General features: G+C 45.4%; 1 protein-coding gene across 2 annotated transcripts; it reads left to right on the top strand.

Annotated features, from left to right (window-relative positions):
- Positions 1–25502: 25502 nt before the first annotated feature.
- Positions 25503–68989, top strand: LOC139266752 (glutathione S-transferase alpha-4-like). Of its 2 annotated transcripts, XM_070884348.1 has the most exons (8): positions 25503–25573; positions 26764–26861; positions 37454–37505; positions 37990–38122; positions 51017–51158; positions 62686–62814; positions 66135–66172; positions 68443–68528. In XM_070884348.1, coding segments are annotated over exons 2-8 (579 nt in total). In that variant the 5' UTR covers positions 25503–25573; positions 26764–26777; the 3' UTR covers positions 68444–68528. The 2 variants fall into 2 exon arrangements, with proteins under 2 accessions (XP_070740449.1, XP_070740448.1); XM_070884347.1 differs by lacking the exon at positions 66135–66172 and having other exon boundaries at positions 68443–68989.
- The last annotated feature ends 3100 nt before the right edge of the window (positions 68990–72089 follow it).

Here is a 72089-nt window from a genome sequence, read left to right as displayed (position 1 = left end):
AGTTAATTCATCCACCTTAGACAAAAAGCCTTCAGGCTTGTTTTTTTAACACCCTTTGTCCTTTTAGAATTATGATGTAGTGTGGCCCTTTTTGTTTATTGCCTTTGTTTACTCGGCCTTCCACTATTGCTTTTTACCTTTCTACCATCTGTTTCTGACTCCATATTACTTCGCCCTATCTCGCTGCATAGGTTCCCATCCCCCTGCCATATTAGTTTAAACACTCCCGAACTGCATTAGCATATGTTACCCCTAGGACATCAGTTCCAGTCCTGCCCAAGTGCAGACCGTCCCTTTTGTACAGGTCCCACTTCCTCCAGAACTGGTTCCAATGTCCCAGGAATTTGAATCCCTCCCTCTTGCACCACTGCTCAAACCACGTATTTATTCTAACTATCCTGCTCCCTCTACTCTGATTAGCACGTGGCACTGGTAGCAATCCAGAGATTACTACCTTTGAGGTCCTACTTTTTAATTTAACTCCTAGCTCCCTAAATTCAGCTTGTAGGACCTCTTCCCGCTTCTTACCTATATCGTTGGTACCTACATGTACCACGACAACTGGCTGTTCACCTTCCCTCTCCAGAATGCTCTGCAGCCACTCCGAGACATTCTTGACCCTTGCACCAGGGAGGCAACATACCATCCTGGAGTCTCGGTTGCGGCCGCAGAAACTCCTATCTATTCCCCTTACAATAGAGTCCCCTATCACTATAGCTCTCCCACTCTTTTTCCCACACTTCTGTGAAATTCTTTCACATGGAACTTTTCCCAAAAATCTTTTCGAAACTTCAAATAAGTGATATTATAGAGATTTCTGCGCTCTATTTTATCTGTAATACTCTCAAAGAAGTTAAGGAGGTTTGTCTGTAAAATCTTCCCATTTGAAATTCAAGCTGGCTGTTTCTTAGTCATTATTATAGAGTACTCATCCAGGGTACTTCTTTCAATAATTTCCATTATTTTATCTGTTACAGATGTCAGGCCATACGACCTGTTGTTGCTCAGGTCAGAATTGTTGCCCGTGTAGTTTGATTGTAATCCTACACAATTTAACCAGAGCTCATTAATTCCTTTATGACAATAGCCAGTGGCTAAAGTATCCTCTTTCAAACTCTGTTCATTTGAAATCCAATTTTGTAGCTGGTCTTTCTGATGGATTTAAGAAAAGAACAATGTAGACAGCACAGCAGCATAGCATGTTGATGCTGCGAGACACGAGTTTTTCTCTGCAATTACCCATTGAATTAGTTTTTGATTTCCACTAGGCACTGGGGGAATTGCTGACAGGAGACAAGGAAGATTCACCAAAAGATCAAATGGAAATCAGAGGTTACGTTAACCCACAACACTTGTACATAAGGACATAAGAACATAAGAATTAGGAGCAGGAGTAGGCCATTCGGCCCCTCGAGCCTGCTCCGTCATTCAATAAGATCATGGTTGATCTTCGACCTCAACCCCACTTTCCTGCACTGCCCCCATATCCCTTGATTCTTTGAATACACAAAAACCTAATGATCTCTGCCTTGAATATACGCAACAACTGAGCCGCCATAGCCCTCTGGGGTAAAGAATTCCAAAGATTCACCACTCTCTGAGTGAAGAAATTTCTCCTCATCTCAGTCCTAAATGGCCAACCCCTTATTCTGAGACTGTGACCCCTGGTACTAGACTCCCCAGCCAGAGGAAACATTCTACCTGCATCTACCCTGTCAAGACCTGTAAGAATTGTGTATGTTTCAATGAGATCACTTCTCATTCTTCTAAACTGTAGAAAATATAGGACTAGTCTACTCAATCTCTCCTCATAGGATAATCACTCCATCCCAGGAATCATTCTGGTGAAACTTCGTTGCACTCTCTCTATGGGAGGTATATCCTTCCTTAGGTAAGGAGACCAAAACTGTACACAATACTCCAGATGCTGTCTCACCAGGGCCCTATATAATTGCAATAAGATGTCTTTACTCTTATTCTCAAATCCTCTTGTAATAAAGGCCAATATACCATTTGCTTTCTTAATTGCGTGCTGTATCTGCATGTTAACTTTAGGTGATTTGTGTACAAGGACACCCAGATCCCTTTGAACACCAACATTTCCCAATCTCTCACCATTTAAAAAATAATCTGCTTTTCTATTTTTCCTACCAAATGGATAACTTCACATTTCTCCACATTATATTCCATTTGCCATGTTCGTGCCCATTCACTTAGCCTGTCTGTATCTCCTTGAAGTCTCTTTGTATCCTCCTCACAACTTACATTCCCACCTAGCTTTGTATCATCAAAGACTGGTGTGGGAGGAAGGGGTTTCAATTCATGGGGCACTTGCACTAGTACTGGGGAAAGAGGTAGTTGTTCCGCTGGGACGAGCTCCACTTAAACTGGGCTGGAACCAGCGTCCGAGCGAATTGAATAACTAGGGCTGTAGATAAGGCTTTAAACTAAGCAATGGCGGGGAGGGGAGGGGTCAGATGAGGGGAAATTTAGATATCTAAAGAGAAAGGTCAATGCAATAGAACATATCTTCTAATGGATTCAGATGCAGCATAGGCCATGAGCTGAAAACAAGCTGTATGCAAAAATCCTCACTGGAGAATGTTACATGATATGAGGAAACCAATAAAGAGGAAGAAAGGTTATTACATTAAAGGCAAAACAAAGAAAAATAAATTTGCCCTTCGACTTCATCTAAGCGTGCAGTTCATTCTTCCTTTGCAGCTCCAACATATGCCAGAGAGATGCATCATTTAGTAGTATAGTAGTCCCTACTTAGCAGTCATGATTCAATTGATCCCAAATGATTGCTAAACAGCACCTGGTTTATTCCATTTGTAGAAACCAGGATGTAAATCTCTCTTTTTTCTTTATTTTAAAGTCAATAAATAGAAAAGCAACTTAATACAGTTTTCTACAGGGTGAGTCTGTTCTATAGCATTATTACTTGCAGAATCCTGGCCAATCAGGAGTTGCCTGCAATAATGCTCATATCCTGCCTCTCGAGCGGTTTAACAGCAATTAATTAGTCATGCAATGGCCAGAGATGTCAATCCAGCTCCGGAGAGCAGGAAAGTGTAGGAGGTCAGGCAGAGCATGGCATTAGTGCAGGCCAGTTCACCGACGTAGTAAGTTATGGTCTTATACAGGATCAGGCACTGGGCACAAAGTGTTGTTTTTGTGTGTATGTGTGTGTGTAGCCAACCTCTGGATTTTGAAGGTAGAAAGAGAAAATTACAATTCAAGTTTTAAAAATTGTGAACTTTGTATCCTTGTATAATTGAAAGTGTAGCAAGCTGTTTAAAGGCCTCAGTGTTAGTTGGCGGAGTGTTGTTTAGACTCCAGTCAGCCATCTCCTACCAACTCCAACACTGAACAACATTACAACAGTGACCACACTTCAATGCACTTCATTGGCTGTAAAGTGCTTTGGGACATCCTGAGGTTATGAAAGTCCCTATATAAATACAAGTTCTTTCTTGCAACTATTTTAATGTAACAATTCCAGCAAAATCCATGGCGAACAGAGTTTGATAGCTCTGTTGCAGAATTCACTCAGCTACATGAGTGAACTAGCGGGTTAATTTTCCCCAGCACAAGCCTACCACACCTTTCTCTGAAAGCATATTACAAAGACCGTAAAATTTCACTCCTTTTTCTGGGACTGGACACAGGTAGAAATTGGCCTCCGCCCGAAACAGGGCTTGTTGTGTATCTGTAAAGCATGCACTCCCATGTTCCGCCACCAGGGAGCACATCCCCTGAAGTCCCAAGGGATCCCAGCATCCCTTGGAAGCACTGTATATAAGCCGGCCCCTAAAGCCTGTTCCTCACTCTGGAGTGTCTTAATAAAGACTGAGGTCACTGTTACTTTAACCTCCCTGTGTGCAGTCTCATCTGTGTTACAGCCTCATGAAGAATCTTTTGGCTCCAGTGAAATCCACAGATAAGTTGTATGAGGAGCTGTGTTCATTGGTTCGGGAGCATCTTAACCCCAGGGAGAGCGTGCTGATGGCGAGGTATCGGTTCTACACGTGCCAGCGATCTGAAGGTCAGGAAGTGGCGAGCTACGTCGCCAAGCTAAGGCAACTTGCAGGACAATGTGAGTTTGATGGCTACCTGGAGCAAATGCTCAGAGACTTTTTGTACTGGGCATTGGCCACGAGACCATCCTACAAAAACCTTTTACTGTAGAGACACCGACCCTCAGCAAGGCCATTGTGATAGCACAGGCGTTTATGTCCACCAGTGATAACACCAAACAAATCTCTCAGCACACAAGTGCTAGCAATGTTCATAAATTAACTGGAACTGGGTTTGCGAGCAGAAATGTACAGGGCAGAACCCATGAGTCTGCAACTGCCAGCAGGCCTCAGGTGACCCAGATGACTCCGAATCCACAACAAAGGATGAATGCAAGGCAATTCACACCTTGTTGGCATTGTGGAAGCTTCCATTCAGCCTATTCATGCTGCTTCAAAGGGTATTTTTGCAAGAGCAGTGGAACAATGGGGCACCTCCAACGAGCTTGCAGACGAGCTGCTAGCTCTGCAAAACCTGCTAACCACGTGGCAGAGGAAGATCAGTCCATGGTGGATCAAAGCAATTTCAAGCCTGAGAGAGAGGAGGCAGATGCTGAAGTACACAGGGTGCACACATTTTCAACGAAATGTCTGCATATAATGCTAAATGTAAAATTGAATGGCTTACCATTCATGGAACTGGACACTGGCGCTAGCCAATCCATCATGAGTAAAAAGATGTTTGAGAGACTGTGGTGCAACAAGACATTCAGACCAGCCCTGAGCCCCATCCACACGAAACTGAGCACGTACACCAAAGAGCTTATCACTGTCCTGGGTAGCGCCATGGTCAAGGTCACCTACGAGGGCATGTTGCACGAACTGCCACTCTGGATTGTCCCGAGCAATGGCCCCCACACTGCTTGGAAGGAGCTGGCTGGGCAAAATCCGCTGGAACTGGGATGACATCTGAGCGCTATCGCATGTCGATGAGGCCTCATGTACCCAGGTTCTGAACAAATTTCCTTCCCTTTTTGAGCCAGGCATTGGAAACATTTCCGGGGTGAAGGTGCGGATCCACTTGGTCCCAGAGGCACAACCTATCCACCACAAGGCACGAGCGGTACATCACATGATGAGGGAGAGAGTGGAAATCGAGCTGGACAGGCTGCAATGCGAGGGCATCATCTCCCCAGTGGAATTCAGTGAGTGTGCCAGCCCGATTGTTCCAGTACTCAAAAGTGATGGCACGGTCAGGATTTGCGGCGATTATAAAGTAACTATTAATCGTTTCTCGCTACAGGACCAATACCCGTTACTTAAGGCAGACGACCTATTTGCGACGCTGGCAGGAGCTGGAGGAGTCTTCGAAGGGCCTCACTTGCATCAACACGCACAAGGGACTGTTCATCTACAACAGATGCCCGTTCGGAATTCAGTCGGCTGCAGCGATCTTCCAGAGAAACATGGAGAGCCTATTCAAGTCGGTACCCCGCACAGTGGTTTTTCGGGACGACATATTGGTCACAGGTCGGGACACCGTCGAGCACCTACAAAACCTGGAGGAGGTCCTCCAGTGACTGGATCACGTAGGGCTGCGGCTGAAGAGCTCGAAATGCATCTTCATGGCAACAGAAGTGGAGTTTTTGGGGAGAAAGATTGCGGCGGATGACATTCGGCCCACAGACACCAAGACAGAGGCTATCAAAAACGCGCCCAGGCCACAGAATGTCACGGAGCTGCGGTCGTTCCTGGGGCTCCTCAACTATTTTGGTAACTTCCTACCGGGGTTAAGCACCCTCTTAGAGCCCCTACATATGTTATTGCGTAAAGATGAGAACTGGGTATGGGGGAAAAAAACCAAGTAATTGTTTTTGAGAAAGCCAGAAACATTTTATGCTCCAACAAGCTGCTTGTATTGTATAACCCGTGTAAAAGACTTGTGCTAGCATGTGACACATCGTCGTACGGAGTCGGGTGTGTATAACAACAAGCTAACGTTGTGGGGAAGTTGCAACCTGTCGCCTATGTCTCCAGGAGCTTGCCTAAGGCCGAGAGGGCCTACAGCATGATTGAGAAAGAGGCATTAGCGTGTGTGTTCGGGGTAAAGAAAATGCATCAGTACCTGTTTGGCCTCAAATTTGAGCGCGAGGCGGACACGCGTCACACCATCTCTCCCCTTCAGTTACAGGGGAGGACTGCTGTGAGCTCTGCATTCTTTTAAGTTAGGTCCACTGGGCCACCATAGAAACATAGAAACATAGAAAATAGGTGCAGGAGTAGGCCATTCAGCCCTTCTAGCCTGCACCGCCATTCAATGAGTTCATGGCTGAACATGCAACTTCAGTACCCCCTTCCTGCTTTCTCGCCATACCCCTTGATCCCCCGAGTAGTAAGGACTACATCTAACTCCCTTTTGAATATATTTAGTGAATTGGCCTCAACTACTTTCTGTGGTAGAGAATTCCACAGGTTCACCACTCTCTGGGTGAAGAAGTTTCTCCTCATCTCGGTCCTAAATGGCTTACCCCTTATCCTTAGACTGTGGCCCCTGGTTCTGGACTTCCCCAACATTGGGAACATTCTTCCTGCATCTAACCTGTCTAAACCCGTCAGAATTTTAAACGTTTCTATGAGGTCCCCTCTCATTCTTCTGAACTCCAGTGAATACAAGCCCAGTTGATCCAGTCTTTCTTGATAGGTCAGTCCCACCATCCCGGGAATCAGTCTGGTGAATCTTCGCTGCACTCCCTCAATAGCAAGAATGTCCTTCCTCAAGTTAGGAGACCAAAACTGTACACAATACTCCAGGTGTGGCCTCACCAAGGCCCTGTACAACTGTAGCAACACCTCCCTGTCCCTGTACTCAAATCCCCTCGCTATGAAGGCCAATATGCCATTTGCTTTCTTAACTGCCTGCTGTACCTGCATGCCAACCTTCAATGACTGATGTACCATGACACCCAGGTCTCGTTGCACCTCCCCTTTTCCTAATCTGTTACTATTCAGATAATAGTCTGTCTCTCTGTTTTTACCACCAAAATGGATAACCTCACATTTATCCACATTATACTTCATCTGCCATGCATTTGCCCACTCACCTAACCTATCCAAGTCACTCTGCAGCCTCATAGCATCCTCCTCGCAGCTCACACTGTCACCCAACTTAGTGTTATCCGCAAATTTGGAGATACTACATTTAATCCCCTCGTCTAAATCATTAATGTACAATGTAAACAGCTGGGGCCCCAGCACAGAACCCTGCGGTACCCCACTAGTCACTGCCTGCCATTCTGAAAAGTCCCCATTTACTCCTACTCTTTTCTTCCTGTCTGACAACCAGTTCTCAATCCACGTCAGCACACTACCCCCAATCCCATGTGCTTTAACTTTGCACATTAATCTCTTGTGTGGGACCTTGTCGAAAGCCTTCTGAAAGTCCAAATATACCACATCAACTGGTTCTCCTTTGTCCACTTTACTGGAAACATCCTCAAAAAATTCCAGAAGATTCCAGGAGGGGGTGTCAGGCTATATGTTGGCAGCCCAGCCGAACCCCGGGGGGTGGGGGGAGGCATAATTGTCGGGCCGACCTGGCAGTCAACCGACAAAAAAAATTAACATGGCGGCCGCGGCAGTGCACCCTCCCTTTTCAGGGAGGCCTGGCCGCCAGGCTATAGAGTGTATACCGACAGCAAAAACTGTCAGGTGCACCGACCTGTAGTGGGTCCGCACCGCGGGGCAATTTTGGAAAGGGACAATTTCCCGAGGGGCAATTTCATGAGTGGGTCCCTGCCAGTCGGAAAGGGGTCAGTGCGTGCATGCTGCGGCGGGAAAACGGGCAGAGTGGCCACGGACACCGCTCCAAACCTAAGGTAGGCCAATTTACAAAATGGTGGCCCTTCCGTGGAGAGTCAGCGGCCATTCCACGCCGCCTTATGGCTGCTGCTTTCAGGCAGCAAGGTGCCTTATCGGGAGAGGCAATTTCGGCCCCAGGGTGTAGAGCAAAAAAAGAAAAGGGTTAGTATATAAACTGGACAGAGGTCTGGAGGAGCGCACTTCATTCTGGTTTGTTCCAGCTACACCTCATAGCAGGACCATTGAGAGAAGGAAGACCTTGACTGATTACTGAAAAAGACTGCATTTTAGCTGATGTAATGTCCTGGAATAGATAGTACATTGGTACTTTATGTCACTTTTGTAATTGTTTGATCTGCCATTGGGCATTCGAAGTATGGCGGAAATATCTACAGATAGAATCGTAGAATGGTTACAGCACAGTAAGAGGCCATTCTGACCATCAAGTCTGTGCCGGCTCTCTACAAGGGCACTGCAGCTCGTCTCACTCCCCAGCCCTTACCCAATGATTCTCAAAAAACAATTCCTTCAGGTATTTATCTAATTCCCTTTTGAAAGCCACGATTGAATCTGCCTCTGCCATCCTTTCAGGCAGTGCATTCTAGATCGTAACCACTTGCTACGTAAAAATGTTTTTCCTCATGTCGCTTTTGGATCTGCTAATCTGTGTCCTCTAGACTTCGACCCTTCCGCCAATGGGAACAGTTTCTCTCTATCTACTCTGTCTGGACCCCTCATGACTTTGAGATGCTATAAATGATCTTCATGACTGACTTCTATTTGCCAAGATTATTACACACGAGATTTAGAGACATAGCAATAATCTGTACATTACTGTAATCAACTTCTTGTATAGCTTGCAAGGCATTAGCATTGTTGTTGCCGATGATCTTCACAACTGTGAAGGGAAGATGAAGCTGATATCCAAGCAGCCCATATAGGGTTGTGAATCTTTGGAATTCTCTACCCCTGGATGCTTAGTCGTTGGCTATACTGAAGGCTGAGATCAATAGATTTTTGGACTCAAGGGGAGCTAAGGGATAATGGGGATAAGGTGGGAAGGTGGAGTTGAGGTCGAAGATCAGCCATGATCTTAATGAATGGCGGAGCAGGTTCAAAAGGTCATATGACCTACTCCTGCTCCTTATGTTCTTATCATACCAGCGATTCTCCTGTACTGTTGCTTGTGGCGAGTCAGAGGATATATAGTTTTCTAATGACAGGAGCATGATACCATGTAACACACACGCTATTATTATGCATTATTGGACCTCCTGTGGAGCTCATATTTAGTTGGATGTTCAGCTGTTTTATAATGACAGCAGCCTTATGATGTAATGCACAATGTTGTATTTTGTATCGAACATGGAGCTGTCAGGAACCTAGTCTGTTCCCATCAGACTTAAAGGTTTAGTTGCTATAATTAGATACATCCTGAAGTCAATTAAAGGGTAATTGCTGTTGGTGAAGGAAGTTTGTAGATTGGCAGTTGCTTGCGAATTTTTAGCTCGAAAAGAGTAGCAGGAAATGTATTGGCTTCCTTTTTCTCCGTTTAAATACTTTTTTAAAAGTATGGCAGTGTCATCGGTCTCTTCTTTGAGAGCACATTGTCAAAGCAAAAAGCCTACTGTAGTATTGAGGGAGTGCTGCATCCTTCAAAGTTTATTGATGAAATGAGGTGCTGTCTACCTTCTCTGGCCATTCAGGTCAAAGTTGCAGATCCCATGGAAATACCTGATGCCTTGGCCAACATTCCTTCATTAATCAATACCACCATAGTAAATAGATGAACTGGTCATTCATCTCACTGCTGTTTGAGTGGGCTGGTGCAGAATGGCTGCCATGTTTTCCTCACAACAGACGTTTCTGGATGTCGGAGATCTCACTCTATTTGCATACCATGTTCGTGATGCATTGCAATCCTTATTCCACTTTGATAGGACCACATAATTTCCCTCTATATCCACTGTCATCAGGCAGGGGGACAATATGAGTTACTGCTTCAAAATAGAAGAGCTCATAATTTATAGCAAGTAAGACAAAGAATACGTGTCATCTCTTGATTCTTGTGATGGTTTTGGCTTCCTTTACATCATTATCTTGGTAAACAACTTGATGCCAAGTACCATAAATGGACCACATCCCTTGCATCTTTTTATTCTTTGCCCCTACAGAGTGCATGGACCCAAGTATTAACCACCCATACTTTGCAATCAGTCAGACAACACACATTGGCCTGGACTTTGCGGAGTGGGTAATGAAGGCAAATTACCAGCGTTCGCTGTCATTACTCTTCAGAAACTGACCCCAATTTCAGGATTTAGCACATGTGCATGTAAACGCGGAAATCATTGCTCTGACACTGGCTATGCTGTCAATGCCCCCTGCCCACTCGTCCCCACTCCATAGCTGGCAATCAGTGTAATTACTGAAATCAATGAAACTGATCACAATTTGCCCTTTTCTGCGCTAATATCACTGTTAAATATCCCGTTAGATGTTAAGCCTTGTTGCAATAGGTATAACTGGGGTTCTAACAGCATATTGACTGGTAAACAAATGTTCTGACCCTGAAAATCTATTTTTTATATTTGTGGAGAGTCAAATTTCTTCATTACCATAAAAATTACAATGTTTTTAAAACTTCTACTTTATCCCCATGTGAAAGTCCCGGTGTTTGTTTCGCGCTCTCTAACAATTTTTAAGTCCGGATAAAAGCTGGTTTCCTGTCTGTGAGAATTCTTCGATGTGATTGGCTGCTTAGACAGCTTGTTCATATCACTGCAGCATCGCCAGAGGGATCCCCGTGTCAGAGTGCTGCAATCAACTGAACGTCGAAAATGACAACCATCTCGCCACAGAAATTGCGAGATCTCTGTGGGCAGTTTTCTTCAAGGCCGGCGGCGAACGCCTTCGCTTCACTGCTGACCGCAAATTATGGGCCCAATAAAATAAAATTCCACAAACTTGCACTTTACAGCCAATAAAGTAAAACACAATTCTAATGCCTTGTGACAGTTGTGTAATTGGATTCTGTGCTGATAGAGTCGATGGCGATAATATTATTGAAATGGGTGAATAATTACTGCATATTGGAAGTACCGACTGCACTCTGCTCGGCTAACATATTTATAATGGACATTAAGGGCTGATCATATTCTGGCCTGCCAGGAAATGTTTTCTTAAGCTAGACTGCTCCATTAATGGTTGCTGCAATTGAATTGAAAGTTATGGGTATTTGATTCAGTGCTCCCCTTACCTTGAACTTGAGGAAAGAGGAAGCATGAATGTTGGGGGGATCTGACTGTACCACAGTCCTGAGACCATCCAGCAGCTGCCTCCACCACATCTGGTGCTGGTCTGAAGCACCTTCTGCTCTATCAATTGTCATTTGCGTAGGGAGGGAGAGTGCATGGGCCAGATGTGAGATTGCCCAAAGAGGCAGCAGGTTTGGCACAGGCCAGACCTTCAAGATCATCACACATGGCAATTTTCTCTGCCAATTATCACAGGGAGAATACTTTGGTCAGAGCAGGTCTCCCGTCGTCCTGGTTAACCCTTGCCACTGGATAAAGGTCTAGTTCTGTCAAGCCCGTGTGGTGGCTGATGTGCGACGGTTACCACACGCTCAAAAAATCCACGCACAGGCATCTTCCACCCTTTCAACTGGAGTTCAGGACCGGAACATCGGGTCCTTCATTGAAACATCTGTGAACTCATATGGAAGTAAGTCATCCTCGTTCGAGGGACCGCCTATGAATAATTTGATCAAACAACTTCTTTGTATCAGACTCAAGCTTCACCCTGATTTATGTATATTCATTGGGATCCATACTGAATAGAGTAGTTTGTTGATGCCATAGTTCTGATAAATGTTACGTACCATTCCACCACAATTGTACAATCAATTCCAACAGATTATTTCTAACCACACATTACATATTGTTTTACAACTTCCTTTTTTCAGATAATCACTTACAGGCCTTGAAATTATACTGTGACAACAATAGTGTAGGAACACAGAAATACAACTCTATAAAATGTTCTGGTCCACTTTTTTTAAGGGAGGCAAATTAATGCCTTTGTTAAAATAGTGGACAAAAGATGTTTGTACAAATACGTTAAGCATTCATACAATAATAGCCGCACAGCAGCATTTTGGTAAAAGTGCACTCAAAGGGCTGGGTTTTAGTTTTTCTCCGTTTTTGGGCGTAAACGTAAGCCATACGTGAAAATTACCGCCCAATTAATATTACCGATTAATTGTCTAACTTTTGGCACTTGGAGTCTGTCCAGGGGCGCAGTGTAAAGAGTGGAGTTGCATTATTATTCAGGGCTCAAAAACAGGAACTGCGGCTACTTTTGTGCGGGGATGGGAGCGCTGCAAGAGAGGCCTTGGGAGGGGGGAGGAAAGTGTTTTACCTGGCGGTCTTCTAGGTGAGGCGTACGGGTCGGGTGAGTGTCAAAACTCGGACGGTAATACAATCCGAGTCATTACACCCCGGCGCAGCTCTCCCTGACGGTAATTCCAAATGCCACCGCAAAACCCGAGCCCAGGATCGTAACCGGGCGAGAAACGACTAAGCGCCCGGTTTTTCACCACGGATGGTCAAAACACGGTGAAAACCCGGTTGCAAACCACCCGAATATCCAGACCAATTTCTTTTTGAGATTTCAGGCTTGTTTCCTCAGAGCCAGTATGATTTTTTTTTAGTAACTGCAAAGCCGCTAAATCAAGGCTCAGTTCCAGATAATCTAGTAACACCATGCTAAACACATACATCAAGAATTGGATTCACTTCTGATTTTAGATTCAAATTTAGCTTTGAAAGAGAAATAGAAAGAGTTGCATTTATATGGTGCCTTTCATGATGTCCCAAAGCACTTTGCAGCTAATGATCCAGTTTTGAAGTACTGTTGTAATGTACGAAACACAGATGCCTCCATTAAATTTGCAGTTAGCATTTAAAGTAAAATAACTTTCTTGTGGCTATTTGTGAAATGAATAAGGGCATTCATAATTATGGTAGGGAAATTAATCCCTGGCCCAAGACCGCCCGAAGTGGAGGAAGAGTATCCGGGAGGGCGTTGAGCAACTCGAGTCGCGCCGCTGAGAGCAGGCAGCGGAAGGAGCATGCGACAAACCAGACTCCACCACCCACCCTTTCATTCAACCATTGTCTGCCCCCCCCACTGTGATAGAGACTGTAATTCCCACATTGAACTGTACAGTCACCTGAGAACTCACTTAGAGTGGAAGCAAGTCTTCCTCGATTTCAAGGGACTGCCTATGATGATGATGAGGGAAACTCACAGCAGGGTATTAAGAAATGCAGCACTGGTAAGTTCTGTGACTGTGCAGTGTTTGTAAAGGAACAGGTTCCCTGAAGTGAAATGGTACTGGTTAGGGAACATTCGGGTGTCTGAGGAACTCTTGAGTTTTTGTTTCATCTGGGATCCATGCCAATTACAGGAAAGACTCATCGAAAACTGTCTGTGACTGCAGTTCAAACATGCAGTTGATTTTTGTATGTGTGTGTGCTTTCAGTCTCTGTGAAAACAGTTTCCCAACAGAATTATAGAATGACAATATTTTGAAAGAAATAAAATGAAAGCTGATTTTTATTTTGACAGATTAGTTACACTCAGATTAGGCCAGAATCGTACTTTCTTGATATGTAGGAATATTCTCATGTGCCCTAAAATACATGATTTGCCCAGTACTTTACAGAACTAAAAGCAAATTGTTTTCATATATAAAAGAAAAAATTTTGAATTTTCTGTTTCTGTGGGCACCATAGCATTTCAAAGCGACTTAAATCCTTTATTGTGCAAATTAGCTTTTTAGATTTCCCATAACTCCTTTTGCGATTAATTATTGAACATTTTTGATAGATTAAGAAAAAGATTAGCTATTGATTCATTCTAACAGTGTAAAATGCATGGCATTTCTACTAATACTGTATACCTTATCATGTCCACTGATACTGTACCTTATCATGTCATTTTTTTGAAAATACAATCAAAATTACATTGAATGCATTACTGCATTAACGATTACAAGTGTATTTTATTTCAGATAAGACACAGCAAATAAAGATGCAGAACAATAAGATTTTTTTTCAAATGTTTGTCATGTTATTTCAGGTCTCATCAGTTTTAACCACCTCATGCGTATCCAGTATTAAGCATTGTTAAGAGTTAGTTTAGACATATTCTTTGCCGTGAAGGTGAATCCATTTAGGGCTGTCAACATCAAAAGTTGTTACAGGCTTATTAGTAGGTGTCAGCCTTGGTTCAGCACCCCAACACTTGAGTCAGAAGGTTACGGGTTCCAGTCGCATTCCAAAGAGTTGAGCATATAACCCAGGCTGACACTTCAGTGCAATGCTGAGAGAGTACTGCACCATTGGAGGCAATGTTCCCTTTAAGCTGAGCGGTCGCACAGCACTCTGAAGCTCCCATGCAGCCGGCTCACCAGCTTTTAAATGGGAAAAACCATGCATGCTCGGGATTTCGAATGGGCCATGCAGCCCCTTAAAGGGGCAGCACACCCAGAAAAAATTAAAGGGAACATTGGTTGGAGGTACCGTCTTTCGGACGAGATGTTAAACTGACACTGTCTGCACTCTCAGGTGGATGTAAAAGATCCCATGGTACTATTTTGAAGAAGAACAGGGCAGTTCTCCCAGAGTCCTGGTCACTATTTATCCCTCAAGCAACATCAAAAAAACAGATTATCTGATCATTTATCTTATTGCTGTTTGTAAGAATTTGCTGTGTACAAATTGGCTGGTGAGTTTCCCTACATTACAACAGTGACTACACTTCATGTGTTTGGGTTGGGATTGAATTTGTACATGCTAGTAATCTTTAAAGGGATATAACTACTTAAAAACTGTTCGACCACACCTGGAGTACTGTGAGCAGTTCTGGCACCATTGGAGGGAGTGCAACGTAGATGTACTAGAATAATACCTGGACTCCAAGGGTTAAATTATGAGGAGAGATTACACAAACTAGGTTGTCTTCCCTGGAATTTAGAAGATTATGGGGTCATTTGATCGAAGTTTTCAAGATATTATCAAGATATTAAGGGGAACAGATAGGGGAGATAGAGAGAAACTATTTACGCTGGTTGGGGAATCTAGGACGAGGAGTCATAGACTAAAAATTAGAGCCAGGCCTTTCAGGAGTGAAATTAGGAAACACTTCTACACATAAAGGTTGGTAGAAGTTTGAACTCTCTTTCACAAACGTCAGTTTATTGCAAGGTCAATTGTTAATTTTAAATCTGAGATTGATAGATTTCTGTTTAGCAAAGTTATTGAGGGATATGAGGCAAAAGCGGGTATATAGAGTTAGGTCGCAGATCAGCCATGTTCTCATTGAATGACGAAACAGGCTTGAGGGGCTAACTGGCCTCCTCCTGTTCCTATATTCGTATGTTTTTAAAAGGCCTTCAGCTAGAAAAATTGTTAGTTTGTCAAACTGCACGAAAAGTTGAGTGACACAACACATGACCCCTGATTGACAGCTGCTGAATTGGGCATTCTGCTGCACAAAATGAAAGTGAGGAGCATTACCCTATTTGTGACTCCAAGTCAACTTCTGAGAGAACAACAGTGCATCATGTCAGGCAGAAGATTGGATTTTGACCCAGCAATGATGAAGGAACAGCAATATATTTCCAAACCGGGATAGTGTGTGACTTCGAGGGGAACTTGGAGGTGATGGTGTTCCCATGCGCCTGCTGCCCTTGTCCTTCTAGGTGGTAGAGGTCACAGGTTTGGGAGATGTTGTCGAAGAAGCCTTGGCGAGTTGCCATAGTGCATCTTGTAGATGGTACACACTGCAGCCACGGTGCACCAGTGGTGGAGGGAGTGAATATTTGAGGTGGTAAATGCAGTGCCAAACAAGCGAGCTGCTTTGGCCTGGGTGGTGTTGAGCTTCTTGTGCACTCATCCAGGCAAGTGGAGAGTATTCCATCACACTCCTGACTTCTGCCATGTAGATGGTGGAAAGGCTTTGGGGAGTCATTTGCTACAGAATACCCAGCTTCTGACCTGCTCTTATAGCCACAGTATTTATGTGGTTGGTCCAGTTAGGTCTCTGGTCAATGGTGACCCCCAAGTTGTTGATGACAGGGGATTTGATGATGGTAATGCAATTCAATGTCAAGGATAGCTGGTTCGACACTCTGTTGTTGGAGATAGTCATTGCCTGGCATTTGTGTAGTGCAAATGTAACTTGCCACTTATCTGCCCAAGCCTGGATGTTGGCCAGCACCTGCTACATGTGGACACGGACTGCTACAATATCTGAGGAGTTGCGAATGGAACTGAACACTGTGCAATCATCAGTTAACATCCTCACTTCTGACATGATGAAGAGAAGGACATTGATGAAATAGCTGAAGATGGTTGGGCCTAGGCCACTGCCCCGAGGAACTCCTGCAGCGATGTCCAGGGGCTGAGATGATTGGCCTCCAACAATAACAACCATTTTCCTTTGTGCTAGATATAACTCCAGCCAGTGAAGAGAGTTCCCCTTGATCCCCATTCAATTTTACTAGGGCGCCTTGGTGCCACACTCGGTCAAGTGCTGCCTTGATATCAAGGGCAGTCATTCTCACATTTCTAGCATTCAGCTCTTCTGTCTATGTTTGGACCAAGGCTGTCATGAGATCTGGAGCCAAGTAATCCTGGCAGAACCCAAACTGGGCATTGGTTAGCAGGCTATCAACAAAACCTTCCATCACTTTGCTGATTATTAAGAGTAGGCTGATGCTCAGTAATTGGTCAGATTGGATTTGTCCTGCCTTTTGTGGATGGGACATACCTAAGCAATTTCCTACTTTGTTGGGTAGATGCCAGTGTTGCAGCTGTACTGGAGCAGCTTGGCTAGAGGCACAGCTAGTTCTGGAGCATAAGTTTTGACCACTACAGCCAGGATGTTGTTGGGGCCCATAGCCTTTGCTGTATCCAGTGCACTCAGCCGTTTCTAAGTAACACATGGAGTGAATCAAATTGGCTGAAGGTTGGCATCTGTGATGGTGAGGACCTCAGGAGCAGGCTGACATGGATCATTCACTCGGCACTTCTGGCTGAAGATGGTTGCGAATGCTTCAGCCTTATTTTTGAGCTCAATTGCTAGGCTCTGCCATCATTGAACTTGAGGATATTCATGGAGCCTCCTCCTCCCATTAGTTATTTAATTGTCCACTACCATTCATGACTGGATGTGGCAGGACTGCAGAGCTTTGATCTGATCCATTGATTGTGTGATCACTTAGTTCTGTCTATAGCATGCTGCTTCCACTGTTTAGCATGCATGTAGTCCTGTGTTGCAGCTTCCCCATGTTGGCACCTCATTTTTAGGTATGTCTGGTGCTGCTCCTGGCATGCTCTTCTACACTCCTCATTGAACCAGGGTTGGTCCCCAGGCTTGATGGTGATGGTAGAGTGAGGGATATGCCAGGCCATGAGGTTACAGATTGTGGTGGAATACAATTCTGCTGCAGCTAACGGCGCACAGCATCTAGTGGATGCCCAGTTTTGAGCTGCTAGATCTGTTCTGAATCTATCCCATTTAGCACAGTGGTAGTGCCACACAACACGATGGAGAGTGTCCTCAGTGTGAAGATGGGACTTTGTCTTCACAGGACTGGTGTGATCACTCCTACGAATACTGTCATAGATAGATGCATCTGCAACAGGTAGATTGGTGATGATGAGGTCAAGTGGGTTTCCCCTCGTGTCGGTTCTCTCACCATCCGACACAGACTCAGTCTAGCAGCTATGTCCTTTAGGGCTCAGCCTTGGTGCTACCGAGACACCCTTGGTGGTGAACATTGAAGTCCCCACCCAGAGTACATTTTGTGCCCTTGCTACTCTCAGTACTTCTTCCAAGTGGTCTTCAACATGGAGGAGTATTGATTCATCAGCTGAGTCCATGATCAGATCAGCCATGATCTTATTAAATGGCAGAGCAGGCTCGAGAGGCCAAATGGCCTACTCCTGCTTCTTATTCTTATGTTCTTATGTTTTACAGATGAACCACATTTAAAATCACACACATCAAGAGACAGAATGGTCATTTCAGTGCTTAAAGACAGGTGATGGTCAGATATATTAACACAAGGCTATGGGAGACCGGTGAAATTCAGTTAGACATTTGAGACAGAACCTGTGAATAGCTGAAGCACAGGGGATTTGGTGGGTAAAAATGGAAGCAGGATCCAGTGGCCCAGGAACCAGAGCGAAAAGAAGTGGAGGCCGTGGGCTGCACTGTCTTCAATAGAAAGATAAAATGCTCTTCCTTGAAACAATGTAGAGACCAAATTAGAGATCAGATCGGGATGGCAATTGTGACAAATGTCAAGTATCTCAGTGCAGCACACGGACAGAACACTGATGTTTGCTAAAGTACTTACCAAATCTGCATTTGTTCTCCCCTCTGCGAGCTATGAATACAGAATGTGCTAGTTTAGAGGAAGAAGATGTGAATCTCTGTCTCACCCAGAGCACTGAACAGTACTGTAGGAGGAGAGGAATTGAAAGAACATGTAAAGATAGGAAATAAGAGCAGAAGTAGACCATTCGGCCCCTCGAGCCTGCTCCGTCAATCAATAAGATCATGGCTGATCTTTGACCTCAACTCCATTTTCCTGCTTGATCCCCATATCCCTTGATTCCTTTAATATCCAAAAATCTAATGATATCGGTCTTAAATATACTCAACAACTGAGCCTCCACAGCCCTCCGAGTTAAAGAATTCCAAAGATTCACCACCCTCTGAGTGAAGAAGTTTCTCCTCATCTTGGTCCTAAATGGCCAATCCCTTATTCTGAGACAGTGGCCCCTGGTTATAGGCTCCCCAGCCAGGGGAAACATCCTCCCTGCATCTACCCTGCCAAGCCCTGTAAGAATTTTGTATGTTTCAATGAGGTCACCTCTCATTCTTCTAAACTCTAGAGAATGTAGGCCTAATCTATTCAATCTCTCATAGGACAATCCTCCCATCCCAGTAACAGTCTGGTGAACCTTTGTTGCACTCTTTCTATGGCAAGTATATCTTTCCTTAGGTAAGGAGACCAAAACTGTACACAATGCTCCAGGTGTGATCTCGCCAGGCCCTATAATTGCAGTAAGATGTCTTTACTCTTATACTCAAATCCTCTTGTAATAAAGGCCATCATACCATTTGCTTTCCTAATTGCTTACTGTACCTGTTGTTTATGCATTCCTGTTTACTGTGTGATGTCTGTAACACAGTTATGCCACATTGAATGTACCCTTATACTGTACACACCCTACCGGTACACCAGAGGGTGCTGCTGCTGGAGACCTAGGGGTTGCCTGCACATGGCAGGTAACCCAGCATAAAAGGGAACTCACAGCTTGTTGTCGTCACTCAGGAGCTGCAAATAAAGGACTACAGGTCTGCACAGTTTAAGTATCATACCCTGCCTCGTGGAATCATTACTAAAGGTGCCTACATATACTACAACTGGCGACGGGAATACGAGGTCACGAACTGCACGCTCAACATGTCCAACCTCAGCAAATTTCAGCAATTTACAGAGGGGGAAGATTGGGATGCTTTTGTGGAAAGATTGAAACACTTCTTTATAGCCAACGACCTGGACGGGGACACACCGGCCACACTACCGAACAAACGCAGGGCCATCCTGCTTAGCAATTGTGGGCCCACCATCTACAGTCTTGTCAGGGGCTTACTAGCCCCAGAGAAGACAACCACCAAGAGCTATGAGCAACTTGTAACAATCATACAGGAACAACTTAAACCAAAAGAAAGCATCCTCACAGCCAGGCACCAGTTCTACACTTACTGGCGACCTGAGGGCCAAGAAATTGCCAAGTATGCTGCACACTTAAGAAGACTAGCTGCACCGTGTGATTTTAGCGACCACCTTAATGAAGCACTAAGGGACATGTTTGTCATCGGAATCGGCCACGAAGGCCTCCTACACAAATTGCTCTCGGCTGACATCACGGTCACCCTGCAGTAAGCAATTCAAGTGAGCCAGGCCTACATGGTTTCGGCCAGCGACTCCAGGCGAATACTGACCCAGGACTCTAAACCGGCGAGCGCAGTGCACCGCATGGATACTTCTAATGCAGAAATGCTGCCCCGAGTCCCGCAACCCTGAGTCCGCCACATGGGGCAAACCGGCTAGCCCCGTGCTGGCGCTGTGGAGGAAACCACAGGGCCCACCAGTGCCGCTACAACGACTATGCATGCAAAGGCTGCAAAGAGAAAGGACAACTTTCAGAGAATGTGCAGAAAAGGCTGTACTCACGTGTCTCTGATGAGTTGGCTGATCGCCGGGGCTCCGACACAGATAAAGATGAAGCTGCTCAAACCCTGGAAGGAGAGTATGGAATTTTTACCTGCTCCACCGGAAGTTCTCCGTGGATGATGGAAATGGACATCGATAGGGTCCCAGTCTCCATGGAGATCGACACCGACGCGAGCCAGTCTGTGATGAGCCAAATGACCTTTGAAAAAATTTGGATGAATCCTGCCACTCAACCAAAACTGTCTCCTGTCCAGGCAAAGCTGCTCACCTATACCAAAGGTAAAATCCAAATCGTTGGCGGTGTAGACTTCCAGGTCTCCCAGGGCGGCGTGTTGAACAAACTCCCCCTGTGGATTGTAGCCAGTGACTGTTCCACGCTGCTGGGCAGGAATTGGATGAACCAGGTCCACATCAGGCGAAGTGGCCCTGTGGAAGAAAAGACCACCACAGCCTACCTGCAGCAAGACCAGAAAATGGCTGCGGCACCACAAGCAGCAGAACCTGTAATCAAAATGGCCTCCGCCATGCCACTAGTGAACATGGAGGAGCATCATGTGACATCGAGCGGCTAATCAGATTTGAAGGCTCCCTTAAAGGAGACCAAAAAAATGTAAAGGGGAAGTTTCAACTATTTGAGCACACGGACTTTAACGCTAAAGATGCAATTAAAGGGTGCAAATATGAAAATGTATGCAATGTAACCATGAATTGTGATGCTGGTTTAACTAATGTGACTAATGAGATGAATGCAGGTGTCAGTAAGGTTAAGAACAAGTTTATTATGCTGAATAATAATGATAAGGAATGTGAAATGCCTAATGTAACCATGTCTGTTGAAACCAGGACACCCAAAAGTGATGCAAATGCTATGTGTGATCAGAGCCAAGGTGTCATGTATACCGGTCGGACACTGCCAAAGGACATTGGGTCCTACAGGGACCAAGCTGATGCCAATGGAATCCCCCTGTGGGAGACCCCCAGGTCCAGCAGGCTACCTGACCATGTAGCCTGGACCTTTGGAACGAATGTGATGCCCCTTGCAGGACACACACACAGGCAGTGGGAGCAGACCCACTACAGGGACAGTGGTCAATGGGTAGCCCAGCCACCACCAATGGCAACCTGCAGCAGACCAGCCCTACAGCCCCTGGCCACCAGGGCCAACACCAGTAGCATGAGGCCAATACCCTGCAGCTTCCCTGGCAAACCCTGGGATGACCTGACCCTCATCCCAATTGGTGGACAAGGAGCCCACCCAGTCTTGTGGCCCTGCCCACCACCCACAACTATCCACACCACCCACTGCTGCCGTGGCTACTTCCCCGAGCGATCCCACAACAGTGACACCCACTTGGTCTGTGTGTGAGGGAGGGGAAACGTACGAGGCCAGCCTCAAGCACAGGGGTCACACCTGGCAACCACACAACCCTCACCACAACCTCCCATAGTCCACCATTGATCACCTCCCCTGGTCATGACAATAAGGATACGAAAAATGCTCAGGGGGAGTATTGTTGTGTATGCATGCCTGTTTACTGTGTGATGTCTGTAACACTGTAGGGTGTGTACAATATAAGGGTACATTCAATGTGGCATAACAGTGTTACAGACATCACACAGTAGGTAACCCAGTATAAAAGGGAACTCACAGCTTGTTGTCGTCACTCAGGAGCTGCAAATAAAGGACTACAGGTCTGCACAGTTTAAGTATCATACCCTGCCTCACAGAGTCATTACTGAAGGTGCCTACATACACCACAGTACCTGTATGTTAACTTTTAGTGATTTGTGTACAAAGACACCCAGGTCCCTCTGAACACCAACATTTCCCAATCCCTCACCATTTAAAAAATACTCTGCCTTTCTATTTGTCCTACCAAATGAATAACTTCACATTTCTCCACATTATATTCCATTTGCCATGTTCTTGCCTGCTCACTTAGAATGTCGAAATCCCCTTGAAGCTTCTTTGTATCCTCCTCACAACTTACATTCCCAGGTATTACATCTTCTGTGCTTTCATAGGAATACACTACGGAAGGAGAGTAGATGCTAGGGGTGATGGTAGAATGAATTAAGTATACCTGCGCAAAGTGTTAGGGTAGAGATTAACTATCTTAACTTTTGGTCGTATGCTCACCAGAGATCCCGGACTCGAGGTCTCCTCTTCTTGTAGAATGGAGAGCGTTCGTAGGAGTCACATGGGCCTGGACACCCAATCACGGTAAAGTATTTTCTCATTCATAGTAATAGGAGTTTCGGAAGTCTGAAACTCCTATTACTATGAATGAGAAACACCCCCAAACACGACATAATTTTTTTTAAAACACCTCACATAAATACATTATAGAAATTAAAGTTGATAGAAATGTTTTTGAAAAAGAAAATATTTGCTGATTTTTTAAAATAACTTGGTTTAAAATAAAATTACCTGAGTGGGCAGGGTTTTTAACATAAATATGCATTCTTAAATGTTATTTTAATATGTTTTTGATATGTTTTAAAACTCTTACGCTGGTAAAAGTAGGCTATGCGCCTGTTTTTACCAGACGCTAGAGTTTTAAGAACATTCGCTGAGCCAGAGATGGGCAAATAGCTGAATCTCTGCTGTGGAAATGTCCTTCTCCCCAAGATGCGTGTGATCTGTCAACCCAGAAACTTGACAGATTGGAACAGCCGGTTTTCGCCGCATGCAGATTGCACACCGAAAACCGGCTTCTGCGATGCCTTCCCGGGTCCGTACACACTCCGTACAGACTCGGGGAGGCCGGAATTTCAGGGTCAGTTCCCCAATCAGTACTTCCTGAACAAGCTGTTTTTTATCAAAAAAGAAATTGTTACAGCTAGAATATAAATTGGATCATTTTGTTGCAAGTTAGTGAGTTGAAGGAGAACCCAAGCAATGCAGAAAATTAGAGACAATGGTTTCTTTGAATCATGTTCCTGCACCATGACTGCATGAATTATTCCTCGGGTAGGTCTGGTCAGAAGTTACGTTGCTGTTCACCTTATTAATGCAATAAACAGGGGGAGGACAGAGAGAGATGCAAACTACAAGAGGAAGTGAATGGAATGGTACAACATATCATGTCAGCGGAAGCAATGGACAGAAGTGGTAAAGAAAGTGTGCAAGTAGCTAAGGAAGTCAGTGGCCTGAGGGACTAAGTTCCAGCAAAGCTCAGATCAAGGTTCAAGAACAATCTTAACTTTCTTTTAATCTCTTCAACCACTGGTCTGAGGGTTGGCTTCAGTCTTATCATTTAATAGAGAGATTTAGGGGTCCAAGGAATCACTAAAAGCTAGTGGACAGATACAAAAGATAACTTAAAACGTTAATGGTATGTTGACCTTTATCTCAAGAGGGCTGGAATAAAAAGGGGTGTGTACAGTTATATTAGTTTCCATTTAGAGTACTGCGATCAGATCTGGGTTCCACACCTCAGCAAGGCCTTGGAGGGGTGCAGCTCAGATTCACCAGAATGATGCTGGGGCTAAAAGGATTAAATTATGAGGACAGGTTGCATCGACTAGGCTGTTATAGGCAGTCTCCATTATGGGTTTGGGTGTGGGAATTTAGAGTACGAAACGTTGAGAGAGAATGCGTGCAAAGCCACGGCTCAGTGGTTGCAATCACTCTCACCTCTGAGTCACAAGGTCTGGGTTCAAGTCATGCTCCAGAAACTTGAGCCCCATAACCCAGGCCAACACTCCCAGTGCCAATACTGAGAGAGCGCTGCATTGTCAGAGGGCCAGTACTGAGGGAGCGCTGCACTGTCAGTGGGCCAGTACTGATGGAATGTTGCACTGTCGGAGGGCCAGTACTGATGGAGTGCTGCACTGTTGGTGGGCCAGTGCTGAGAGAGCATTGCACTGTCGGAAGGCCAGTACTGAGAAAGTGCTGCACTGTCGGGGGTGGGGGGGTCAATACTGAGGGAGTGTTGCACTGTCAGAGAAGAGCAGGGGAGTTATCCCCAGTGTCCTGGCCAATATTTATCCCTCAATCAACATAACTAATAAAGGATTATCTGGTCATTATCATATTGCTGTTTGTAAGAGACTGCTGTGTGCAAATTGACTGCCGAATCTCCTACTACATTACAATAGTGACTACATTTGAAGCATATTTCATTGGCTGTAAAGTGGTTGTGAAAAGCACTATATAAATGCAAGTGTTTCTTTCTTTTCATAGAATCATAGAATGCTTATAGCACGGAAGAAGGCCATTTGGCCCGTCGAGCCCGTGCCAACTCTCAGCTAGTCCCACTCCACCACCTTTTCCCTGTAACCCTGCAATTTTTTTCCTTCAGTTACTTATCCAACTCCCTTTTGATAGATAAAATTGAGTCTGCCTTCACCACCCTTTCAGGCAGTGCATTCCAGATCTTAACCACTCGCTGTTTAAAAAAGTTTTTTCTTACGTCGCCTTTGGTTCTTTTGCCAATCACCTTAAATCTGTGTCCTCTGGTTCTCGACCCTTCTGCCAATGGGACAGTTTCCCTCTATCTACTCTGTCCAGCCCCCTGTTATATTTTCTTGAATGATCGAACTGAAGTGAACTGCTGTTCATGCCGGCCAACAAGTTTAAGATGATTACATTATTTAATAAGGTAGATAAAAGACTTGCATTTATATCACAACCAAGTGCTTCACAACCAATGAAATACTTTTGGAGTGTAGGCACTGGAACTGTAATGTGGGGAACTCGGCAGACAACTTACGCACAGCAAGTTGACACCAATGCGATAGAAACTACTTTCCAGAACAGGGTCTTAAAAGTCACATGGTTTTGTAACGTTTTAATATATTGTAAAAGAAAAATGCATTAAAACATGAAAAGAATGGCAGACTGCCACGTGCAGTGCCTTACTTGGATGTGTCTGAAGTCTTGGAGCTTGACTTCCCTACGTGATCCTACAAATGGTCTTGGAGGTTTAGTCTAGCAGGGGAGTAGCTACGTCATATACCCTAGACCGGCGGAGCGGTCCTCTTCTAGGGGGTCATCCTCTGCGACCGAGCGCTGAGCTTCGGGAGGGACGCACATGGAGCTGTGAGGGAAGGGGGACACCCGCCTAGCCAGCCAGATCAGCCGAATCTACCCTAGCGATCAATGGGGTGACAGATGTCGCAGCCAGATCGCCCTCACACCCGAAAAGAGAACAGTGCACCGTGCGGTATATATACCACGACATGCTGCCACGCTTTCTGGTGGTGGTGAGTCGAGCTGACTAATTCCCATCAGCCTTTGAGCCTATGCAAATCTGCGGCGGCTGCGATTGGTCGAACCGGCCCACTGCAACTGTAACGAGTTTACAGAGCTCAGGATTTGTGTCGAAGTTGTTAGTGGAGAAGGTTCTGAGTCTTGGACCTGGTGAGTGCTGCAGCGAGAAATAGCATTTCAGATCCGGGTTAAAATATTTTTTTGCTGCTTAATGGGACGCGTCGTTTTAAATGCTTCGAGGCTGCACTTTTGCAAAAGTTGTGTTGTTTTTCAGTTTGACATCCTTTAATATTTATTGCTCTGCGAAAGTGTTAAGACTGAACTTTATGGATTTGCAGGGGTGATCGGACGGTCACAGTAAGAGACTGAATCCCCTCCAACTGGCACTTGTCGGCACTTCTAGTTGCTGTACTTCACAGATTCTGGGGAAATAGCGTCCCTGTAACCGGTGGCAACGCCCTGCATTTAAAGGGTTCCCAGTGGGTAGAGATGTACCCCTATCATTTGACATCCTCCAGTGCTCATGTGACGAATCAACCTCCCTATGGACTTTTTAACTCTTCAGCAGCGACCAGCCTTTCGATTAGGGCTGCTGTTTTTTGTCTTGTTGGCTCCAAATCAGCCCAACTTTCTCCCAGTGGTTTTTAGTGGTAAGAGGATTACCTGTCCCCTCAAATCAGAGTGGGAGTGAAGTACATCAAACGTAAAATGGCACTAAGTACACTTTTACAAGTGTCAGCCTAAACTGTTTTTTATTTCGAAATTATGTACGACCAGAAAATAATAATGTTTGAGTAGAAAAAATGCACATATATTGATAATGTCATGATATCAATTGTAATTGAAAGAATATTGTGTTTCTGGCAACATTTTACTACATTTTAACTCCATCACTGGATGATATTACCCATATTATCATCGACAGGCAGTAGCATAATTATTTTTTCCAGCTCGAGTGCATCTGCTTTTACTTTTTTTTAAGTGAGCTGAATTATTTTATCTTTCCTCAGTGAGAAAAAAGTAAGTAATAAATACATGGCTTAAGCTTCAGTAAATTGTACATCACACAGTGTGATGTCAAACCAAACTTCAGTCGCTGTGCTCACCCGAGAGTGTCTCGATTTGTCTGTTGGGAAAAGATGAGATCTTGCTACCAATTGCTGTGTAGTACCTTTGTGTATGTTGATGTTGGATTTAGCTGTGATAGTCTCAACAGTGAAACAATCTATCGACTCATTGTAGAACAGTGCCCCAATATAACCAGTTACTGCCTTGAGAAGAAAGGGGGGTGGGAAATTGCAGAACTGATGTCATGTTGCTTTTTTTTTCTTTCTTTCCAGAAAAGTATATCAATATGTCCAAGCCCAAGCTCTATTATTTCAATGGAAGAGGAAAAATGGAGTCGATTCGCTGGCTTTTGGCAGCTGCCGGCATTGAGGTTCTGTATAAGAAGAACTGACTGATTTGTTTTAATGCGTTGTATCAAAGTTAATTCCTGTACTTAAGAATACATGTACTGCACCATATTATACATTATATTATAAATAATACATACACCAGGCTAGAAATGTGCATGAAATTACCGGCTCATGACCTCCAAGACCTAAGAAGTTATAAGTGAGTATGGGACTGGATACACTTGGGTTAGAGTAACTACAGCAATGGTTTTAAAACACTGTCTGTGTAGAATCCTTTGCAAATATTGGCATTCCCATGAACTTCCCTTCCAAAAATGTTAGCTACCCAAAGGAAAGCAATATTATTGTACAAAGCATTTTTATCAGTATATACAGCATAGAAACATAGAAAACATAGAAGGCGGGTGCAAGAGTAGGCCATTCGGCCCTTTGAGCCTGCACTACCATTCAATAAGATCATGGCTGATCATTCCCTCAGTACCCCTTTCCTGCTTTCTCTCCATACCCCTTGATCCCTTTAGCTGTAAGGGTCATATCTAACTCCCTCTTGAGTACATCCAATGAACTGGCATCAACAACAACTCTGCGGTAGGGAATTCCACAGGTTAACAACTCTCCTGAGTGAAGAAGTTTCTCCTCATCTCAGTCCTAAATGGCCTACCCCTTATCCTAAGACTGTGTCCCCTGGTTCTGGACATCCCCATCATCGGGAACATTCATCCCGCATCTAACCTGTCCAGTCCCGTCAGAATCTTATATGTTTCTATGAGATCCCCTCTCATCCTTCTAAACTCCAATGTATAAAGGCCCAATTGATCCAGTCTCTCCTCATGTGTCAGTCCCGCCATCCCGGGAATCAGTCTGGTGAACCTTCGCTGCACTCCCTCAATAGCAAGAACGTCCTTCCTCAGATTAGGAGACCAAAACTCTCAATATTCCAGGTGAGGCCTCACCAAGGCCCTGTACAACTGCAGTAAGACCTCCCTGCTCCTATACTCCCATCCCCTAGCTATGAAGGCCAACATACCATTTGCCTTCTTCACCGCCTGTTGTACAATCATGCCAATTTTCAATGACTGATGAACCATGACACCCAAGTTTTGTTGCACCGCCCCCTTTCCTAATCTGCCGCCATTCAGATAATATTCTGCCTTCGTGTTTTTGCCCCCAAAGTGGATAACCTTACATTTATCCACATTATACTGCATCTGCCATGCATTTGCCCACTCATCTAACCTGTCCAAGTCACACTGCAGCCTCTTAGTGTCCTCATCACAGCTCACACCGCCACTCAGTTTAGTGTCATCTGCAAGCTTGGAGATATTACACTCAATTGGCTAACCGGTCTATAATTACCCGTTTTCTCTCTCCCTCCTTTTTTAAACAGTGGTGTTACATTAGCTACCCTCCAGTCCATAGGAACTGATCCAGAATCGATAGACTGTTGGAAAATGATCACCAATGCATCCACTATTTCTATGGCCACTTCTTTAAGTACTCTGGGGTGCAGACTATCAGGTCCTGGTGCTAACGTGCTAACACAGACAACCACCCTTTTCCCTCCTTCCCCCCCTTTCTACCCCCTGGCCCATGACCAAGGGACCCGAGTTTGAAAACATTTGCTCTAAAGTACAGTTTTTATTTGGTTACAACCAATGTTCCCCCTTTTTTTGGGGGTGTGCTGTCCTTTTGACAGGCTGCGTGGACCATTCACAATTTCACACATGCATGAAATCTCCCATAGAGAAGCCCATACGAGGCCTGCGTAGGGCCTCCAGTCGGCTGCATGGCCACGCTGCTGAGCAGGAACATTGGTCACAACTGACATTTAAGGAGCTGCATGTCTTCATTGGCATTGGTGGTAGAATTGCTAATAATACTCCTACCATTAATATTCCAGCAATTCCACTGTGAATTAACACTTAAAGGCATTTGCAGTAGTTATGGCACAATTATTAATCCTTCAGTATGGCTGTCATCATGCATGGCTCAGTGGGAGCTCCCTGGCATTTGAGTCAGGAAGGTTGTGGCTTCAAGTCGCACTCTAGAGCCCTGAGCACAAATTCTAGGCTGATACTGCAGTGCCGTATTGACGGAGGGATTCACTAGTGCCATATTTCAGATGCGATGTTAAACCGAGGCCCCATTTGTCAGGTAGATGTAAAATATCCCATGGCATGGCACTATATCGAAGAAGAGCAGGGGAGTCCTGGCCAATATTTATCCCTCAACCAACATCACAAACAGATTATCTGGTCATTATCACATAGCTGTTTATAGGATGTTAATGTGTGCAAATTGGCTGCTGTGTTTTCTACATTTCAACTTCATTAGCTGTAAAGTGCTTTGAGACATCCTGTGGTCATGAAAGGCATGATGTAAATGCAATTCTTTCTTTCTATTGACTATGTGGATTGCACTCATTGTTCATGACTGCTATGACATCTGTCACCTACAAGAAAAGACAGTGGAGAAAGAAGAGATAAGATAAGACCCTTATGAACTGTCTTACAAAAAGGGTAAATGTTCTGCCTGGTGTGGGGACCAAGCCATATGGTGAGGTTCTAAACTGAGTTATCTGATCTCTACTGGAGCAGCAGGAAAGCAGGCACTAGAGTTCGCCTCCAACTTCCTGGGCTACGGAGGAGCAAAATTAGATTGAAAGAAGAAGCTTATAATGCTGCGAAGAATATTAGTAAACTGAGGATTGGGAGAGTTTCAGAAACCAGCAAAGGGTGACCAAAAAATTGATTTAAAAAAAAAAGGGAAAACTAGCAAGAAGTACAAGAACAGATTGTAAGAGCTTCTACAAGTATGTAAAAATGAAGGGAGCAGCAAAAGTAAGGATAGGTCCCTTAGAGGCTGAGACAGAAGAAATTATGGGGAATAAGGAAATGGCAAAAACGTTACACAAATATTTTGACTCTTCACAAAAGAAGACATAGAAAGCAAACCAAAAATGGTGGGGAACCAAGGGTCTAATGAGGGTAAGGGATATAAGTAGAGAAAAAATACTAGAGAAACTAATGGGACTAAAGCCGACAAATCCCCTGGATCTGACGGCCTGCATCCTAGGTTCTAATATAGGTGGCTGCAGAGATAGTGGATGCTTTGGTTTTGATCTTCCAAAATTCCCTAGATTCTAGAACGGTCCCAGCAGATTGGAAGGTAGCAAATGTAACACTGGTATTCAAGAAAAAAGAAAGAAAACCAGGAACTACAGACCAGTTAGCTTGATATCAGTCATCGGGAAAATGCTGGAATCCATTGTTAAGGAAGTGGTATCAGGGCACTTAGAAAATCATAACATGATTAGGCAGAATCAACTTGATTTTATGAAATGGAAATTGTGATTGAAAAATGTAATGAAGTTTTTTGAGGATATAACTAGCAGGTTAGATAAAAGGGAACCAGTGTATATAGTATACAGGTATTTGATTTTAAAAGGCATTCGATAAGGTACCACATAAAAGGCTATTACACAAGATAAGGGCTCCTGGAGTTGGGGGTAATATAGTAGCATGGATAGAGGATTGGTTAACGGACAGAGTAGGAATAAACAGGTCTTTTTCAGATTGACAGGCTGTAACAAGTGGGGTGCCACAAGGATCAGTGCTATGGGCCTCTACAATCTATATTAATGACCTAGATGAAGGGACCGAGTGTAATGTATCCAAGTTTGCTGACAATACAAAGCAAGGTGGGATAGTAAACTATAAGGAGAACACAGAGTCTGCAAAAGGATATAGATAGACTAAGTGAGTGGGCAGTAAGGTGGCAGATGGAGTATAATGTGGGGAAACATGAGATTATTCACTTTGGTAGGAAGAATAGAAAAACCGACCATTTTTAAATGGTGAGAAACTTTTAAATGTTGGTGTTCAGAGAGATTTGGGTGTCCTCGTGCAAGAAACTCAGAAAGCTAGCATGCAATAAGGAAGGTAAATGGCATGTTGGTCTTCATTGCAAGAGGTTTGGAGTATAAGAGTAAGGAAATCTTGGTAGAATGGTACAGTGTCTTGGTAAGACCACACCTGGAGTAGTGTGCACAGTTTTGGTCTCCTTATCTAAGGAAGGATATACTTGCCTTGGAGGCGGTGCAACAGAGGTTCACTAGATTGATTCCTGGGATGAGAGGGCTGTTCTGGGATGAGAGGGCTGTCCTATGATGAGAGATTGTGTAGAATGGGCCTATACTCTCGAGTTTAGAAGAATGAGAGGTGATCTCATTGAAACATACAAGATTCTGTGAGGGATTGACAGGGTAGATGCTGAGAGGTTGTTTCCTCTGGCTAGAGTGTCTAGAACTAGGGGGCATAGTCTCAGGATAAGGGGTAGGCCATTTAAGACCGAGATGGGTAGAATTGTGCCACTCAGGGTTGTGAATCTTTGGTGGAATTCTCTGCCCCAGAGGGCTGTGAATGCTGAGTCTTTGAGTATATTCAAGGTTGAGATAGGTAGATTTTTGGACTCTAGGGGAATCAAGGGATATGGAGATCAGGCAGGAAAGTGGAGTGAGGTCGAAGATCAGCCATTATCTTATTGAATGACAGAGCAGGCTCGAGGGGCCGTATGGCCTACTGCTCCTATTTCTTCTGTTATGTTCTTAAAATCAGCCACAATTCTTGCTCCCGATTGCTAAGCAACCAAACCCATGCTGGGAAGTCAGCTGATTTGGAAAAGCAACACTTTTTAATTTAATTCTTTTTTCTTCTTTTTTAAAAAGAACCCTTGGTCATGTCACTCCCGGTAAATATTCTCTTTCTTTAACTGGTTCAGTTCCAAGTACAAAATAAAGGCAGCTCACAATCTCTTTTTTGACTCCATAAGTTTCAAGTCGGCATTGAGACTGCAGAAGATTGTGAAAGCCCTTCACTCAGCATACTGAACTGACCCAGTTAGTGTGCGTGAGTAAATATTTGATAGTCACATCAAAGCAGCTAGAACTGGAGATAAAGGGAGAGAAATTGGGGTAAAGCTAGTTTCCAGCGTGAAATGGGTGGCATGAATTCCAGCTCATGCCAAAAGATCTGATTAAAATTGAACCTCTGGCTTCAACTAAATGAGAACAAAGACGAGCGCGCACCAATCTATTCCCGCCATGGCTCGGGGTTCCTGTTAGAACTTAATTACAGTTACCAAAGTGTCCTCACACAACCCACAGTTTCCCCTCACAATCCACATTGCCCCATCCTCAACTTGCCTGTGCTGGTAGGTTGTATCTACCTGCAAACAATTACAACAGAGCCCTGGGTCAGGTTAATACCTGGTATCGTCAGCTAAAGGCACATATACATAGTAGAGTGATGGATGTGCTGCTTTGATCTGCTTATTATAAGTGTTCTGCAATGTATTTTAACTACAACAACTTGCATTTTTATATAGCGTCTTTAATATACTAAAATGTCCCAAGGTACTTCACAGTAGTGATTATCAAACAAAAGTTGATGTTGAGCCACAGAGATATTAGGACAGGTGACCAAAAGCTTAGTCAGAGAGTTAGGCTTTAAGGAGTGTCTTGGGAGGAGCGAGAGCTAGAGAGGTGGAGGGGTGGAGAGGTTTAGGGAGGGAATTCCAGGGCTTGGGTCCTAGGCAGCTGACAGCATGGTGGAGCAATGGAAATCAGGGATGTGCAAGAGGCCAGAATTGGAGGCGTGCAGAGATCTTGGAGGGTTGTAGGCAACCTTCCCTGTAATTTTTGGGGGGGTGCACAGCCCCTTTAATGAGCAGCGCGGCTCATTCAAATTTCTGCGCATGCGCGGTTTTTCCATTCAAAACCAGTGACCGGCCTGCGTGGGACCTCCAGACAACTACGCGGCTGTGCAGCTTGATGGGAACATTGGCTGTGGGGCTGGAGGAGGTTACAGAGCTAGTGAGGGGTGAGGCCATGGAGGGAATTGAAAACGGGTATGAGAATTTTTAAATCGAGGCGTTGTCGGACCGTGGGCTAAAACTGGAGATAAAGGATTAGAAATTGGAGTAGAGCCTTGTTTCAGGCTTTCTGCTTGTACATGGGTAGCAGCTCCCTAGGGAGCTCTCCTGCTAAGCAGCTCCTCGGCCCTCAACCTCCCCCCTCCCACTGCCTAAACTTCCCCAAGCCCCAGCCCTAGCCAATAGGGGGTCTTTAAAGACTTAAATCCCCAGCCTAACCCCAACCCCGCGATTCCCAAAAGTTCCGGCCTACCTCAGGCCTTCCGCCACACCGCACATCGGCGTTTCTCGGCTGGACCTCCTGCTGACTCGACACGACCTGGGCCTCCCGGCTGGACCACCTGCGGCGACTCAACGTGACCTGGGCCTCCCGGCTGGACCTCCTGTGGCAGTTGGACGACTCGACGCGACCTGCATCTCCCAGCTGTCCCTCCTGCGGCGACTGGGTGGCTGGACCTGGCTATCGGGCCTCCACATCCCCCCCCCGGCCCCATCTGGACCTCTCCCTCTCCACTGATGGCCTGGTCTCCTCTCCTCCTCCAGCACTTGGTGAGTACAATGGCTGTGACCCCGCCCCCCCCTCCATTCTGAACACCAGTGCACCGCTGGCCCCCCCCCCCCCCCCAATGCCTGCCTCCAAACAACCTTGGACCACCTAACAACAAGGGCGCTACCCAGCGCCGAGCCTGCGGACAACACCTCGCCTTAGGCAATTAGGCCCATATGGCAGTGCCTGGTCTCCGGTCGTCCTGGACCCCCTTGCCACTGGACCAAGACCTCGCTCAGCTAAGCCCGTGTGGTAGCCGGCATGCAACGACCACTCCATGTTAAAAGAAATCACGCACAGGCACCTTCCACTCCTCTAACATTAAGTTTGGGACCTGGAATATCAGGACCCTCATGAACAGCCCCAACAGCGACAGACCGGAACGCCGCACCGCCATAATTGCCCGGGAACTTAAGTCGCTTTGATATCGACATCGCAGTCCTAAGCGAGACCCGGCAGGCAAGGGTAGGCCAGCTCAAGGAACAAGGTGGAGGTTACACCACCTTCTGGAAAGGGAAACCAGAGGCAGAACGAAGTCGGCTTCGCCATCAAAAACGAGCTGGTCGACCGCCTCAAAGACTCCCCCTGTGGGGCTAATGAACGCCTCATGACGCTTCGACTCATCCTATCCTGGAACCAGTGTGCCACAGGCATCAGTGCTTACGACCCAACACTCGATGCAACAGATGAGGCCAAAGAGGATTTTTACTCCAACCTCAAAATCCCTGTCCTGCGTCCCCGCGGGCGACAAACTGATCCTTCTCGGTGACTTCAACACCAGGGTCAGCAGGGACACAGACCTCTGGGGGGGCTTGATTGGCAGAGAGGGGGTAGGGAAAGCCAACTCCAGTGGTACCCTACTCCTGACAAAATGTCCAGAGCATGAACTTGTCATCACCAACACCTTGTTCCGCCAGAGAGACAAATACAAGGCATCGTGGCAACACCCTCGCTCCAAGCACTGGCACCTGCTCGACTATGTCATTGTCCGAACCAGGGATCGCAAGGATGTGCACATCACCCGTGCCATGACAGGAGCTGACGACTGCTGGACGGACCACCACCTAATCCGATCCATTATCGACATCAACATAACCCCAAAGCGAAGGGGGCAGCAGAAGCAGTGTCACAAAAAAGTCAATGCCAGGGCACTTAAGGACCCAGCTAATAGAGCCCTTTACAGTCAGCGCTTCACAACTAACCTGGCGTGCCTTGATGACCCCGAGACGCAGAATGCCCACAGTGCTTGGTCTGGAAACTCAACCAGGAAGCACCAGGACTAGTTTGATGAGAATGATCAGGAAATTCAAGAATTAATAGACTGCAAATGCAAGGCATTTCTGAGCCTTAAATAGCAACCCAACTCTGGAGCAGCAAAGCAGCATTACAGACGGCTCAAGGCTAAGGTTCAACAAAAAACCCAGGACCTAAAGAACAGGTGGTGGATGAAGAAAACACAGGAGATACAGCAGCTGGCCAACAGCCATGATGTGCGAGGATTCTTCATCGCAGTCAAGGCCAGCTACGGTCCAAACACCCAAGGCCCCACCCCACTCCTGGCCAAGAACGGGGAAACACTCATCAAGGACACCGAGGTAGTCAGGGCCCGCTGGAAGGAACACTTCGAAGATCTCCTCAACCGAGACTCTGCCTTTGACTCGAGTGTTCTCGACTCCATTCCGCAGCATGCTACCCGCCACCACCTCAGTGAGCCCCCAACACTGCATGAGGTAGAAAAGGCCATAAGGCAGCTAAAAAACAACAAGGCTACGTGAATCCCTGCTGAGGCACTGAAGTATGGCAGAGAGGCACTACTGGCGCAAATACACGACCTCATCTCTCTCATCTGGAGGGAGGAGAGCATGCCGGGAGATCTTAGAGATGCAGTGATCGCGACCATCTTTAAAAAAGGGCACAAGTCCAACTGCGGCAACTACAGAGGAATCTCCCTGCTATCAACCACTGGGAAAGTCGTTGCTAGAGTCCTCCTCAATCGTCTTCTCCCCGTGGCCAAGGAGTTCCTCCTGGAGTCATAGTGCGGATTTCGTCCCCTCCGGGGCACAACGGACATGATTTTTGCAGCGTGACAGCTGCAGGAAAAATGCAGGGAACAGCATGGCCCTTATACATGGCCTTCTTCGACCTTACAAAGGCCTTCGACACTGTCAATTGCGAGGGTCTATGGAGTGTCCTCCTCCGTTTCGGATGCCCCAAAAAGTATGTCCCCATCCTCTGCCTGCTCCACGACGACATGCAAGCCGTGATCCTTACCAACGGATCTATCACAGACCCAATTCATGTCTGGACCGGGGTCAAGCAGGGCTGCGTCATCGCCCCAACCCTCTTCTCAATCTTCCTCGCTGCCATGCTCCACCTCACTGTTGATGAGCTTCCTGCTGGAGTGGAACTAAATTACAGAACCAGTGGGAAGCTGTTCAACCTTCGCCGTCTCCAGGCCAGGTCCAAGACCACTCCCACTGTGTCGTTGAGCTACAGTACGCGGACGATGCCTGCGTCTGTGCACACACACAGGCTGAACTCCAGGACATAGTTGACGTATTTACCGAGGCGTATGAAAGCATGGGCCTTACGCTAAACATTAGTAAGACAAAGGTCCTACACCAGCCTGTCTTTGCCGCACAGCACTGCCCCACCCAAACATCAAGATCCACAGCGTGGCCCTGGACAACGTGGACCACTTCCCCTATCTCGGGAGCCTCCTATCAACAAGAGCAGGCATTGATGATGAGATCCAACACTGCTTCCAGCGCGCCAGTGCAGCCTTCGGCCGTCTGAGGAAAAGAGTGTTTGAAGATCAGTCCCTCAAAACTGTCGCCAAGCTCATGGTCTACAAGGCCATAGTAATACCCACCCTCCTGTATGGCTCAGAGACGTGGACCATGTACAGTAGACACCAAGTCACTGGAGAAATACCACCAGCGATGTCTCCGCAAGATCCTGCAAATCCCCTGGGAGGACAGACGCACAAACATTAGCGTCCTTGTCCAGGCCAACAACCCCAGCATTGAAGCACTGACCACACTTGATCAGCTCCGCTGGGCAGGCCACATAGTTCGCATGCCAGACACGAGACTCCCAAAGCAAGCGCTCTACTCTGAACACGACCATGGCAAATGAGCCAAAGGTGAGCAGAGGAAACGTTACAAGGACAACCTCAAAGCCGCCCTGATAATGTGCGACATCCCCACTGACACCTGGGAGTCCTTGGCCATAGACCGCCCGAAGTGGAGGAAGTGCATTCGGGAGGGCACTGGGCTCCTCGAGTATCGTCGCCGAGAGCATGCAGAAATCAAGCGCAGGCAGCAGAAGGAGCCCGTGTCAAACCAGGCTCCTTGCCCACCCTTTCCCTCAATGACACCTGTGACAGAAACTGTGGTTCTTGTATTGGACTATACAGCCACCTAAGAACTCATGCTAAGAGTGGAAGCAAGTCTTCCTCGATCCCGAGGGACTGCCTATGATGATGAATCATTTCACAAGGGGAGTTAGGAAGCCTTGGAGAAAGGAGTGGGGAAGAAAATGTGGCAGACAATCAATATTGATTCCCCACTAACTGAAATAGAGGGGGTCATTTTAATTTTTGCCGATAAGTGTTAAATGGCCGATATCGGATTGACTGCCTGTTGTACATCTGTCAATGGAAAGCAAAATCAGTCATGGTGCATATTAGCTGATTCGCTATCACCCATTTTACACCATCGCCTAAAGTTGAAATGACCTTCCTAGAGCATAAATAGACTACAGAAAAATGAGTGAATTCTTCATTTGTTTTTCTGCACATGTTTCAGAAGCTGTATTGTGGTCTTTGGAGAGATAAATGATTTTGTAAAGTCCACACAATGAAGTGGTTAATAATTGAAGAATCTCCTGATTAGGCTGCATGTTGAGGCTTTCGGAAGTTCAAAATGACAGCAAATGTTAGATAACCTTTTATCAACAAAATCTTGACCGTGCAAGCTGTCCGTTTTTAGATGCTTGGGTATAACATTCATATTGCTCACTATACATCCATATAGCTCGGGAAAGAACACATTAAGAAGGTTGGAAACAAAACTGATGATCTGCATGTTTGAGATATTTTATTTATTTATTTTATTTATTTATTTATTTCAGTTTGAGGAAGAATACCTTGAGACCAGGGAACAGTATGAAAAACTACTGAAAGGTATGAAGACTACGAAAAGATAGTGGAGTAGAAATTGGTATGCTTTTGTGTCTGTTTTTCAGGCATAAAATGGGTGCAAAGCATACCAATTTAGCACTGGAACAGTTGTGCCCAATCTGCGCAGGCGTTGGTCCGGCTGCTAAATTCACAGGGCCCTTTTCTTTTTCGAATCCTGGGCAGTTGGGCAAGTTTAGTCTCCACAAAGACAGGCCAATTTCTGGTGATCTTTGGGCCTCTGTCTTCAGGTGCGAAAATGGGCCCAGGTGAAAATCTGCTCCATTGTCAGGAGTGTTTCTTTTACACATTTCACATTCGGTACTTTCAACATTTTACCTTGCCTGTAATTTTTTTCTAATTTTTTTTTAATTAAAATAATTTTCTGTAACTTTAATGCATTATTTTTTGAATTGTTTCTAACTTTTTATGTAAACAGGAAAACAAAAATTGGTCCCAAAAATGTAATTGGTTTTGTTCCCTTCGACAGATGGAGCTCTGCTATATGAACAGGTGCCAATGGTTGAAATTGATGGAATGAAATTGGCTCAGACCAATGCTATTATGAACTACATAGCAGCAAAACACAATCTATATGGAAAAGATATCCAAGAAAGAGCACTGTATGTTAAACGAGTATAATTTTTCTTTTTCCTTTTTGAGAATTTGATGATGTTAAAGTGAAAACCGGAGTATACTATTAATCTCGGTCTAGAGCACTCGGGGACTTGAGCATATAATCAAGGCCAATAACCTCGTGCAGTACTGAGGGAGTTCTGCATTGTTGGAGATTCCACAGTCTCTAAATTGTCAGACTGCTTGTCCGAAATCCAGTACTGGCTGAGCACAAATGTTCTCAAATTGAATATTGTGAAGATCGAAGCCATTGTTTTCGGTCCCCGCCACAAACTCTGTTCCCTAGCCAATGACTCCATCCCTCTCCCAACTTCTGTCTGAGGCTGAACTAGAATGTTTGCAACCTTAGTGTCATAGTGGCAGAGAGTCAGGATAAACGGGTCCTTCTCAGAATGGCAGGCAGTGACTAGTGGGGTGCCGCAGGGCTCAGTGCTGGGACCCCAGCTATTTACAATATACATTAATGATTTGGATGAAGGAATTGAGTGTAATATCTCCAAGTTTGCAAATAACACTAAACTGGGTGGCGGTGTGAGCTGTGAGGGGGATGCTAAGAGGCTGCAGAGTGACTTGGACAGGTGAGGTGAGTGGGCAAATGCATGGCAGATGCAGTATAATGTGGATAAATGTGAGGTTATCCACTTTGTGGGCAAAAACACGAAGGCAGAATATTATCTGTACTATGTTCCTAACACAGATGAGGTTGCACACAGGGAGATTAAAGTAACAGTGAACTCAGTCTTTAATAAGACACTCCAGAGTCAGGAACAGGTCTTAGGGGCCGGTTTATATACAGTGCTCCCAAGGGATGCTGGGATCCCTTGGGACTTCAGGGGATGAGCTCCCTGGTGGCGGAACATGGGAGTGCATGCTTTACAGATACAAACATCGCCCGCCTGCCCCCCCCCCCCCCCCCCACAAAAGTCAAAGTGAAAACTATTTACAAGGTGAGGCGGTCGAGAGCCTTTCTTTCCCTGGTGGACCACCTCGGTACAAATGTCTGTTCTGGTGTGTTGGCTGTGCCCTCGCTGGGCTGGCGTGTTGTTGTCCCTGCAGGGCTGCTAGGTGAGCCTGGCCTTGCTAGGCTATTGGGCGTGATGGGTTCGATTTCCTGATCCGGCGTGGTGTTGTTGATCCTTTGGGTGTGTGTTGTGGGCTCTCAAAAGGTGGTGTCTGCTGTGGGTTGTTCAGGGCAGTCTGAACCGCAGCCTTGTTTGGTCCAGGTGCTTTCTGCAAATTTGTCCATTGTCTAGTTTGACTACAAACACCCTATTCCCTTCTTTAGCTATCACCATGCTTGCAATCCACTTGGGACCATGTCCATAGTTTAGCACATACACAGGGTCATTCAGATCAATTTCCCGTTTACATTTTGTTGCTGCCTCTACCTGATCATGCAGGTTGGTGTGAACCAGCGAGAGTCTGGTTTTAAGTGTCCTTTTCATGAGTAGCTCAGCTGGGGGCACCCCTGTGAGCGACTGGGGTCTTGTGCGGTAGCTGAGCAGTACTCGGGACAGGCGGGTTTGGAGTGAGCCTTCTGTGACTCGTTTAAGGCTCTGTTTGATGGTTTGTACTGCCTGCTCTGCCTGCCCATTGGAGGCTGGTTTAAACGGGGCTGAGGTGACATATTTGATCCCATGGCATGAATTCTTTAAATTCAGCACTGGTGAAACATGGCCCGTATGTCAGGCAGGCCGTGGGTGGCAAACATGGCCCTCAGGCTTTCAGTGGTGGCGGTGGCGGTGCTTCCCAACATTATTTCGCATTCAATCCATTTTGAAAGGCATCCACCACCACCAGGAACATTTTATTGAGAAACGGGCCCGCATAGTCGACATGGATCCTTGACCATGGTTTGGAGGGCCAGGACCACAAACTTAGTGGTGCCTCTCTGGGCGCGTTGCTCAACTGAGCACATATGCTGTATTGCCGTAGACAGGACTCTTAAGTCAGAGTTGATACCGGGCCGCCACACATGGGACCTGGCTATCGCTTTCATCATTACTATACCCGGGTGTGTGCTGTGGAGATCCAAGATGAACGTCTCCCTGCCCTTTTTTGGTAGCACTACGCAGTTACCCCACAACAGTCAGTCTGCCTGAATGGACAGCTCGTCCTTTCGCCGCTGGAACGGCTTGATTGGCTCTTGCGTTTCAACGGGGATGCTGGCCCAGCTCCCATGCATTACACAGTTTTTTACTAGGGACAGCAGAGGATCTTGGCCGCGACAGCTGATTTATCATTTTCAAACGCTTCCATGACCATCAACGACCATCAACAAGTCTGTGGGCTGCGCCACCATCAACAAGTTTGCAGGCTGTGCCATTTCCACCCCCCATGGTGGACAATTGTAGCCGACTGAGAGCATCTGCACAGTTCTCGGTGCCTGGCCTGTGTCGGATGGTATAGTTATACGCTGATAGCGCGAGTGCCCACCTTCGTATGCGGGCTGAGGCATTAGTATTTATCCCCTTGTTTTCAGCGAACAGGGATGTGAGGGGCTTGTGATCGGTTTCCAGTTCAAATTTGAGGCCAAACAGGTACTGATGCATTTTCTTTACCCCGAACACGCACGCTAATGCCTCTTTTTCAATCATGCTGTTGATCTCTCGGCCTTAGACAAGCTCCTAGAAGCATAGGCGACAGGTTGCAACTTCCCCGCAACGTTAGCTTGTTGTAATACACACCCGACTCCGTACGACGACGCGTCACATGCTAGCACAAGTCTTTTACACGGGTTATACAATACAAGTAGCTTGTTGGAGCATAAAATGTTTCTGGCTTTCTCAAAAGCAATTACTTGATTTTTTTTCCCCATACCCAGTTCTCACCTTTGCGCAATAACACATGTAGGGGTTCTAAAAGGGTACTTAAACCCCAGTAGGAAGTTACCAAAATAGTTGAGGAGTCCCAGGAACGACCACAGCTCCGTGATGTTCTGTGGCCTGGGCGTGTTCTTGATAGCCTCTGTCTTGGCGTCTGTGGGCCGAATGCCGTCCGCCGCGATCTTTCTCCCCAAAAACTCCACTTCTGTGCCATGAAGACGCATTTCGACCTCTTCAACCGCAGCCCTACGCGATCCAGTTGCTGGAGGACCTCTTCCAGGTTTTGTAGGTGCTCGGTGGTGTCCCAACCCGTGACCAATATGTCGTCCTGAAAGACCACCATGTGTGGTACCGACTTGAAGATCGCTGCAGTGGACCAAATTCCAAACGGTCATCTGTTGTAAATGAACAATCCTTCGTGCGTGTTGATGCAGGTGAGGCCCTTCGAAGACTCCTCCAGGTCCTGCAACATGTAGGCTGAAGTCAGGTCGAGCTTGGTGAACATCTTGCCTCCTGCCAGAGTCGCAAATAGGTCGTCTGCCTTAGGTAGCAAGTATTGGTCCTGTAGCAAGAAACGATTAATAGTTACTTTATAATTGCCACAAATCCTGACCGTGCCATCACTTTTGAGTACTGGAACAATCGAGATGGCCCACTCGCTGAATTCCACTGGGGAGATGATGCCCTTGCGTAGCAGCCTGTCCAGCTCGATTTCCACACTCTCCCTCATCATGTGAGGTATCACTTGCGCCTTGTGGTGAATGGGTCGTGCCTCTGGGACCAAGTGGATCCGCACCTTCGCCCTGGGAAAGTTTCCAATGCCTGGCTCAAAAATGGAAGGAAATTTGTTAAGAACCTGGGTACATGAGGCCTCATCGACATGTTGTAATGCTCGGATGTCATCCCAGTTCCAGTGGATTTTGCCCAGCCAGTTCCTTCCAAGCAGTGTGGGGCCATTGCCCGGGACAATCCAGAGTGGCAGTTTGTGCACCGTGCCCTCATAGGCGACCTTGACCATGGCGCAGCCCAGGACAGTGATGAGCTCTTTGGTGTACGTTCTCAGTTTCATGTGGATGGGGCTCAGGGCTGGTCTGAATGCCTTGTTGCACCACAGTCTCAAACATCTTTTTACTCATGATGGATTGACTAGCGCCAGTGTCCAGTTCCATGGCTACGGGTAAGCCATTCAATTTTACGTTTGGCATTATAGGTGGACATTTAGTTGAAAATGTGTGCACCCCGTGTACTTCAGCATCTGCCTCCTCTCTCTGAGGCTCGAAATTCCTTTGACCCACCATGGACCGATCTTCCTCTGCCACGTGGTGGTTAGCAGGTTTTTGCAGAGCTTGCAGCTCATTGGAGGTGCCCCATTGTTCCTCAGCTCTTGCAAACATACCCTTTGAAGCGGCATAAATAGGCTGAATGGAAGCCTATTGCCACAACAAGCTGTGAATTGCCTTGCATTCATCCTTTGTTGGGGACTCTGAGTCATCCGGGTCACCTGAGGCCTGCTGGCAGTTGCAGACTTGTGCGTTCTGCCCTGTACATTTCTGCTCGCAAACACAGTTCCAGTTAATTTATGAACATTGCTAGCACTTGTGTGCTGAGAGATTTGTTTGGTGTTATCACTGGTGAACATAAACACCTGTGCTATCGCAATGGCCTTACTGAGGGTCGGTGTCTCTACAGTAAAAGTTTTCGTAGGATGGTCTCGTGACCAATGCTCAGTATAAAAATGTCTCTGAGCATTTGCTCCAGGTAGCCATCAAACTCACATTGTCCTGCAAGTCGCCTTAGCTCGGCGACGTAGCTCGCCACTTCCTGACCTTCAAATCGCTGGCATGTGTAGAACCGATACTTCGCCATCAGCACGCTCTCCCTCGGGTTAAGATGCTCCCGAACCAGTGTACACGAATCCTCATACGATTTATCTGTGGGTTTCATGAGAGCCAGAAGATTCTTCATGAGGCTGTAGGTCGGTGCCCCGCAGACTGTGAGGAGGACCGCTCTCCTTTTTGCAGCGCTTCCTTCTCCGTCCAGCTCGTTGGCTACAAAGTACTGGTCAAGCCATTCGACATAGGTTTCCCAGTCCTCCGAGAACTTCTCCAGGATGCCCACAGTTTGCTGCATCTTTGCGTTGGATTCGTATTCTCGTCGCCAGTTATTGTGTTCCTAACACAGATGAGGCTGCACACAGGGAGGTTAAAGTAACAGTGACCTCAGTCTTTAATAAGACACTCCAGAGTGAGGAACAGGCCTTAGGGGCCGGCTTATATACAGTGCTCCCAAGGGATGCTGGGATCCCTTGGGACTTCAAGGGATGAGCTCCCTGGTGGCGGAACATGGGAGTGCATGCTTTACAGATACACAACATCTGAATGGCGGCAGATTAGGAAAAGGGGAGGTGCAACGAGACCTGGGTGTCATGGTACATCAGTCATTGAAAGTTGACATGCAGGTACAGCAGGCGGTGAAGAAGGCAAATGGTATGTTGGCCTTCATCGCTAGGGGATTTGAGTATAGTAGCAGGGAGGTCTTACTGCAGTTGTACAGGGCCTTGGAATATTGTGTTCGTTTTGGTCTCCTAATCTGAGGAAGGACGTTCGTGCTATTGAGGGAGTGCAGCGAAGGTTCACCAGACTGATTCCCCGGGATGGCTGGACTGACGTATGAGGAGAGACTGGATCGACTGGGCCTGTATTCACTGGAGTTTAGAAGGATGAGAGGAGATCTCATAGAAACATATAAAATTCTGACGGGACTGGATAGGTTAGATACAGGAAGAATGTACCCGATGTTGGGGAAGTCCAGAACCAGGGGTCACAGTCTTGGGATAAGGGGTAGTCCATTTAGGACTGAGATGAGGAGAAACTTCTTCACTCAGAGAGTTGTTAACCAGTGGAATTCCCTGCCGCAGAGAGTTATTGATGCCAGTTCATTGGATATATTCAAGAGGGAGTTAGATATGGCCCTTCCGTCTAAAGGGATCAAGAGATATGGAGAGGAAATAGGAAAGGGGTACTGAGGTGAATGATCAGCCATGATCTTATTGAATGGTAGTGCAGGCTCGAAGGGCCGAATGGCCTACTCCTGCAAATATTTTCTATGTTTCTATATTTGACCCTGAAATGAGCTTCCGACCACACATCCTGCGGCATAACTAAGACCGCCTATTTCCAGCTCCGTAACATCGCCTGTCCCTGCCCTTGCCTCAGCTCATCTGCTGCTGAAGCCCTCATCCATGCCTTTGTTACCTCTAGACTTGACTATTCTAACGCACTCCTGGCTGGTGTCCTACATTCTACCCTACATATAAACGAGGTGATCCAAAACTCGGCTGTCCATGTCCTAACTCACACCAAGTCCTGCTCGCCCATCACCCCTGTGCTCGTTGATCTACATTGGCTTCCGGTTAAGCAACGCCTCAAGTTCAAAATTTTCGTCCTTTAATTTCAAATCCCTCCATGGCATTACCCTTCTCTATCTCTGTAATCTCCTCAGCCCCACAACCTCCTCAAGATTTCTGCACTCTAATTCTACCCTCTTGAGCATCCCTGATTATAATCACTCAACCATTGGTGGCCATGCCTTCTGTTGCCTAGGCCCCAAGCTCTGGAATTCCCTGCCTAAATCTCTCCACCTCTCTACCCCTCTTTCCTCCTTCAAGATGCTCCTTAAAACCTACCTCTTTGAACAAGCTTTTGGTCATCTGCGCTATTTTCTACTTGTGCGGCTCGATCTCAATTTTTTTTAAATCTCATAATACTCCTGGGACGTTTCACTATGTTAAAGGTGCTGTATAAATACAAGTTGTTGTTGAAGGTGTGGAGTAGGCTGACAGACGCACAGCGGCAGGTTTCAAGTGGCTTAGGGACCGAGTGAGAGGGCACACAGGATCTCGAAACATGGCACTGGAGGTCCTGATGGAGGGCCAGAGGAGAAGGGATGTCCTGTACCCACAGGGGGCTGGAATCCACCTCGTCCTCCTGCCCCTCTCTCCTGCAGCAGCTGGTGCTGCCCTGCATAGCCTCGTGTCCTCCTCCAGACCAAGGGGGACCCCTTGCAAGATGCCGTTGACCAACTACTCCCGTTCTCTTGGTTACTCCTATAAGGTGAAGTAGCACAGCACTCATTTTTTAGGTGAAGTCCTAAGAATTTCTGGAATAAATGTTGAAGTCTTGACAAAGTATCCCAGAAAGTCTTCTGATGTGTTTCAAAAAACCACTTCAAACCTCCAGCAAGTGAAGATTAAACGGTGATTTAACTTTAAGTAGTGCTCGAAATTCTCATCATGGACTTGTTTACTCCCAGTCAGCTGGGATCTTAACTAGGAGAGCACGTTCGATCAAGCGCTAGTCACCAAAATGGCATGCAGCTTATTTAATGAGCACTAGCAGGCAACTTAATTGTCAATCGCCCCCTCAGTGATCCTCCGGGCAGCCGTTCCTAGCGGGCTAAACCAGTGTTGCAACTTAAGACTCCATCTTGGCCACCTCAGAGGCTCTTTAGAGTATCCAGGGGAAATCGTCCCTTGGTCTTTACAAAGACAGACTTGGTATAGAATTTATAGTATTCTGGAGCAGGTCATCACAAAGGCAAGTACTGATGAGGAAGGCCATTTGGTCCATTTAGCTCATCCTTTTATAGACACCTGTGATTCCACACCGCCACATGATTCCACTAGCTGCTTCATGAATGACACTAGAATTTGTGCCTCCAACATCCAACCCAGAAGACTATTGATCAATAATTGTGTGAAGTGCTATCTGACATCAGTCCCGAGCTTGCCTTTTATCAGTTTGTAACTGTGTCCCTTTGTCCTGCAGTTGTGCTTTAACTTGCCACCTTGGTCTAAGTTAACCTTTCCCCATCCACTTAGTATTTTTCTAAGATTCACACTCATTTGCCTCCTTCCAAGGCTGCAGTGTTCAAGCTTTTGCAGCATTTCCTTAAAACTCAGTCCTCTGACACTTTTACAAGTCCTGGGAAGTGGTACAGAGGGACCAAGAATCAGATTCCAAGGGCCCAAGTTTGCCCCCAGGGTTAGAAAGGCGCATCCCCGTGTGGTGTGCCGACTTTTTAGAACAGAAACGGCGCCTATTATTTACCTTGGTATTCTCCCCCCACGTCTTGGCGCAGCGCAGCAGAACGTGTGCGGGGCGGAGCCAGGTCCTGGCAGTGAAAACAGTGCCGGGACCTCTGCACTTGCGCGCTAGAGTGTGCGCGCATGTGTAGTTGCTCCAGGCCCCCGAGGCTGTGTGGGAGGGGCCCGAACCACGCCGCCCCTAGCCCTGGCCGAATGGGCTTCCACGACGAAGATCGAACTCGGGCCTCCCTCCCTATCTCCCGTTTAGCCCCCACCCCCCCCAACGTCGTTGTCGGCGGGGCTCGCCCGCCCGCCCGAAGTCTTCGGCGGCCCGGCATCTGCGTCAGCGGTGGGACCCGCCCACCCGCCTGGCATCTTGCTGGGGGTGGGCCCCGCCCAAAGTCTTCGGCGGCCTGGCCCAGCTTCTATGTCCTCGGCTAGGCCCGTTCAGCCTCTCTCTCTCTCTCTCTCTCTCTCTCTCTCTCTTTTTCTCTCTCTCTCTCTCTCTCTCTCTCTCTCTCTGATTTCCCCCCCTCTCCTTTCTCACACCCCCCTCCTCCTTCCCTTCCTCCTCCCCCGCCACCAACACCACCACCACCGACACCAACAAGGAGGGGGGCGTGGCTCCCGGTGCTGCAGTCGGTGAGTAGAAACTTGATTTTTTTTTTCTTGATGAAACTATTCTAACTCACTAGAACTGGAGCAAACTAAATGCTGAGAATTGCAATTTCTAAGATGCTCCATTCTGAACTAGTTGCACCAAAAAAAATAGGAGCAACTCAGGCCGAAACTTGAGTCCTTGGAGTCTGATTCTTGGTCCCTCTGCACCACTTCCCAGGACTTGTAAATTTCTCGTGCCTCAAAAGTGCAGCCTGACCAGAGCGCTGTGCAATTTCGCACTTTTACTCTACTGATTTGGCTAAGCAGCTTAGAACTTTGTTTGTACCAGGACACGAATTACGGAGCTTTGGGCACAGAGATCAGTGGGCCTCATTAGCGGTAAAATTAGTGGGAGTGCAAATTTGTCAAATATGTCCTAATAGTTTTATATCTAATTATAAAATAAAATAAACCATTGTTGCAATACAAAAAATCTACAAATTGATTTCTGTATAATCATCCCATAAAGTTCCCTGTTTTGCTGCCTTTAAGTTTGTGTTGCAACAATTTGAATTGAGAAATGGCATTCAGCATTGAAAAGTACTGCCAATTACTTCCTTGGCAACCTTTCAAGACGAGTAAGTTCAGAGTTGCCTGTGAGCTCAGCTTTCCATTCTCATTTGCTTTGGCAGTTTACTTTGCCACAAAGGAAAAGAATGTTATTCCTTCTCTGCAGAACTCATCCCAAGACCACCAAAAGCAGATTAGCTGATGATTCATTCCATTGCTGTCTGTAGGATCTTGCAGCGTAGAAAGTGACTGACCGGTTCGCCCACGTAACAACAGTGATTACATTCCAAAGTAATCCATTGTCTGCCAAGTGCTTCGAGGCACTGGAGAGGCGTGCGACAGGTATTGCCTGGGCTGCCAGTTAGATGCCCTGCCCGATGCTCGTTTCCATCTCCAGGTCAATTGAACTGAATATCAGGCGGGGTGGGTGCAATACCACTCGTTTTGCAGCACCCCCCCCCCCCCCTCCCCCCCGAGACGAGTTTCTACCCCGTGATCTCTTCAGTTTCAGACTTGGGTCAGGTGTTGTTCATGGTGTACTTTGGTCTTCCCTGTTGAGTAATGGAAAATGGCCGTTAATTCAGACTTCCCAGCAGCAATTCCCTCTATTGACGCTTCTCATGACCAGATAAGCCAGTAGAAGTTATTTTTACGAAATATAGGTAATCTAAAAAATACCCTATTTTAGTGTGTCACTGTGTTAAAACTTAAATAGTAGAACTCCCCTTCATTCTGTCCCACAGTCCAGGCAGAATCTCCTCGACCCCGCAGTTGCCTGTCTTTTTTTTTGTAACTCTCTTGCAGCACTGCACTAGCTTGTAGGTGTGAATGTATCTCTTCTTAGCCCCTGCTTCGCAGAGAAGTGGGGGTCTAATGATGTCCATCAGACCCTGGCACTATTTTAAATGTGTCCTGAGGTTGGCGCTGGTGCCAGTCGCACCAGGGAAACCCAGCACCAAGGAGCAACATGCCCAGAATAGGGTCAAGAACTTGAATGTAAAGTCTTTTCTCGTTTGATTTCCATGTGAGCCAGGAGCAGAAATGCCCCTCGGGGGCCCCATAGGAAAACCTAAGACCACCCCTGCCATGGATTCCACCCCTCACCACCCCCTGCCATGATTGCCTCCAGAACTTTGCCAGGGACCGTTCCCACCAGACCCCAGTAAGTGGGTTCCTGCCCCTCTTTGACGCTCCCGCCTATCATCGCCACATTATTGATGTCAGGACTAACTTAGAGAATTGTACAGCACAGAAGGAGACCATTTTGCCCATCACGTCCATGCCAGCTCTTTCGAAGAGCAATCCAGTTAGTCCCACTCCCCCGCTCTTTCCCCATATCCCTGCATTTAGCCACTTCCCTTTTTCAAGCTACTATTGAATCTGTTTCCACCACCCTCAAGCAGTGCATTCCGAATTCTAACCACTGGTTGTGGAAAAAGGTTTCCTCTCATGTCATCTCTTGTTCTTTTGCCACTCACCTTAACTGTGCCCTCTGATTATCACCCCTTCAGCCATTGGAATCACTTTTTCTTTATGTACACTAAACCTTTCTTGATTTTAAACACCTCTATCAAATCTCCTCTTGGCCTTCTCTGCTCTAGAAGAGAACAATCCCAGCTTCTCTAGTTTACCCACGTAACTGTATTCCCTCATCCCTGGAACCATTCTTACAAATCCTTTCTGTACCCTCGCCAAAGCCTTCACAGCCTTCCTAAAGTATGGTGCCCAGAATGTGACACAATACTTCAGCCGGGGCTGAACCAGTGCTTTATATAGGTTTACCATTACTTACTGGCTTTTGAACTCGTGCCTCTATTTATTTATAAAGCCTAGAATCCTATATGCTTTATTAACTGCTTTTTTAACCTATCCTGCCATCTTCAAAGATTTGTGCATAGACACCCCCAGGTCTCTGTTCTTGCACCCCCTTTAAAATTGTACCATTTTGTTTGTATTGTCTCTCATTCTTCTTGCCAAAATATATCCCCTCATATTTTTCTGTTTAATTTAATCTGCCATGTATCCGCCCATTTAACCAGCCTGTCTATGTCCTCTTGAACACTATTACTATCTTCCTCACAGTATACTACACTTCCAAATTTTGTGCCGGTTGCAAATTTTGAAAATGTCCCCTGTACCCCCAAGTCCATAGCAGTCATCGTAGTACTGAACACTAGGGAACTTCACTACCTTCCTCCAATCCGAAAAACAGCCCTTCAACACAACTCTCTGTTTTCTATCCCTTAACCAATTTTGTATCCATGCTGTTACTGCCCTCCATGAGTTACGTTGGCGAGCCAGCCCCACATGTCTCTCGCCCCCAATTAAAATCAGGACTAATGGTTGAGAGTTATTTTCTGGTTAACCAGTGAAGCTAATGAGTTATTCATTGTTTACTTTCTGGGACAAACAACTTCCATTTATCATATATAGCCCTCTTTTAAAAAAAAACTTGTGCGAGTACATATTGATTTTAAAAATTTAACATTAAATGTAATTCTTAATTCTTTCTGTGGAAAAATGGTCAAAAAATCCTGATATGTTCAGCACAGGTGCACGTTCAAACAAGCAAGCTCGCTATTGATTTTAAATTTCATAGTTTTGCAATTAACTAGAATACCTCATCATGCCAGCAGCAGACAAACTTTACTTAGAAATACACAGAATATACAGCACAGAAACAGGCCATTGAGCCCAACTACTCTGTGCTGGTGTTTATAATCCACACGAATCTCCTCCCATTCCATCCACCTCATCTCAGCCTTTCATCGTACCTTTTATTCCCTTTTCTCTCATGTACTCATCTAGTTTCCTTTTCAAAACATCAACTATTTGCCTCAACCACGCTATGTGGTAGCGAGTTCCACATTTTATCCCACTCTCTGAGTAAAGAAATTTCTCCTTATTTCATGATTGGATTTATTATTAGCTATCTTGTATTTATGGCCCCTAGTTTTGGATTCTTCCACCAGTGGAAACATTCTCTCCACATCTACCCTGCCCAACCCATTTATAATTTTAAAGACCTCTATCAGGTCACCTCTAAGTCTTCTCTTTTCTAAAGAAGAAAGCTGCAAGCTGTTCTGTCTTTCCCGATAGCTGTTATCTCTCAGTTCTGGTACCATCTTCATAAATCTGTTTTGCACTTTCTCCAGTGTTTCTATGTCCTTTTTATAGTATGAAGACCAGAATTGTGCACAGTAATCTTCATTGCAGCCTGACAAGGATCCTATACAAGTTTAACATAATGTCGTTAATTTTGAATTCTATGCCTCTAGAAATAAATCCCAGTGCTTTGTTAGCATTTTTAATTGCTTTGATGACCTGTGATGTTGCTTTTATTTGTTCACCTGTGTCCCTAGATCCTTTGATCTTCTACCCCATTCAGTTTCTTATTTTGTAAAATGTAGGTGATGTTTCTTTTCCTATCAATTAGATCAGTGAAAATAGAGAAATAATGGCAGCCCAACTCCCATGGCCACCATTATCAGCAAGAAATTGCAAGGATATTCAAGAATATTGAAAATGAGAGCATAGCTAATTGAGGTTATATTATCCATTGAGACAGGGTTGTTTACAATCGTGATGTTTGTGTGCTTCACAAGATTATCTATAATGTAACTGGGATGTATTAAAACCAGTTTGGGAATCATGAGCATCTTCAAACAAACCAACACAGGAGCACATAATGAGCTAGCCTTGTTTAATAGCAAAGAAAGTTTAACGGTAACATTCTATTACTTCAGTAAGTATTGTTACATGAAAAATAATTGGACTTATTTTTATCTTTTTCACCACAGAATTGACATGTATGCAGAGGGAGCCAGAGATCTAATGGTTCCTATGATGCATCGTCCATTCCTTCCTTCTGCAGAAAAGGAGAGTAATCTTACAATGATAAAGAACAAAGCCAAAAACAGATACTTTCCAGCATTTGAAAAGGTACTCAACTGTTCAAGCAGGAGAATAATGTTAAACAAGACAACTTAATCTTACTTTGAGTGTCCTTCACAAAAAGGTCCTACACTACCATGAAAATACATGTAAAGTTACAGGGGCGTTTGACAGAGTAATACAGGTGGAACTTAATCAGCATTCAAACAACATCCAAACCCACGAGAATTTGGATCCTGAGTAAATTCAGACTTGCTACTTGCCATTCACAATTCTAAAAATATATTGATTTCGTGTCAAAAATAATGAACAGTTAGGAGACGAGAAGAACAAATACTGGAAATGCATTGCAGGCCACATAGCGGCTGGAATTTTACTGGCGCTGCGAGTTTATGGCAGGTCAGCTGTCAAAACAGCAGTGATTGATAGTGGAGCGGAAGTTCGCTTTCAGCTCGCCTCCATGTCAGTTTTCCAAGTGCCGGGTCTACCTGCGCATCGCAGACCTGACACCAAGTGGTGGGGGAGCCAATTAAAATCGTTAACAGCTTGTTTAAAGGTATTTAAAAAGCATTTTACCAGGTACTTACCATTTTTCCAGCTTTTCTACTAGGTTCTCGGCGCTCGGAGATCACGGCAGATAAGTATGTTGGGTTCTCAATGACTCTCCATTGCTGTGAATGGTTGACGGCTACAAAAGTGGTATAAAAGCTACCATTTAGAAGCTGGAGCCTTCAGGATTTTGGATACACTTTTCAGCTTTCTGGAGGTTTAAAGTGTTTGCAGTGAACTCTATCCAGTGTCACCTCCTTGGAGCAACCTATCTCACTATTGACGGATCGATCCTGTCATCTTAACTTCAGCTGTCATCTATTCCATCAGCATCAGTGCTCTTGAAAAAATTTCAACTTGGTCCTCAGAATCACACCACGACCAGCCCCAACACCAACATCACCGGGCTCACCAGCAGCACCAACCTTCTCCGCAATCAGCTGATCATCATCATAGGTAGTCCCTTGGGATCGAGGATGACTTGCTTCCACACTAAAAATGAATACTCGGTGACTGATGAACTCATTTCAAACGGTGGAAGATGCCTGTGCATGAATTCTTTTAATGTGGGGTGGCCATTGCACACCAGCCATCACATGGGCTTAACGGAGCAAGGTCTTGGTCCAGTGGCAAGGGGATCCAAGACGGCTGGAGACCAGGCTCCGCCACATGTGCCAATACATACACACAAACTCAAACTTACTCCTACTGTCCTCCTTCCCACAGGACCTCACTCTACATGGAATTCACAGTATGCAATGTGAGCCTCACGACCTCACAGCCTCGCTATTGGCCTGTGCTGCTGTCCACGCTCTTCCGACCTCTCTGCACCTCCGCGCCTCATCCGTCCGCTCCTCGCCCGTCCCGACATCCGCGCCTCGCCGCTTCCGACCTCCACGTTGTTGATTCTGCTGCTGCGGTGGCTAGCTTTTTCTGATTTGCCCACAGCTCCAGCCTCACACTCCAATCTGCTCCTCTGACCTGATACTGCACAGGGAACTAGCACCTAACCACATTGCTGCCTGGGACACCAGGGATGGCCTCACCATGGCCAGGTTTACTTCACTTGATGCTGTACACCCTGGCTGCCACGTGATGCACCAGGTTGGCACCACCCCACACCAATACCATACCAAGCTCATGGTCTACAGGGCTGCAGTGATACCTGCTCTGCTGTATGGCTCAGAGACATGGACCATATACAGTGGACACCTCAAATCGCTGGAGAAATACCACCAACAATGTCTCCGCAAGATCCTGCAAATCCTCTGGGAGGACAGACGTACCAACATTGGCGTCCTCGTCCAGGCTAACATCCCCAGCATCGAAGCACTGTCCACACTCAACCAGCTCCATTGGGTGGGCCACATTGTTCGCATGCCTGACATAAGACTCCAAAGCTAGCGCTCTACTCAGAACTCCTACACGGCAAGTGAGCCCAAGATGGGCAGAGGAAATGTTTCAAGGACACCCTCAAAGCCTCCTTGATAAAATGCAACATCCCCACCGACACCTGGGAGTCCCTGGCCAAAGTCCGCCTTAAGTGGAGGAAGTGCATCCGGGAGGGCGCTGAGCACCTCAAGTCTCGTCGCCCAGAGCATACAGAAAGCAAGCGCAGGCAGCGGAAGGAACGTGCGGCAAACCACACTCCCCGCCCACACTTTCCTTCAATGACTGTCTGTCCCACCTGTGACAGAGACTGTAATTCCCGTATTGGACTGTTCAGTCACCTGAGAACTCACCTTTTAGAGTGGAAGCAAGTCTTCCTCGATTTCGAGGGACTGCCTATGATAATGATACCATAGAGCAACCCTACAATGCCCAAGCCATTCCTTTCACACATCACCATTTGGGGGGGTGAGGGTACCATTATGTCTTCACTGCAATTCCAAAGGTGCACACCTATCTGTCCAAGAAGGCAAAGTGTTGAAAATAAAAATGTCAATATTTGACAACACATCAGCATAAACATTACATGACATTGGCTAAAAAGACCCAAGTGCTTACCCTTGTGTGGTGTTAGTTGGTATGAATGGACAAGGATGAGGGTGAATGTGAGGGGTGGCTCGTGAGATGGGGATGTGATGATGTAGATAGATGGGTGGGGGTGCAAGGTAATTTGGTGTAAGGATGTGCAGGAGTAGGGTAGGGAAGGCAGAGTGATGGGGATGTTTGAGTGGCACAGCAGGATGAGGTTGAGTGTAGTTTTGCAGTAATAGTTTATGATCTACTGAGATCATTGAAAGGTTTGCGCCATTGCAGTCTGGTTCTCCTGACGTCATCTCTGCTTGTGCCCTCCTGTGCACTGTGCTGCGTTGGTCTCCTGAGGAGGTCTCTTCCATCCATGGGAAGGGAAGAGAACCTCCTTGCATGCTGTGACTCCATAAGCATATGCTGCAGTACACTGACAGCATAACTGTCAAAATGAATTATCCCTTTAAGGAAACCAGCTGTTGACATGTCATCAGATGACGCCATCAGACCCACTTCCTTTTTATTGGCTGGGAACCTCGCAGGGCGAACTTAACAAGCACAATCCCTGTAAAATTACTTATAGACAGCCGGATGAAGACGGAAGTCGGGTCACAACCCGCCATCTACGTTCCCTGCCACCAACCCCCCACAGTAGGTGAAATCGCGGGCAACATAAGTTTGCATTTCAGAGGGTATCCTTCATATTAAACCACTTATGTTGGTAGATCTCATTGGCATATGTTAATTAGTATATGTACTTTGAGCACTGAAAGATTTTAAAGCTTTCTAAAAACTTTCTGCGTATCTTCATGGTACTAAAAGGCATCGTATAGTAGCAGTATACTATAGGGTAATTTACATATGCTATTTTAGTTGACTGTGACACTTCCTTGTGGCAGCATGAAATCTTTTTTTAACACCATATCAATAGCAAATTACCGAATTTCAAGCTTCTGACAATACTACGCTAAGTTGAACATTAGAGGTTCTAATGGCCCAAATATTTCTGTAACCAGTCAACGAATGGTGCCTGCCATTAGTTAGACTTGCCCTTGTCCGTTTAATCACTTTAATATCTGGGATCTGAGTGAACCGGGCAAGCGACTGTTCATTCTAAAATGAACAAGCAAGTGCAAGTTAGAATGGTGAATTCAGTGTCAAATCAGGCACTGAAAGAGAAGTAATGAGAGGGAAAGAATGATTGGATTAAGAGAGAGAGAAAAAGAGACAGAGAAAGTTTTAAAAATATTAATTTAAATATTTTTGTAATAGTTAATTTTCAATGCCAGAGAGGTTGACTGACTAATTAAGACTTATCATGTCGTTACTTGACTAGGCTTTCTGTGGCCAGTTTACTTCATATCTACAGTGCAAGTACAGGAACTTCACGCTGCTCAATGCATCCTGATAGGGGGCCAGACAGCGAGATGCCATTTTTGCAAAGTTAAACGGCATCACTGACGTCAAATTCTCGATTTCCGCATTTAACCTGCCCTTGCCTGAAGTTGCGCTGGCACCTGCGCATAAATATTTTTGGGCCATTATATTTGTCTGACTAATTTTAATGAGAGTATAAATATTCTTTATTATTTTACTAAAATTAGAGAATGGAGGAAAAGATAAGCCATGAGAGATACAAGATAGCAGTTTAAGAATAATGTTTCTTTCCTGAGAAAAGCACCAAAGGTGAACGTGGCACCTCAGTGGAATGGGGATCACCATCATTATTTTTAATCATAAGTGAGGCAATTCAGCTTGAATGTGTGGCAATCTTTTGGAAAGAGTGATTGAATAATTTTCTAATCCATTTATATTCATCATATTCCCAGACTACGTCCGATTGTGTTTGCTCTAACATGACGCAGTTGTCAGCTCACTTGCTGTTCAGAAAGATGTACTAGCACAGTAGGATCACTGCATGGCTTAATTCCTGCTTAATGTTCGCTGCTTTCTCCATTTAATCTCTCCAAGCCAAAATTGCTGCATTCTTCTCTTGATAATGTCTGCGCATGCCAATTCCCACAAATCAAGATGGCTTTGTGTACAAGAACTTTCTATCAACTCTTGCATCTTTTTAATAAACTGGTCTAATCCTATTCCTTCTTTTGTATTCTCTGACTGTGTTGGGCATTCTAGCTGCAAAACGTTTATACATTACAGCTCACTCGGTTCTATTCTGTGTGATGTTATCATTTTATTATGGTGAGTCCAACAATTATCCCTGCTGTGCTCAGTTTCCAAGGTGCTTCATATTGTAATTATTTCTCTTCATCTGTATGTCTTGTGTAGCATTTGACTAAGGAGATGTTTGTATATTTTGTCTATTTAATGCTTTTGAATTCTATCTCAATTCCAATTTAATACTATCAGTCTTGTATTACTCTGTTTATACAAGTGCTTGATAATGTTTCTGCAGGCTGGCATCACAACTCTGACCAAATCATAGAACTTTACAGCACAGAAGGAGGCCATTCGGCCCATCATCTGTGCTGGCCAGAAAGGAGCTATCCAGCCTAATCCCACTTTCTATCCGGGAGTGGAAAATCTTGGCTATGAGGACAGTTTGGATAGACTGGGTTTGTTTTCCTTGGAACAGAGGAAGCTGAGGGGAGACCTCATTGAGGTGTATAAAATTATGAGTGGCCTAGATATAGTAGATAGAAAGGGCCTATTTCCCTTAGCAGAGGGGTCAACAACTAAGGGGCATACATTTAAAGTAATTGGTAGAAGGTTCAGAGAGGATTTGAGGGGAAGTTTCTTCATGCAGAGGGTTGTGGGGGTCTGGAACTCACTGCCTGAAAGGGTGGTAGAGGCCGAAACCCTCACCACATTTAAAAAGTACTTGGATGTGCACTTAAAGTGCTGTAACCTGCAGGGTTACAGACCTAGAGCTGGAAAGAGGGGATTAGGCTGGATAGCCTCTTGTTGCATGTGGTATGTTTGGACTTTCAAAAGGCTTTTGACAAGGTCCCACACAAGTGATTAGTGTGCAAAGTTAAGGCACATGAGATTGGGGGTAATGTATTGACATGGATAGAGAACTGGTTGGCAGACAGGAAGCAAAGAGTGGGAATAAACGGGTCCTTTTCAGAATGGCAGGCAGTGACTATTGGGGTATTGCAAGGTTCAGTGCTGGGACCCCAGCTATTTACAATGTAATGATTTAGACGAAGGAATTGAATGTAATATCTCCAAGTTTGCAGATGACACTAAGCTGGGTGGCAGTGTGAGCTGTGAGGAGGATGCTAAGAGGCTACAGGGTGACTTGGACAGGTTAGGTGAGTGGGCACATGCATGGCAGGTGCAATATAATGTGGATAAGTGTGAGGTTATCCACTTTGGTGGCAAAAACAGGAAGGCAGATTATTATCTGGATGGTGACAGATTAGTAAAAGGGGAGGTGCAATGAGACCTGGGTGTCATGGTACATCAGTCATTGAAAGTAGGCATGTAGGTACAGCAGGCAGTTAAGAAAGCAAAATGGCATGTTGGCCTTCATAGCGCGAGGATTTGAGTATAGGAACAGGGAGGTCTTGCTGCAGTTGTACAGGGCCTTGGTGAGACCACACCTTGAGTATTGTGTGCAATTTTGGTCTCCTAATCTGAGGAAGGACATTCTTGCTATTGTTGGAGTGCAGTGAAGGTTCACCATATGTCAGTCCTGCCATCCTAGGAATCGGTCTGAAGAAAGACTGGATCAACTAGGCTTATATTCACTGGAATTTAGAAGAATGAGGATCTTATAGAAGCATATAAAATTCTGATGGGATTGGACAAGTTTGATGCCGGAAGAATGTTCCCGATGTTGGGGAAATCCAGAACCAGGGGTCACAGTCTAAGGATAAGGGGTAAGCCATTTAGGACTGAGATAAGGAGAAACTTTTTCACCCAGAGAATTGTGAACCTGTGGAATTCTCTATCACAGAAAGTTGTTGAGTCCAGTTCGTTGGATATATTCAAAAGAGAGTTAGATGTGGCCCTTACGGCTAAAGGGATCAGGAGGTATGGTGAGAAGGCAGGAATGGGGTACAGGCTCAAAGGGCCGAATGGCCTGCTGCACCTATTTTCTATCTTTCTATGTTGGCCGGCATGGACACGATGAGCCGAAACTTCTGTGATTCTATGATACCCTTTGCTTTCTGCCACTGAGCCAATTTTGGATCCAACTTGCCACTTTCCCTTGGTTCCCATGGGCTTTTATTTTTCTGACCAATCTGGCATGTGGGACCTTGTCAAAAGCCTCGCTAAAATCCATGTAGACTACATCAAATGTGCAACCCTCATTGAACCTCCTTGTTACCACCTCAAAAAAATTCAATAAAGTTAGTCGGACACGACCTTCCCTTAACAAATCCATGCTGACTGTCTTTGATTAATCCGTGCCTTTCTAAACGTGCCTTTATACTGTCCCTCAGAATTTTTTCCAATAATTTTCCCACTTCTGCAGTCAGGCTGACTGGCCCGTGACTATCCCTTCCTTTTTAAACAACGTTACAACGTTAGCAGTTCTCCAGCACCACACCTGTAACCAGAGAGAATTGGAAAATGATAGTCAGAGCCTTCGCTATTTCCTCCTTTGCTTCTCTTAACAGCCTGGGATACATTTCATCCGGGCCTGGCAACTATCTATGTTTATCTCATCTAATATTTCACACTCTTCCTCCTTAACTACAATGTCTGCACCCTCCCTCTCTTTTGTGAAGACAGACGTAAAGTATTCATTAAGATACATACCCACGTCATCCGCCTCAACAGACAGGTTACCTTTTTGGTCTCTAATAGGCCCTACTCCTTTAGTTATCATCTTATTTCTTATGTATTTATAAAACATCTAGGGTTTTCCTTGATTTTACTTGATATATATTTTCATGCCCTCTCTGCTTTCCTAATTTCCTTTTTAATTTCATCCCTGCAATTTTTATACACCTTTGGGCATTGTGCAGTATATAGCTCTCGGTATCTGGCATAAGGCATTTTTTTTGCCTTATTCTACCCTGTATGTCCCATGACATCCAGCGGGTTCTAGATTTGGGCGTCCCGCTCTTTTTTTTTTGTGTGGAAACATATTTGCTCTAAACCCTTACTATCTTCTCCTTGATTGCCTCCCACTGCTCTGACATTGATTTACTTTCATTTGACTACTGAAGTTTGACAACATGATTAATACTGTTCTTGGGAGTGAGCCTTTGGTGTAGTGGTAGCATTCCTGCCTCTGGGCTAGAAGGTGCAGGGTTTGAACCCTGCTCCAGACAGTGGAGTCGGAGCTCTGGCTCTGAATCCTGGGTTGGCGTCCAGCAGGATACTCGCTTTGGTGGGTAGCCTCTACCCAATCATATGGGTTGTGGGAGCCCATAAAACCCTCCCGCCATGTAGGACTAATGTGGAAGGAGCATTAACGTGGCCAGTCAGACTATTCATCAGCATGTAAATCCTTCCACTACCTCACACTGATCTCCAAAGGAAACGGTGAGAAGACACAAACAGAAGATTCTGTTCTTCACTGACTCTGAGCCATACTGTGAAGTCACAGCAACTTAGTTAAGAGTTTGATGTGTTCAAGGGATAACATCTGACTTTTTTTCTGAGGTTTGAATCTCCTGTTTATGGAGCTACAGACACAACAGATGTCTGATGCTGCAATAACCCATTTAGCCCTGAGTTCAATATTCTTACCTGCTGATTTTAGAGATTTGTTCAAGGGATTAATATAATTTTTTATGACAATGCTGTAAGAAGTCATCAATTCCAGTCTGACATCTACATTACAAAGAATTACACATGTGGAATAAGTTACCAATGAAAGCCATTGAAGAAAACAAGATGAACAGATTCAAGAAACGAAAGAACGTGTGCATTTATATCGAACCTTTCACAACCTCAGGATATCCCAAAGTGCTTCACAGTTAATGCAGTACTTTTGAAGTGTAGTCACTGTTGAGGTGCAGAGTCATTTATTTATGATCACACTACATAAATGACAAGAGTAAATCTTCCTCCATATTCTTTCTATCCCAAAAAACAAATCTAGTTTGAAATGCGGCAGCCAATTTGCGCACAAGGTCTCGCAAACAGCAAATGGATACATGACCAGATATTTTTTGATTAGTGATATTGGTTGAGGGTTAAATATTGGCCAGGAGAACTCCCCTGCTCTTGCTCAAATAGTGTGTTGGAACGTTGTACGTCCAGCTGAGAGGGAATACGGGGGTCTTGATTTAATGTCTCAAACAAAAGATGGCACCTTCAACAGTGCAGCACTCCCCTCAGTGCCGCACTGCAGTGTCAGCCTGGATTATGTCTTGAGTCGGGCTTGAAATTACAACCTTCTGACTGCGACCACTGAGTCAAGTCTGACCAGATTTAACTAGATTTGTTTTTCGGGATAGAAAAATATTTACTCTGGTCATTTATGTAGTGAGATCATAAATAAATTACACTGATTAGTGTTTGTACTGAAACCATAGATTGAAAATGATATTTACACTTCATTCTTGCTGCCCTTCTCTGGATGTGCTCTCCAAAACATAAATGTTCATTTTGAAATGTGGCAGCCAGAATTACACACACTATTTCAAAACAAATTTCAAGTGTGGTCTGACCTGCCTATTTAAAAGAAAACTTCAGCATAGCCTCAGTAGATTTATACTCCACTACAGGTGCAACGTCCCGAATCCAGAATTGTCCGAAAATCGGACATTTTGCGCATAGCTGATGGAGTCGTCCGGAATTATTGTCCAAAAACCGGACACTTTTGAGGCAAAATCCAAATTCTGGCACGGATTCAGTCAAGGATTCTGGATTTTTCAGCCAAGAAAATCAAGTCTGAAATCCGGAATCCTCGACCGAATCTGTGCCGGATTTCGGACCTCGCCGCTCAAAACCCAGCACGGAATCGGTTGAGGATTCCAGATTTCAGACTCTTGATTTTTTTTTTGTCTGAAATCCAGAAAAACCCCAAAACCGGCACGGATTCGGTCCCAAGGATTCCGGCTTTCAGACGTTGTACCTCTATTCTGATTATATATCCCATTGTTCTATTTGCTTTATTAATTGCTACTATACATTGTCTCCACATTGAAAGCGTTGTGCGACTGCTATTCATTTCCTCATCCCTTTTGTAAGTCTTTCTATTGTAATTCTATTCTGTTCATTGTACACACACATTGTTCATTCTTTCTCCAATTATGCAGTTCTTAAGTTCTGAAAACAATCCGTTTACTAAAGCAATTATTTTTCCTCCTCTGTCAATCTTTTTCCCGTCTTCCCCTCTTTTCCTGAAGGGGTTGAATTGCTTGCTGGGGTATGCTTCCACAGGTACTGGGCACCTCCCAGTACATCATCCAAGGGTCCATTTTCACATGTAAGCCAAAACAATGAATTTAAACAAGCTTTTGGCCCCAAGGGACATCACAGCCAAGTCTGATCTCTGCCAGACATCCAGAATTGTATACTTCCAGATGGGAGGTTGACAGATAGCAATTATAGTGCATCTATCTCTGCCTGAATGAGATCAGGTAACTCTGATTAGGGGGTGCAGGAACAGAGAACTGTGTATGTACACAAATCTTTGAAGGTGACAGGACACGTTGAGAAGGCTGTTAAAAAAGCATATGGGATCATTGGGTACTCTATTCCTCTATTAATAAAGCCAAACCAGGACATTCTGTTAAACCTTTGTAAAACACTGGTTAGGCTTCAGCTAGAGTATTATGTTCAATTTTGGGCACCACACTTTAGGAAGGACGTCAAGGCCTTGGAGTGGGTGCAGAGGAGATTGAGCAGAATGGTACCAGGGATGAGGGACTTCAGTTATGTGGAGATATCCTTGGAGCAGCAAAGGTGAAGAGGAGATTTGATCGAGTAAATAAGGAGAAACTTTCCATTGGCAGAAGGGTCAGTAACCAGAGGACAGATTTAAGGTGATTGGTTCGTTTGCCAGAGGCGATATGAGGAAACATTTTTTTTTACAAAGCGAGTTGCTGTGATCTGCAATGCACTGCCTGAAAGGGTGGTGGAAGCAGATTCAATAATAACATTCAAAAGGCAATTGGATAAAACATTTACTCAGCGCTAAGGGGGATGAACAGGGGAGTGGGATTAATTGGATAGCTCTACTAAAGAGCCGGCAAGGCCCAATAAGTCAAATGGCCTCCTTCTGTGCTGTATCATTCTGATTCTAACTCTTGCATGGAACTTTGGACCTTCGTGTATGGTGCAGATGTTGACAGTCATTAGAAAATGCATGGTCCACAACCTCGCTCGTAATTCTGGGGAATATGTACGTAACATTTCATTTTGGAGGGAATATGTTTAGGGATACAAAAACAAAATATTGCGGATGCTGGAATCTGGAATAAAAACAGAAAATGCTGGAAATCTCAGCGGGTCAGGCAGCATCTGTGGATAGAAAGCAGTTAACATTTCGGGTCGACGACCCTTCATCAGAACTGGAGTGTGTTCGGAAAGAAAAAATTCTTAACAAGCACTGAAAGGCGGAGGGGAGGGGAAGAAAGAACAAAAGGGAAGGTCTGTGATAGGGTGGAAGGCGGGAGAGACAAAAGGGATGATGGGCCGAATTGAAATGGTAATGCCAGTAGTTAGAAAAACATTAGTCAAGATAGGATGTGAATGGCGGGATAATGACCAGTTGCCATTAGAGACAAGGAGAAAAAAAAGAAACCGGTTCAGGGGGGCAGGGGGTGGGAAAGGGAGCCAAAGATTGGCAGTGGCTATGCTCTGAAATTGTTGAATTTGATGTTGAGTCCAGAAGGCTGTAAAATGCCTAAACGAAAGAAGAGGTGCTATTCCTCGAGCTTGGGACAGAATGTTCACCAACTGGTACCAGTTTGGGGAAATTGTCTTGACGTTCTGCCACTGTTTTACCTAATTCTGTTCAGCATCTGAAGGCCACAAACTAACTTAGCAAGGTAGCCTGCTCAGCAGCCCGACTAAAACCAGTTTACGTTTAATATGATGAAATAAGCCTCTTGACTTTTGGTTTTATTTGCCTTTCTAATATAAAAATCCTTACAGCATTTTTTTTGTCTTGTAGGCCCTCATTCAACAAAGTGGCTTTTTGGTTGGTAACCAGCTCAGTGTTGCTGATCTTAATTTGCTAGAGGCTGTTTTGATGGTTGAAGAAATCGATCCCCACATTCTGTCAGAGTTCCCCGAGCTGCAGGTACAGCTTACATATTAAGTTTAAAAGTTTACATTATGTGATGGCGCAGAAGGGACCTGAGAGCAAAAAAAAAACAAATGCACAAAAAGTGCAAAAGGTAAGCTATAAAAAGCACTGCAACCTGTTGTGTTTTTGTTATGGTAAAATAAAACTCATTCATAAGAACATAAGAATTAGGAACAGGAGTAGGCCATCTAGCCCCTCGAGCCTGCTCCGCCATTCAATAAAATCATGGCTGATCTGGCTGTGGACTCAGCTCCACTTACCCGCCCGCTACCCGTAACCCTTAATTCCCTTATTGGTTAAAAATCTATCTCTCTGTGACTTGAATACATTCAATGAGCTAGCCTCAACTGCTTCCTTGGGCAGAGAATTCCACAGATTCACAACCCTCTGGGAGAAGAAATTCCTTCTCAACTCAGTTTTAAATTGTCTCCCCCGTATTTTGAGGCTGTGCCCCCTAGTTCTAGTCTCCCCGACCAGTGGAAACAACCTCTCTGCCTCTATCTTGTCCATCCCTTTCATTATTTTAAATGTTTCTATAAGATCACCCCTCATCCTTCTGAACTCCAACGAGTAAAGACCCAGTCTACTCAATCTATCATCATAAGGTAACCCCCTCATCTCCGGAATCAGCCGAGTGAATCATCTCTATACCCCCCTCCAAGGCTAGTATATCCTTCCTTAAGTAAGGTGACCAAAACTGCACGCAGTACTCCAGGTGCGGCAGGATCTCCCTACTTTTGTAATCTATCCCTCTCGCAATGAAGGCCAACATTCCATTTGCCTTCCTGATTATCTGCTGCATCTGCAAACTAACTTTTTGGGATTCATGCACAAGGACCCCCAGGTCCCTCTGTACCGCAGCATGTTGTAATTTCTCCCCATTCAAATAATATTCCCTTTTACTGTTTTTTTTCTCCAAGGTGGATGACCTCACATTTTCCGACATTGTATTCCATCTGCCAAACCTTAGCCCATTCGCTTAACCTATCTAAATCTCTTTGCAGCCTCTCTGTGTCCTCTACACAATTCGCGTTCCCACTAATCTTTGTGTCATCTGCAAATTTTGTTACACTACACTCTGTCCCCTCTTCCAGGTCATCTATGTATATTGTAAACAGTTGTGGTCCCAGCACCGATCCCTGTGGCACACCACTAACCACCAATTTCCAACCCGAAAAGGACCTATTTATCCCGACTCTCTACTTTCTGTTAGCCAGCCAATTCTCAATCCATGCTAATACATTTCCTCTGACTCCGCGTACCTTTATCTTCTGCAGTAACCTTTTGTGTGGCACCTTATCAAATGCCTTTTGGAAATCTAAATACACCACATCCATTGGTACACCTGTATCCACCATGCTCTTTATATCCTCAAAGAATTCCAGTAAATTAGTTAAACATGATTTCCCCTTCATGAATCCATGTTGCGTCTGCTTGATTGCACTATTCCTATCTAGATGTCCCACTATTTCTTCCTTAATGATAGCTTCAAGCATCTTCCCCACTACAGATGTTAAACTAACTGGCCTATAGTTACCTGCCTTTTGTCTGCCCCCTTTTTTAAACAGAGGCGTTACATTAGCTGCTTTCCAATCCGCTGGTACCTCCCCAGAGTCCAGAGAATTTTGGTAGATTATAACGAATGCATTTGCTATAACTTCCGCCATCTCTTTTAATACCCTGGGATGCATTTCATCAGGACCAGGGGACTTGTCTACCTTGAGTCCCATTGGCCTGTCCAGCACTATCTCCCTCGTGATAGTGATTGTCTCAAGAATCTCCCTTCAGCAATTTTTGACATGATTTTTGTGTCTTCCACTGTGAAGACCGAAGCAAAATAATTGTTTAAGGTCTTAGCCATTTCCACATTTCCCATTATTAATCCCCCTTCTCATCTTCTAAGGGACCAACATTTACTTTAGTCACTCTCTTCCGTTTTATATATCGGTAAAAGCTTTTACTATCTTTTTATGTTTTGCGCAAGTTCATATTCATATCGTTGCTCTATATAATTAATATCTTTGAAAGGTTGTCTTGATTTCCTGAGATTGCTTATGTTGCTAAATGCCTTATTGGTACCAGAAGTGGAAGAGTGAGCTTGTACCTCTTGGAGTTCTTCAGACTGACCCCGCAAGCCCCACAGATCCTCCCATTAGCAGAGGTCTGGAGTCGGATTCTCAACCCTCCCGGCTTTGGCGGGAGTCTACAGGAATGGGCGATTGGTCTCCTGAGCACAGCTGCTGGCTAATCATAAGAACATAAGAAATAAGAGCAGGAGTAGGCCATCTGGCCCCTCGAGCCTGCTCCGCCACTCAATAAAATCACGGCTGATCTGATCTTGGCCTCAACTCCACTTCCCTACCCTCTCTCCATAAACTCTTAACTCCGTTATCCTTCAAAAATCTATCTACACCATAAATTTATTCAATGACCCAGCCTCCACAGCTCTCTGGGATAGAGAATTCCAAAGATTCACAACCCTCAGAAGAAATTCTTAATTCTTCTCCAATAGGGCGAGATTTTCAGCATATATCTGCCCATTTACCGTCGTGATTGTCTTTACCAACCATATTTGATTATAAATGGAATTTACCACCCATTTATCGCTGGTGGTACATTCGGCATACAATTACCAGCGGTTTTTAAAATGGGTGATATTCCGGTGGTTCTGAAAGGTGGGACAACCACTACAACCAGAGGGCGATAGCGATATAAATGGAAAGTTTAGCCCTATGCCCCCGTGTTCTAGATTCCCCCACAAGTGGAAACATCCTCTCTGCATCCAACCTGTCAAGCTCCCTCAAAATCTTCTACATCTCAATAAAATCACCTCTTGGTCTTTTGAACTCCAATGAATACAGGCCCAACCTGCTCAACCTTTCTTCATATGACAACCCCTTCATCTCAGGAATCAACCTCGTGAACCTTCCCCAAACAGCCTCCAATGTAAGTATATCCCTCCTTTTAAATAAGGAGACCAAAACTGTATGCAGTGCTCCAGGTATAGTCTCACTAACGCCCTATACAGTTGCAGCAGGACTTCCCTACTTTTATACTCCATCCCTCTTGTAATGAAGGCCAACATTCCATTTGCCTTCCTGGTTACTTGCTGTACCTGCATACTAACTTTTTGTGTTTCATGTACAAGGACCCCCAGGTCTCTCTGCACTGCAGCACTTTGCAATTATTCTCCATTTAAATTATAATCTGCTTTTCTATTTTTTCTGCCAGTGGATAACCTCACATTTTCCCACATTATACTCCATCTGCCAAATGTTGGTCCACTCACTAAGCCTGTCTATATCCCTTTGCAGATTCTTTGTGACCTCCTCACAACTTGCTTTCCCACCTGGTAAGAAATGTTCCTGTATGTGTGGTTTGCACATGGGCAGTATCCTGGTATGCAACAGGACTGCGCTGCTGGTCTCCCCACTATTCGTAAACACATTCCTTTATAACTGGTTGTGAGGATGACAGTATCAGGGCCAATGAAAATGAACTGGAAACTCCATGAGTCCTGAGAAAGCAACTGAGGGAGGGAGGGAGAGCAATACGAACTGGGGAGGGAGAGAAACATAAAAAATAGGTGCAGGAGTATGACATTTGGCCCTTCGAACCTGCACCACCATTCAATATGATCATGGCTGATCATGCAACTTCAGTACCCCATTCTTGCTTTCTCTCCATACCCCTTGATCCCTTTAGCCATAAGGGCCACATTTAACTCTCTTTTGAATATATCTAACGAACTGGGCTCAGCAACTGTGGTAGAGAATTTCGCAGGTTCACAATTCTGAGTGAAGACGTTTTTCCTCCTAAATGGCTTACCCCTTATTCTTAGACTGTAACCCCTGGTTCTGGACTTCCCCAACATCGGGTGCATTCTTCCTGCATCTAACCTTTCCAATCCCATCAGAATTTTATATGTTTCTATGAGATCCCCTCTCATTCTTCTAAATTCCAGTGAATATAAGCCTAGTCGATACAGTCTTTCTTCATATGTCAGTCCTGCCATCCCGGGAATCAGTCTGATGAACCTTCGCTGCACTCCCTCAATAGCAAGAATGTCCTTCCTCAGATTAGGAGACCAAAACTGCACACAATACTCAAGGTGTGGTCTCACCAAGGCCCTGTACAACTGCAGTAAGACCTCCCTGCTCCTATACTCAAATCCCCTCACTATGAAGGCTAGCGTGCCATTTGCCTTCTTTACTGCCTGCTGGAACTGCATGCCTACCATGTACCATGACACACAGTTCTCATTGCATCTCCCCTTTTACTAATCTGTCACCATTCAGATAATCTGCCTTCCTGTTTTTGCCACCAAAGTGGATAACCTCACATTTAGCCACATTATACTGCAGCTGCCATGCATTGCCCATTCACCTAACCTGTCCAAGTCACCCTGCAGCCTCCTAGCATCCTCCTCGCAGCTCGCACTGCCAATGTCATCTAAGAGAATCACGAACTGGGGAGGGAGGGAGGAAAACACGAACTGGGGAGGGAAACACAGAAACCCCAAGCTCGCTCGCTCGCGCTCTCTCTCTCTTTCCCCCCTCTCCCCAAACCCCCAAGCTCTCTTCCCCAAGCTCTTCCCCCCCCCCCCACATAAGCTCTCTTCTCTCCCCCACCTCTCAAGCTCTTCTCTCTCTCCCCCCCACACAAGCTCTCTTCTCCTCCTCCTCCCCCCCACCCCCAAGCTCTCTTCTCCTCCTCCCCCTCCCCACCCCCAAGCTCTCTTCTCTTCTCCTCCTCCCCCCCCCAAGCTCTCTTCTCCTCCTCCCCCCCACCCCCCAAGCTCTCTTCTCCTCCCCCGCTCCCAAGCTCTCTTTCCCCCCCCCCCCCCCCCCCAAAGCTCTTTCCCCTACCCAGCTCTCTTTTGGTGCATGACTCCTGAGCTGGTGCCACGACACTAGAACTTTGCACTTTACTCGCATTTTCCTGCTCTTTCTCCAGACGCCTTTATATTTATGCTTTTCAAATACTTATCCAGTTTAATTTTAAATTATATTGTCTACATTATAAAAACGCAAAATATGTAACAGCAGGAAAAAATTGTCCCGTGTGGGTGTGTGTGTGTGTGTGTGTGTATGTATGTGTGTGTTTTTTACATATTTTTATATATATATATATATAATATATATACACATACACACATTTTAGCACATGCAATTTTATTTTCGCCATCTTCAGCATCTTGACTTGTTACTTACAAAGCACTAGGATTCCAAATGAAATGCCTATTTGAGCTATACAGGTTAAATCTCTCTTATCTGGCATCCTCGGGACCTGCCCTGGCTGGATAAGAGATTTTGCTGGACAAGGAGAGGTACAGGTACTGAGTAAGGGGATATTGGGGGCTGGCTGGCTTGGGGCTGGGAGTGCAGCAGAGAGATCGGGGAGGGTGGCGGTGGATCGCGGGGTCAAGCTAGTGATTGCGGGAGGGAGGACTTCAATTTGTTCATGTCGGAGCGGCCGGGAATGGTGCCGGTTGAGGGGGTGGTGCTGGATAAGGGAGTTTCAACCTGTACCAACAATGTGCCTTGTTGATTAGCTTGTGTTACTAGAATTGAACGAGTAAGTAGTTTTGCCTAACAAGAACGCTCCAATAATTCTTTCCAGAAATTCAAGTTGAAGATCAGCACTATCCCAAGAATTCAGAAGTTCTTGCAACCTGGAAGTCCCAGAAAGCCGCCACCAGATGATCAGTACGTCCAGATTGTAAAAGAAGTCCTCAGATTTTGAGTGGGAATTGTGTAAAAGGAGTTGAATATCTCTCAAATGTTTGCAAAAATAGTTCAATTCCTTCCTTCCAGCCCCCCAAGCTTAAAGATAATTTTATATTAGATATTCTAAGCTGTCAAATATACAAGTTAAATTCATGATTCCAGGTGCAAACATTATGAATTTAACTTTTTAAATGTCGAACTACATTAACAGCTGCTAAATATTCTTGATTACCTGAACAATAGTTTTATGTTTACTGAGAGAATGTAAAGTGCTGTGATTTACAAAGAAATTTCTTTCTAACTGCAAGTTGAAGTGTATTAAAATGATTGTGAAATGGGGAAAAAGTAATACTAAGAATGAATAATTGGTGTTTCTTGTTGATGAATGCTAAACACTAGAAATAACATCATTTTCTAACAGTAAAGCAAATGATTCTCGATATTGAATACTGTGCTAATTATCTACTTCCCTGCTGCTGCTGATCTCAAGCCGCATCCTACAAAACAAATAATTCACATTTATAATATCGTGCCTTTAACATTAAAACATCCCAAGGCACCTCACAGAATCATCATCATCAGAGGCGGTCCCTCGAACGAGGATGACTTGCTTCCACGAGTTCACAGATGTTTCAATGCAGGACCCGATGTTCCAGTCCTGAACTCCAGTGGAGGAGGTGGAAGATGCCTGTGCGTGGATTTTTTTTTAACGTGTGGTGACTGTTGCACATCAGCCACCACACGGGCTTGACGGAGCTAGGCCTTTATCCAGTGGCAAGGGTTAACCAGGACTACTGGAGACCTGCTCTGCTGCACGGACCAAGGGCGCACACGTATCGCAATGTGGGCTGGCCCGTGCTGCCCCTGGGCCCTCGGCTCTTCTGGGCCCCTTACACTCATTTGCCCAAAGAATTGGGTCACCGACATTAAACAGAATCATAGACATTTACAGCACGGGAGGAGGCCATTTCAGCTCATCATGTCCGCGCTGACCAACCAAGAGCTATCCAGCCTAGTCTCACTTTCCAGCTCTTGGTCTGTAACCCTGCAGGTTAAGGCACTTTACGTGCACATCCAAATATCTTTTTAAAATGTGGTGAGGGTTTCTGCCTCTACTACCCTTTCAGACCGTGAGTTCCAGACCCCCACCACCCTGTGGGTGAAGAAATTTCCCCTTGTATTTCCTCTAAACCTCCCCCCAGTTACTTTAAATCTATACCCCCTGGTTGTTGACTCCTCTGCCAAGGAAAACAGGTCCTTCCTATCCACATCCAGGCCCCTCATAATTTTATACACCCAATCAAGTCGCCCCTCAGCCTCCTCTGTTCCAAAGAAAACAGACCCAACATCTCCAATCTTCCCTCATAGCCAAAATTCTCCAGTCCCGGCCACATTCTTGTAAATCTCCTCTGCACCCTTTCCAGTGCAATCACATATTTCCTGCAATGTGGCAACCAGAGCTGCGCACAGTACTCCAGCTGTGGCCTAACTAATATTTTATACAGTTCAAGCATAATCTCCTTTCTCTTGTATTCCATGCCTCGACTAAAAGGCAAGTATTCCATATGTCTTCTAAACCACCTTATCTACCTGGCCTGCTACCTTCAGGGATCTGTGGACCTGCACTCCAAGGTTCCTTTGTTCCTCTACACTTTCCAGTGTCATACCATTTAATGTGTATTCCCTTGCCTTGTTAGACCTCCCCAAATGCATTACCTCACACTTACCCAAATTGAATTATATTTGCCACTGTTCCACCCACCTGATCAGTACATTATCTTTCTGCAGTCCGCAGCTTTCTTCTTCATTATCAACCACACAGCCTATTTCAGTGTCATCTGCAAACTTCTTAATCATACCCCCAACATTTAAGTCCTAGGGCTAGAACCTCCACTTTTGAGCTTAGCGCCCAAAAATGGGCGCATTATAAAAGGGTTTTCAGATTGCCAGCTTCTTGCCCATTCTGAAAACAGCTAGTTTACATTTTTGAAAATGGGCGTTACCGCAAGCGATATCAAATGGGCCGCAGCGTTAAATTTTTCTGACCTTCGGGCGTAAAGTGTGTCCATCCTTAGCAACGGCATGGCAACACTCCATTCCCACAATTCTGGAGGTCAAGGGTCACCATGACATGCGCAGAAGAGGAGACATAAGAACATAACATAAGATTATAAGAATTAGGAACAGGAGTAGGCCATCTAGCCCCTCGAGCCTGCTCCGCCATTCAACAAGATCATGGCTGATCTGGCCGTGGACTCAGCTCCACTTACCCACCCGCTCCCCATAACCCTTAATTCCCTTATTGGTTAAAAATCGATCTATCTGTGATTTGAATACATTCAATGAGCTAGCCTCAACTGCTTCCTTGGGCAGAGAATTCCACAGATTCACAACCCTCTGGGAGAAGAAATTCCTTCTCAACTCAGTTTTAAATTGGCTCTCCCGTATTTTGAGGCTGTGCCCCTAGTTCTAGTTTCCCCGACCAGTGGAAACAACCTCTCTGCCTCTATCTTGTCTATCCCTTTCATCATTTTAAATGTTTCTATAAGATAACCCCTCATCCTTCTGAACTCCAACGAGTAAAGACCCAGTCTACTCAATCTATCATCATAAGGTAACCCCCTCATCTCCGGAATCAGCCTAGTGAATCGTCTCTGTACCCGCTCCAAGGCCAGTATATCCTTCCTTAAGTAAGGTGACCAAAACTGCATGCAGTACTCCATTTGCAGCCTCACCAATACCCTGTACAGTTGCAGCAGGACCTCCCTGCTTTTGTACTCCATCCCTCTCACAATGAAGGCCAACATTCCATTCGCCTTCCTGATTACCTGCTGCACCTGCAAACTAACTTTTTGGGATTCATGCACAAGGACCCCCAGATCCCTCTGCACCGCAGCATGTTGTAATTTCTCCCCATTCAGATAATATTCCCTTTTACTGTTTTTTTTCTCCCAAGGTGGATGACCTCACATTTTCCGACATTGTATTCCATCTGCCAAACCTTAGCCCATTCGCTTAACCTATCTAAATCTCTTTGCAGCCTCTCTGTGTCCTCTACACAACCCGCTTTCCCACTAATCTTTGTGTCATCTGCAAATTTTGTTACACTACACTCTGTCCCCTCTTGCAGGTCATCTATGTATATTGTAAACAGTTGTGGTCCCAGCACCGATCCCTGTGGCACACCACTAACCACTGATTTCCAACCCAAAAAGGACCCATTTATCCCGACTCTCTGCTTTCTTTTAGCCAGCCAATTTTCGATCCACACTAATACATTTCCTCTGACTCCGTGTACCTTTATCTTCTGCAGTAACCTTTTGTGTGGCACCTTATCGAATGCCTTTTGGAAATCTAAATACACCACATCCATCGGTACACCTCTATCCACCATGCTCGTTATATCCTCAAAGAATTCCAGTAAATTAGTTAAACATGATTTCCCCTTCATGAATCCATGTTGCGTCTGCTTGATTGCACTATTCCTATCTAGATGTCCCGCTATTTCTTCCTTAATGATAGTTTCAAGCATTTTCCCCA

The sequence above is a fragment of the Pristiophorus japonicus genome, chromosome 7, assembly GCF_044704955.1.
Source record: "Pristiophorus japonicus isolate sPriJap1 chromosome 7, sPriJap1.hap1, whole genome shotgun sequence".
NCBI classification, from domain to species: Eukaryota; Metazoa; Chordata; class Chondrichthyes; family Pristiophoridae; genus Pristiophorus; species Pristiophorus japonicus.
The sequence above is the reverse complement of the archived record's forward strand: the minus strand, read 5'-3'. Positions and strand labels throughout refer to the sequence as shown.

Coding starts and splice junctions, on each gene's coding strand:
- LOC139266752 (XM_070884347.1), top strand. CDS start 26,778: ATGTCCAAGCCCAAGCTCTATTATTTCAATGGAAGAGGAAAAATGGAG. Junction 51,159..62,685: donor ACTTTCCAGCATTTGAAAAG/GTACTCAACTGT, acceptor TTTGTCTTGTAG/GCCCTCATTCAACAAAGTGG. Junction 62,815..68,442: donor CAGAGTTCCCCGAGCTGCAG/GTACAGCTTACA, acceptor AATTCTTTCCAG/AAATTCAAGTTGAAGATCAG.